The 72,089-nt window shown below is 40.8% G+C and overlaps 1 protein-coding gene across 1 annotated transcript; it reads right to left on the reverse strand.

Annotated features, from left to right (window-relative positions):
• Window positions 1–36,799: 36,799 nt before the first annotated feature.
• Window positions 36,800–47,919, reverse strand: faxdc2 (fatty acid hydroxylase domain containing 2). Its single transcript, XM_052099364.1, has 8 exons — window positions 47,823–47,919; window positions 46,645–46,742; window positions 45,812–45,915; window positions 45,193–45,314; window positions 40,823–41,028; window positions 40,259–40,364; window positions 39,993–40,159; window positions 36,800–37,399 (listed from the first exon to the last, which is right to left on the reverse strand). Exons 1-8 carry the CDS (start codon window positions 47,829–47,831, stop codon window positions 37,243–37,245), a joined length of 969 nt encoding a protein of 322 aa, XP_051955324.1. The 5' UTR covers window positions 47,832–47,919; the 3' UTR covers window positions 36,800–37,242.
• Window positions 47,920–72,089: the final 24,170 nt, after the last annotated feature.

The raw sequence follows: 72,089 nt of genomic DNA on the forward strand, positions 1-72,089 counted from the left end.
CTTTTAAACAATAGTGTAGGTCTAAAATTGAGTAAAGTCTTTATGTAAAGAAAATGTATACTCCGATTACTTCTTTTAACTTAAAACTTGATTTTGATCAAGTCTCCTCACATTCATTCTCTTTCTGTCACATTCCTCATTGATAGGCCCAGGGGATGGGTCTTTTGTCTCCTCAGGTGTGAATTACAATCAATATTCATGATAGTTCACACCTCCTCGTATATGACCTTTCTAACACTAAAAGTGTCTTACAAAATGAAGCAGAGACGGGCTGAGGGTAGGTCTGACATCTTAGGGATGGTTGGCCGTGCTCTCCAACGTTGGCACTCTGGACATTTATGTTGGTAATAATAATAATAATAATATTATTATAATAACAGTGCAGCATTTCTGCAAACACTCGCTCAGCTCCTAAATGATGCAATAGTGGTGAATCATCAGCCGTGTGACAGGATGAGAAGCATCCAAGACAATGGGGTGTACAGTAGATTCTTCAATGTCCTCCGCTCTCCTTAGTCGACCTCCAACTCCGATTAAATCACTGGATTAATCGATTTCAGGGGCTAAATTAAGAAGTTGACTTCTTGAAGACACCGATTTCCCATCTACTAAGCGTTGGTAGTCATCGGTAAAGGACTCCTGCTGAGCCCGCTTAAGTATAAGGATCTCTGCCTTGTGATAATCATCCACGTTAGGATAGTAACTAGAGGTAGGGTATACTTGGATTTCTTGAGCAGTTGCATTAAGGAGTTCCTGCCAGGTATGGTAATTCCAAACATCAGGGTTGCTGGATTGAGAGGACACTATGGAGGCTCCGCAGAAGGTAGACTTCCGTAATTCTGGATCTTGAAGTAGGAAGGTAGGTCCATGAGACCATCTGTTCTGTTGGTGAGGGCATTCAAAATCTTACTTCTAGTGAGGTCATCAGTGGGATTATTCGCTGAAACACATAGCGCCAGGAACATTTCTCTGTTATCTCCTGGATTTTGGCTACTCTGTTTCCCACAAAGCCCAAGTAACTTTAAAGTAACTTTACTTTAAGTGCAGGGACTGTATGACTTGCCTGGGCAGGCCTAGACCTAAGTTGAGGGTAATATGCTGGGATCTGGGCCTGTGAAGTTCTCAGATATGAGGGCCGCTCAGCTGGAGATAATAACTCTTGGAGCTCTTCAGGTGTTGGAGGCGGTGGCAGCCTGCTTGGGTTCTGAGAGTAATATTGAGAATGATGTTATTCAAGTGAAGATTTAGCTTGAGAGTCTCTCAGACTCCTTGATACCTCATGGTATGTATCAGTACCAGGGTTTGATAACTTTAGAGCCTCTATACCCTTCCTAAGGTCTGCCACAGGTTCAGGCCAAGGTGGAGGTTCAGGAAACTCTTTATCATCAGTGATATAGCTGGCTCATACTGGTCGATGTGACAGGGAGAACTGTAATGGCTTTTAACGGTATCCAGGTCTGTTCGAAGGTCTGTTCGAAGTGCTTGGGCAACATTAACTAGTTCTTTGAACTCTGTACGTACTTCTTCCAACTCCAGCATTTCAACACGGAAGGATTCCTGCGACTGAAGCAGATTGGCATTCTCTCTACGGATGGCTTGGAGATTATTAGGGTGCTCAGGTGCAGGATAACTATTCCACTGGGCTGAGGAGAATGATTGAGGTAGTTGTTTGCTGGACTCTGTATAGCTGAAGCTTGGTAATGCTACACATGAGTCTGTGTGATGAGCTGCATCGCCATGGAGATTGTAAGTATAGATCCATAATGACTGGAGAGGTGTCACATGGCTGGGTGTCTCCTAGGGAGGTAATATAACATTTCCAGTCACAGGTCTGCCCCCGACATGCTGCACTTCATAATCCTGGAGTCGAACTGGTGGTCGTATTTGGCGCTTAGGTCTGGTTGCTCCCCTATTCTCTTCATCTAACTCCATGATGGCAGGAATGAATACTGTATCCGGCTCGAAGGACCAATTTGTTGGAGAGGCTACTGGACTATTAGGTTCTGACTCTATTTCTATTAGCAGTAAACACCCCTGTGTGTCGGTCAGGACACGAATAATGAGGAGACGTGAGCTTCCTTTCCAAAGTGTATTAAAATCACAGAAGATTCACAGATTGAATGATAATACTTAATTCCCTTTTACTTGTATAACTCTAGTATAAATGTATTAAAGTATTATTCATACAGGGAAGACCAGTAGAAGTTTGTCAAAATCATTCTGAATGTTTAATTGAATACTTGATAATGTTTTTTTTAATGTATTTTTTTAAAGCTGTTAAAAAGCAACATTTTCTTAATTTGTATTTTTGTTTGTTCTATGGTGTTTTTGTCTATTTATTTATTTTCTTTTGTTATTTTATTACTGACTGTTTTCTGTTCTTAAATAATAAATAAGTATTTATAAGTAATTATTGTTAGGCTATTATTTGTTGTGGTATTGAAGCTGGTATCAAAAATCATCACATTTCACTAAAGACTACTGAAATTTCGGTATTTTGATAAATGTATATATTTTGTATGGTATATATTGCTGCAATAACATGATGGAAAAGTAGATCAAATTTCTTAGAAGTGTGAGCACCCCTGCTGTAAATGATGGTGATGGAGGGTTTCCTTTATTTGACTACCATACGTACATGTAACATCGCCAGAGCATGTAACATCTACCCAGAGCAGTTTACATTTCTGTCCCAGATAATCTAGTTGATTTCATTGGTATAATACTATTAGGTTGGCCATGTCGTAATTTTTTGAAAACATACAACAGAAACTCTGACATGTTTTGAAACCAATACAGGTCCTTTTTTCTCTGGACAAGTAAAAAGTGGATGACCAATATACTTGTCCGAAAGGACAAGAACATGGCAGTGCTTAATGTTGAGCCCTGGTGTAGAGAATGCCATAAACTGGTTGCATCAAATGGAGGAAGTACTTCAGATCTCTTCCACCATTTACATCAGAGCCATTAACAGCAGTACGAAGAGTGTTAAACTTTGTGCTGGTGTCCCACCCGAAAATTGTTCTGCCCCAAAACAAAGCACGATGTAAGCTTCATTTACCATATCACATGTGGCTCACATCTCACATTTGACTTACAACTGAACATTTAGCTCACTTTGAAGAAAATATCAAGATATATATCGTGCATCGCCATTCAACCTAAAAAATACAGAGATATGAATTTTGGTCCAAAGCCCCCATCCTATTACAATCTAAGTACTATAAGCAGTTGGAGCCAACAATTTTAATTTTCAACAAACATATAATATTTTTTCTGCCATAAATTATACAAGATAATTCAAACAATTACTAGTGCTCTTTTAGCCAGATTGATCTAGTCAAATAGCCAATGTGCATTTTTTAATGCCACGATCTGCGTTGAAAGAGAGCTCTGGTTGTGAATCACAGATCAAGGTGTGGGTGGGCTCAAAATACTCAGAAGAGTCCACTGAATAGGGGAGACACACATTTTGATAGCATAACAATTCATTAGTATCAATATTTTTTGATTAGTATCAAAAATTTTGGATTACATAACAAAAATAGAGGATCTGTCTGTTCGATTTTTTGGCTAAAATGGTTAAGACCATTTTCATCAGTAGACCCTCACATTATGCTCATTTGAGATGTCTAATGCCTCGCCTTGAAAGTAGAAGAGAGCAGGTTGATGCAGGAGATCACTGGGATTGAGATTAGCTACTTTGGAAGCTAAGAATGTTTGTATTTGTTTTACGATAAACCTTTGGAAATAAAAGAAAATATGTTATGTCCTTAACCTATTATTATTTATTAAGTAAAATGAGTATATCCATAAATGTAGATGGTCAAAGAAGATACCATATTTTGGAAATTTTCGTTTGAGCTCTATCAATATCTTTGTAACGAAGCACTGGTGCTGACAATGATGAAGACGTTGACATAGTGAGAACCCAAGTGCAGTTTTATTTTTCAAACGTGGAATACCAAAAAACCCTGACCACAAGCGTGGAACATGAGGCTTGGCTTGGTTTGGCTAACAAACAAGGTTACATTAACAATGTTTTACAAGCGACAATGGCAAACATGAGGGCTTAAATACACAGACATTGGGTAAAACAATAACAAGAAAACCAATAAAAAGACAGAACTATAAACAAGATTACAAGACTAATAACCTTAAACCAATGACAAACTATAACTGATAAGACAATAAACCAATGAAAGCAAGACACATGAACATGGAGGCAAACATGAAATCACATGACAAGGGAACCACATGACATGAAACAGGAACTAGAATTTCAAAATAAAAGACATGAAAACCAACATGAACAAAAACACATCTAGACATGACAATCTTGATACGTTGGAGGGTGTAAGGTACACCAAGGCAACAAAGACTGGACGGCTGTAGAGCCTTGAACTTTTACCCATATTAGACACCCCTGCATCTACGGCTCTTGAATATTCTAATACACCTTTGTACATAGTTATTTATGTGTTTTTGCTTGTTCTTTGCTTTTTTCTTTTGTTCCCTTTACTTCTGTTAAGTGAACTGTTATAATAAAGCATTAAAGAAAGAGAGTGCAGCCTGGTTCAGTCAGGGGAATAAATGAAATAAGAGCTGTGTAGTCAGACAGTTCTTGCTTCTCATAGTGGAGTAGCCACTATGAGATCAAAGGCAGATATTGTGTGATTCACGTTCAAGTGCTTTGTTGTTAATAAAGTGGATGCAATTGAAATTCTGTTGCTTTTAAATTAAAATAAGTATGATGCACAAAACACTCAATGTATCTGTTATTTAATTTCCCCATAAGGAAATAAAAAAAATTCCATATATTTTAGTTGAATAAAGACACATGTTTTAGATATTTCAAAAATATGATACCAATCACATATCCCATACAGAAAATACACTGTCTATGAATGTTGGGAATATTCACATATAATTTATACACATAAAATATTTTAAAAGAGAACAAAACATCAAGGCTGTTTAAGCCAATGAACATTAAGAAATGTCGTCAGTAAGTAATTTCCCATCATGCTTGCAGTACGTACAGCTAAGAAAAAGCAACTGCACCACCTGCCTGCTATAACTATGGCCGCCTCGCTCTCGTGGGAGTATTTTTGATATACGTGGTAATGATATCACAGCGAGTGTAGTATATTTTTATCAAGTTAATTATACATTAATCACGTGTAATCAATGTAAACATTGTTGATTTGTACCACAGTTATGTCTGACGGGCAAACATGCAGTTTACTGTGTGTGTGTGTAAAGGCCTGTGGACGTGATGGAATGTGTGCTCAACATATGTGTGACTATTTGAAGGTATGTGCAGGAACAGGAATAGCCTCATATATGTGCTCTCATGACTGCTGAGAAAATATATGGTGAGGCAGGTGTTTCCTGTTCACTTCTTAAAATGGTCAGACCAGAGTCAAAGAAGAGGATGATAGATAATGCATGTTTAAAAAAGTATAAGCCCCACCTTGTTTGAGGAGAAGTATTTAAGTGATCCAAACCCAGAGATGCATTAGTTGTTGTTGTGGTTTTACTGCAGGCAACTCGGCTTTATTGTGTGATAATAAAGTCTATTCTTCTGAAATCAAAACCCCAAAGATGTTGAGTGATATTTCACAAAATTGGCAGAAACTTCTACAAATGGCGCCCGAACAGGGACAGAAGAGAGCAGAGGAGTGATTGCTTCGCTGGCTGGCTGGGAAAGCAACACAAACAGGTGGCCGCCATTAAAAGGTAAGCAACTTTCGCTTATATAAAAGTTTGTGTTGCTTGCCAGTTTGCCTTTGGTTGTAAGAACGCTCAAAAAGCTCTTCTAAACCAATAAAGGAAAATAAGAATAAATAAAGGGTTTTGATTCCAGAAGAAATAATTGCATTCAATGATCTGTTTTTATTTGCTGTTAAGGGTCTAGATGAAATAGCAGTAAATAAAGGCAGATAAAGTTTAAGAAGTAATATTATATATTATAAGATATATATTGAATAGTAATAGGAAGACTGCATAGGCAATTTTGCGAATACCACTCTTTGGAATAGTAATAAGAGGACTGAATAGGCAATTTTGCGAATACCGCTCTTTGGAATAGTAATAAGAGGACTGCATAGGCAATTTTGCGAATACCACTCTTTGGAATAGTAATAAGAGGACTGAATAGGCAATTTTGCGAATACCGCTCTTTGGAATAGTAATAAGAGGACTGAATAGGCAATTTTGCGAATACCGCTCTTTGGAATATTAATAAGAGGACTGACTAGGTAATTTTGTGAATACCGCTCTTTGGAATAGCAATAAGAGGACTGAATAAGCAATTTTGCGAATACCGCTCATTGGAATAGTAATAAGAGGACTGAATAGGCAATAAAAGATTTAAAAAAAATAAATAAAAATATATCCTGCAGGTTACTTAGGATAGGAATAATAATAATTGCAAAACTGTATTGTATTTCTTAAGAGCTCTGTGTTTATGAAGGCCTTGTGTTTGTAATAAGTGTGACATTTCTGTGGTTGTGAGAGTATCTGTGGTTGAAAGAGTGTGAAGAGTGAGTGTGTATGAAAATGTAAGGTATGTATATGCAATATACAGCAGAGAAAATATATTTGGGCTATTTTCAGCCTTCCATCAAAATATGGAGGCAGAAGAGAGCTGATAATTACAGGCAGAGAAGGCACCTAATAAATATTCTGGTTGTAAAGTGGAGATATATATATATATATATATATATATATATATATATATATATATATATATAGAAAGATACATGTAATAGAGTATAAACTAACAATAAGAAAAAGAATAAAAACAGTGAGATAACATAGAAGTAAAACAAAATTAGGAAAAAAAAATAAATCAAAAAAGTTAACTCACAACTGGCTGGAAAACATTTAGTCTTGGCTGTTCTTAGTCTAGCAGCTGTTGATTGGAATGTGCTAGAGCATAACTCCTAAACTAGACTGTAGCATAGAAATGTATTTGACTTCATACAGAGAATCTATGCATTCAAGAGATATTGTAGGGTGTGTGACCAAGGTAGAAAGACTCAGCCTTTGCTGCGTGAACAGAAAGTTAACTCTCAGCTTGTGAGTTTTTTTAGACTTGCAGCTGACTGTAAAAATATGCCAGACCTCTGAACTAGTCAGTCACAGAAGAGAAGTGAACTTCATACAGAGAATTTGTGCATTCAAAAGATATATCTGTGCTTAAAGTTTAACATTTAAAGCACAGGGAGAAGTAACAATGAAATATTAGAAATAAAAATTAAACAACTTTAAAGTAATTAAAATCAGTTTGAAAAATCAACAATAGCTAGGAGAAAAATTAAATAATACATAATAAGAATAAGAATTAAAGATTGAGTCCAGTATATTGTTTAAAACAAAGGTCAACTAAGTAATTGGAATTTAAACAAAGGTTGTAGTTAAGATAAGTGTTGTTATATTACATAAGGTAAAACGTATCGGTTACCTAACGTAACCTCGGTTCTCTCTAGATGAGGGAACGAGTATTGCGTAAGCTAGCTTACGCTACGGGAAAGATTCATCTTTTCTGAGATATTGAAGCCAAAAAATTATCCTTAATTTTTGTATCCATTGTCAACGCAGTGCGGCAGCTGCAGACCTTGAGCGAGCTAGCTAGCGAGCTCATAGGTTGCTCTGCGGCAACTGCTGCAGCCTATAGACGAGCTTGGGCGAACTCGCATCCAATGAGAGGCGTCCGCGCGCTCACTGCATCAAAGCCCGCCAAAATGGGCGTGACTAGAGTGCATATAAGCGTAGTTCGTAGGCTGGAACCCTGGTTTTCATTGACTGAAGCGAAAAGTCGCTCGTGGCGCGAGCACGGCCGGCTACGCAATACTCGTTCCCTCATCTAGAGAGAACCGAGGTTACGTTAGGTAACCGATACGTTCTCTTACGAGAGGTTCTCTCGTATTGCGTAAGCTAGCTTACGCTACGGGAACCCATTGTCAACGCCGTGCGCGCCAAGCATCCACTGTATGAGCCCCAGGGAATTAAGGGGGACCCGGGGAGCCCTTATGAGTGGGGAAATAATATTTGGCCGGCAAGAATGCGGGTCATTGATTGTGTAATACATAAGCACATAGTAGGACGGGAACGACAGAGCGGCGGTGCCGGTCTGTGTGGAATGTGTCCCATCAGTGCAGCTCACCAGGGGAGCTGTAGCGTATTAAACCGCTAGTAGTTTTGCCTGCAGAGCGGGCACTTCCATATTGTAAAATCTGACAAAGGTGGAGGGGGAAGTCCATCCCGCTGCCACACATATGTCGTGAATGGAAATTCCGCTGGACCATGCCCACGAGGATGCCATGCCTCTAGTGGAGTGAGCCCTAATGCCCAACGGGCATGGCAGGTCTTTTGACGCGCATGCAGCAGCAATAGCGTCCACTATCCATCTAGATAGTGTCTGTTTCGAGGCGGCGAGACCTTTGGTGCGCCCTCCGAACGAAACGAAAAGCTGCTCGGAGCGTCTGAAAGCAGCGGAGCGCGCAGTATACAATCTCAGTGCTCTGACCGGGCAAAGGAGATTGGCGTCGCGTTCGCTATCCGGTGCTGGCAGCGCCGATAGGGAAATGACCTGTGCTCTGAAAGGAGTACCGATCACCTTGGGAACATAGCCGTGTCTAGGCTTTAAAATGACCTTGGAGTCACTTGGTCCAAACTCAAGACACGCAGCGCTGACAGACAGCGCGTGAAGGTCTCCCACACGTTTGACTGATGACAGGGCAGTCAGAAAAACGGTTTTGAGTGAAAGGTATTTCAAATCCACAGATTGAAGTGGTTCGAAAGGGGGGGCTTTCATAGTTTCGAGAACTATAGAAAGATCCCAGATAGGAACCGATGGGGGGCGCGGGGGTTCATCCTTCTAGCTCCCCTGAGGAAGCGGATGACCAGCTCGTTTTTACCCCATGACTGGCCGTGCAGGGGTTCAGCGAACGCCGCAACGGCCGCCACATACACTTTGAGCGTGGATGGGGATCTGCCCTTATCCAGCAGCTCTTGTAGAAATACGAGCAGCGACGACACCCCACATGTCCGTGGGTCCAGGTCTCTGTCGGTGCACCATTTTGAGAACACAGACCATTTTGACGCATAGAGTCTTCTCGTGGAAGGGGCTCTAGCGTGTATGATGGTGTTTATTACTCCTTCTGGCAGAGCGACGGGTAGTCGTTGATCACCCACGCATGCAGCGCCCAGCGCTCTGGGTGGGGATGCCAGATTGTGCCGCGAGCTTGAGAGAGGAGATCTGCTCTCACTGGGATGGGCCACGGCGCTGTCAGTGACAGCTGCGTAAGCTCCGGGAACCATGTCTGATTCTCCCAACGCGGGGCTATGAGGAGCACCGAGTGACGCGTTTCCCTGATCCTCTGCATTACCTGTGGCAATAGCGAGACGGGAGGGAAGGCGTAAAGCGGGCGTCTGGGCCAGTCCTGGGCCAGCGCGTCCTCGCTTTTCGAGAAAAATATTGGGCAGTGAGAGTTCTCTTTGGACGCAAAGAGGTCTATCTCTGCTCTGCCGAATAGGTGCCATAACGTCTGGACTGTTTGAGCGTGCAGGGACCATTCCCCTGGGGGAATATTGTCTCTGGACAGTCTGTCCGGGCCGTCGTTCAGGTGGCCTGGCACGTGCGTCGCCCTCAGCGAGCGCAGGTGGCACTGGGACCAACTCAGTATGCGTTTTGTCAGATGGAAGAGGTTCCTGGATCTGACACCGCCCTGACAGTTTAGGTAGGATACCACAGATCTGTTGTCCGAACGGACCAGGACGTGGTGACCCTGAATGACCGGGAGAAAGCGCACGAGCGCGTACTCGACCGCTATCATTTCCAGACAATTTATGTGAAGGAGCTTTTCCTGAACTGACCATAGGCCGAAAACCGGAGAGCCCTCGCAGACCGCGCCCCAACCCGTGTTGGACGCGTCTGTCGAGATGACTTTTCGGCGAGATACAGCTCCCATTGTCACTCCCCGCTGATACCATTCGGCCACTGTCCAGGGCTGCAGAGCTGATATGCAGGTCTGAGTCACATTGATGGGCTGGCGGCCTGTGGCCCAAGCCAATGCTGAAGCGGGCGCATGTGCAGTAAACCCAGCTGAAGTACTGCTGCGGCTGAGGCCATGTAACCTAGCACTCTCTGGAATTTCTTCAGAGGCGTGAGGCTGTTCATCTGAAAAGATGCGGCTAACGCGCTGTGTAGATAAGCGAGCCGTCATTGCCACGGAGTCTAGTTCTATTCCCAGGAAGGAAATGGTCTGACTGGGCTGTAGTGAGTTCTTGGTCCAATTGACTGCAAGACCCAAACTGTTCAGATGGCTGAGGAGAACTGCTCTGTGAGACAGAAGCTCCATATGTGACTGAGCCATAATCAGCCAGTCGTCCAAATAGTTCAGAATTCGCAAACCCTGACTCCGCAGGGGTGCGAGCGCCGCATCCATGCACTTCGTGAAAGTACGGGGTGCTAAGGACAGGCCGAACGGAAGGACGGTGTATTGATAAACCTGGCCGTCGAAGGTGAATCTCAAGAATGGCCTGTGACGGGGATTTATCTGAATCTGAAAGTATGCATCTTTCAGATCGAGAGAAATAAACCAGTCCCCCTGGCGCACATGCGCGAGGAGTTTCCTGATTGTAAGCATTTTGAACGGTCTTTTTGCAAGCACCTTGTTCAAAACCCTGAGATCTAATATGGGTCTGAGGCCGCCGTCTTTCTTGGGAACAAGAAAATAACGGCTGTAAAGCCCCGACTCGCTCAGAGAGGGTGGCACTTTTCTATGGCCCTTTTGCACAGAAGGCTTGCTATTTCTGAACGAAGCATGCACGCTGCTTCCGTGTTCACAGTGGTTTTGAGCCGCGCTCTGAAGCGAGGGGGGCGGCGATCGAACTGTAGCAAATAGCCCTGTTGTATTGTGCTTAACACCCACTTGGATATCCCTGGAATAGCTTCCCACGCTTTGAAGCGTAACGCTAGAGGGTGAATGGCCAATTCGCTCTGATTGCCGCACACAGAGCGCTGAACAAAATGTGTGAGCGCGTTTAGTGTGTTCATGCATGATTGCTCGCGGACAGCATGAACAGGCTGTTTTGTGAGTGACTTCCGATTGGAATGAATGGGGAAAGAGTCACATCTGTTACGTGATGCGCAAGCATAGTCATGGGCACGGGACTTACACACAGAGGAATGGTTGCTGGCCGTGTAACAGAGCGGGCAGAGAATGGGCGCGCGCACGCATTTGTGGGCGCATTTATTGACTCTAGCGCTCGAGCGGTTCAGTAACCGCTTTATGTGAGCGTGCTCTGGTGGGGACACGAGACATGCAGTGCTTGTGTGCAGAAGTGAACACTGGATTGTGGGCACATTTTCTACACATAGGGCTGGTCGTGTGACAGAGCGGGCAGAGAATGGGCGCGCGCACGCATTTGTGGGCGCCTTCATTGACTCTGACGCTCGAGCGGTTCGTAACCGCTTTATGAGAGCGTGCTCTGATAGGGGCACGGGATGTGTTATGCTTGTGTGTAGGGGCGAACACTGGGTTGTGGGCACTTTTTCTACACATAAGACATGTTTGCTCTTTACAAGATTTATTTGGGTTGCCGTGAAAACGGCGTTTGAGTGCAGGCAAGCGGGCAGTGTCACCGGCATGTTGGCTACTAAATTCACCACTGTAGTAGCCTGAGAGAAGGGGACTGACAGGGGGTAAAGCTTTGACAGTGGTCCGGCCGCGGCGGGACTGAGCCGTCGTTTGTTCAACACAGTTAGGAAGACTTCGGCTGCTCGGGTTTCAGCGTTACCTTAGATCGAGGCCCGCGGGGGGGCGGCGGTCTGCGGCGGCTGTCTGAGCGCGATCGAGGGCGGCCGCCCTGTCGACGCTGAGAAGTCTGAGATTGTTGAACTGGGCGCTGTGAAGAGGCTCGTGCAGGAGGCTGATCACGTGAGCGGCCTGCAGAGGAGCTAGCGCGACGCGGCAGGAAGAGGTTCATGGCTTGGGTGGCTTTCTGGACTTCTGAGAAGCGGTCAACAATGCCACTCACCGCGGAGCCGAAGAGACCGGTTGGAGAGAGCGGTGCGTTGAGGGACGTGGAGCGCTCTGCTTCTCCCATGTCGGCTAGTGTTAGCCATAAGTGTCTCTCGGTCACAGTCAGCGAGGCCATGCACTTCCCTAGAGCTTGGGCTGCAGCTTTGGTAGCACGAAGGGCGAGGTCTGTCGCGCTTCGTAGATCAGTAACAGCCTCTGGGTGCCTGCCTTTCTCATCCCACTCCCGAAGAAGGTCTGCTTGTAGGATCTGTAAAACGGCCATTGAGTGCAGAGCAGATGCGGCTTGGCCGGCGGCGGAATAGGCGCGGCCAACATAGGCGGAAGTCGCTCTGCAGGCCTTAGACGGGAGCACAGGCTTGGAACGCCATCTCGCGGAGGGCGGACAAAGGTGTGCTGCTACCGAGTCCTCGACCGGGGGGATGGAGGAGTAGCCTCTCTCAGTGGCGCCGTCCACCGACGCGAGAGAGGTGGAGACGTGTGAACGGGTCCTGGCTGAAAAAGGAGCGTTCCACGACTTTGCAAGCTCCGTATGTAATTCCGGCAGGAAGGGAGCGGCCCGGGCCGCGGGTGTAGAGCGGCGATGGCTTTTAAGAAAGCAGCCGTCGAGTCTGTTGGGTGCCTGCTCAGGGGGCGGTGACCACTCGAGCCCGAGGCGGTCGACGGCCTGTGTGAGGAGGCGTGTTAACTCCCCTTCGACTCCGGTGCGGGTCCTGCTGGATTCCTGGGCTGAGGAGGAGGCTTGGGAGCCTGTCCACTCCTCGCTGTCCGAAGCCATGATGGAACAGCGGCCCTTATCCTCCGCTTCGTCATCCGAGATGGCAGCAGTGCGGCCGCTCGGCGGCAACTGCGCGTCCCGGGGGGGCGGGGAGGGTGAAAGCGATGCTCGAGGGAGAGGCTCCGGCGAGGCAGTCGCTTCAACCACAGTTTCCGGCAGCCTTTGTGAGCGGCGCTTCTTCCTGCGCGGCTGAGGGTAAGGCGGCGCGGCGGTTTCTGCTTTGACCGCTTCGAGTCGAGCCCGCAGGGTCGACATCGGTAGCTCCTCGCAGAAATCGCATCCGCCCTCAGTGAGGGCGAGCTCTGCGTGCCCCAGTCCCAGGCAGAGAGCGCAGATGATGTGGCGGTCTCCTGTGCTGAGAAGGGCGCGACATGAGGCGCAAGTGGAGCGAGGCATCTTGAAAAAGACGCTCGTACTCTTTTGTGAATAGTTCGTGAGAACTAGCTTGCTGAATAAAAGGATACGTCGTCGGATGGCGTAGCTCGCAGGATGGCTGAAGGTGGCTGAGACGGCCGGCTTCTTCTAGCGCTGTCCACGCTTGCTAGATGCCCCTCAAACGGCGACGCGGCTTCCAGGTCAGCGATGCGGAGAGCTTCGCTGAAGAGATGAAAATCAGGGTTCCAGCCTACGAACTACGCTTATATGCACTCTAGTCACGCCCATTTTGGCGGGCTTTGATGCAGTGAGCGCGCGGACGCCTCTCATTGGATGCGAGTTCGCCCAAGCTCGTCTATAGGCTGCAGCAGTTGCCGCAGAGCAACCTATGAGCTCGCTAGCTAGCTCGCTCAAGGTCTGCAGCTGCCGCACTGCGTTGACAACGGATACAAAAATTAAGGATAATTTTTTGGCTTCAATATCTCAGAAAAGATGAATCTTTCCCGTAGCGTAAGCTAGCTTACGCAATACGAGAGAACCTCTCGTAAGAGAACTCCAGTGTAAATACTAAAATCTAGAAGACCACTGTGTAAAATCTCAAAGAAATGAGAAAGCAAAATAAATAAATAAATAAATAATAAAGTGACTTGAATGAACTTTGAGTATTAAAAAGTAAAGGTGAAAGAAATTGGAAAAATTGTTTAAAAATATTGCTGTTGAAGATTAGTGTAGAAGGAAATACATTTAAAAAATAAGAGATTCATTTATTCTCTAAATGTATTGATTTATCTAAATTAATGCTGCTAAAATATTTTTTCATTTTTTTATGCCAAGTAAAAATGAAGAACCAGTGAAGAAATAAAAACTAAGCTCTAGATGAAGACTGATCCTAAAAAGTAAATTGACAAACCTATAGGAAATGTATTCATGTATGGGGTATAATGATTCATATATTAGAAGAAGATAAGGAAATTTATTTAGAAAAACATTTAGATTAAAAGGTTAAAAATAAATAAATAAAAAGATAAGCGTAAAAACTAAAAACAGGAATAGTAAAAAGAATAAAGTAAGAGCTATATCCAGGAATTTTTAAATTCACTGAGAAATATGAGGCAGGCCAGAAAAACTGAGGGATGCAGAGGAGGGTAAAATGACAGGGTCCTTTTTAAAAATACCTCCCTATGTGACCCCAAAGGTCAGCTCCCAAAGGTCAGAGAAGTTTTTTGTTGGGTTTGTTCTGTGACCAGTCATGCCAGATAAAATTAAAATAAGTCACAATATGTGGTATATTTGATTGAAAAAATATTGATAATGCTAAGGAAAAAATGGTAATTGGTACTAGGTGAAAACCCATAGAAAAACATTAAGATTAAATTGATTATCATAAATAATTTGATGTTCATGTGTCTATTCTGTGTGTCAGTAATGCTAACTATGTTTTACTCTTTCTGTTGTCAGCATTGTGTAAGTCATTTCAATAACTCATTCTGGAACCAGTCTCTCACCATTGCAGATTGCTGGGCCAGTTGATTTATTGAAGAAGCTTATATTGCAGAAGAAAGTCCGGAGGAAAGAAAAAGACTGAGAAATACAGTATGTGGGCTGTTATATGATTGGCCCTCCTAATATCATGAATGCTGGTAATCATTACTGAATTGACATTTCAATTGTGGATTCAAATTTCTCTGGATACGTTGATTTCAGTCATATATGACTAATTGGATGTTTGATTCTCCAACTGCCATCCATGGGTGCAATATCCATGTCTAAATTGTTCTGAGGGTCTAAATTTAAATCCAGCATCTAACCGCTAATTTGTTGATGTGAAGGTTAAATATTAAAACTTAATGGCAAAGAGTTACATATTGGATTGTTTACTCCCCTAAATTTTCCAAAGACTACCCTCACTTTAAAGAAAAGGATTAATGAGTACTACAAGGAGTTAATTATGTGTCTATTGCTAGTATGCTATTTCTATTTTGAGTTAAATCCATGAAAATAAAATTTTAGAGGTATACAGTTTATGCATAGTGACTGCTATTTAACTGAATCATTTATCATGAAATGCTGATAAGTATAAGAGGATAATAACTGAAAAATCATATTATTAAATGATGATAACATTTGGATATAAAAAATTAGACTTGTAAGAAATTCAAAGGATTTAATGTATTTTACTGATCAATTATTGCAAAACACAAGACATTTGTCGGAACTTCCATTGTACCACTTTACTATTTTATTTTGTTTAAAATCTTTCATTTCTTTTTTGTTGATTTAAAAAGGTGATTTATGTTGGTTTATTTGACATAATGAAAGTTCCTTCTCCTGAGAAAGAGTAAGAAAAGGGAGAAAGTAATCATAAAAAAGTTTATTGATATAAAAACAAAAACGTACATTTCACAATGGTCTGAATACAAATGTGCATTATTTTAATGGGGGGTGAGAGAAGTAGAAATTCTAGAAGTTTTCTTGAAGATGGTTTAAAATGGGAAAAGTTGAAAGCAGATAATATAATAAAATATATTTGATTTTATTATTTCATTAAATTACATTTATCACTATTCTCACTTTTGTAGAATTACATAAATGTGTTATTGTAATAAAAAAAAAGGAATAACTGTAACAACAGTGTGAAGGAGTGGAATCTCTCTCTCCAAATTCTTTCCCTCTCGCTCTCAGTTTAAGTTTTTGAAGTGGGCTAAAACCATATCTCTAAATTGTTTTCTTTTCTTTTGAATTTATTTTATTTTATAAGAAAAATATTGTGATTTGACAATAATGTTATATACAGTAATATGAAGGAAATGTTCAAACAGCTTTCCTCATCATTATTAAAGATTTTTTTATTTTCAGAGGGCAATTTGAAGTGAAGTGTTCATACTAAAGATAAGATATTTGGTTGAATGTACATCTGGAAGAATAACTGTAGGTTCTAAAATGACCTAGAAATTATTAAATTAAAGTAATGATTTAAATTAAGCATCTTAGAAGCTTGACAGAGGTGACCCTGTATTTTGATTTGTTCTGATGGTTAGTCTTCACCAAGAGACAATGTCTTTTGTGACATTTGCTAAATGAGAATACATAACAACTTGAACGGAAATTAGTGAACTGTAGTTGAGTTCAATTGTAACATTTTACTTTTAATTTGGACAATTTCATTAGCTTGTTGAACTTTGAATAAAGCTTTGTGAATTTAACCATGTTTTGGACTGTCTCAATGTTTGAGCAGTTGTAGATGGTTCCATTGGCTGTGACGGTTCTCAGGTGATGCTTCCTGAAACAAGGGAAATATCTGTTTGCTGATACCAGATTATTAAAGATTGGATAATAAGACTGAGCGGTACTGAGACCAGAGACAAAAGATGATGACCCAATGATGGGTAAAATTCTCCAGTGGCAAGAGGTAACCCAATGACGGGTAAAGACTCTCCAATTGCAAAATGAGAGCTGCCTAAGACAGGGTTCCACCGCCTTGGAAACATGCCCAAGAAGAGTGAACTGGGTTTAAGGAAGTGGATGGATGCTTTTAGGAAAGAAGCATCAAAAGGGAGGTCTAGAAGAAACCTGCCAGAAGGTGTGAGTTCCACTCAACCCGACAGTGTCTTAATAACCGCTTTATTAAAATATTTTATCACAGCGATGAATAACAAGCGTTCTATCACTGTGTTATCAGGGGATCACACCCTGTGTAGAAGATCAATTATAGATTGATTTTGGAGGTAAAGCTTTGAGAACCGTTGCATACAAAGAAGTGCCTAAATTATTAAAGAAGTATTAAGCAAACCTGGGACTGTTTGCATGATGAAGTATTAAGATTGAAAAATTATTTTTGTTTATGCTTTTATGGAACTCATGTGCATTTCAAGGGAAAAAAGAAAACATGGTGGTGACTAAAAATTAACATGGCCTGGCTTGTTTATAGCAATTTAAATAGATTGCTTAAAGAAATAGGGTGCACAATTAGCTAAAATTAATATAATATTTGGAATAACAGCATTGTGGAAGGAATAAGATTCTGTTGTGTGTTATCATTTGTACAATCATTATTTATTCAAGCAACAGTGAAACAGATGACATTGATCAATGTGAATGGCCCAATGCAATGGCAACTACCCTGAATGGACAGAAAGACCAAATTGGGAGGAAATTGATTCCTTCAATGAATACAGAAGAAGATATGAAGAACCATGCCCTGGGTGTAAGTGCTGGCTAACCTCTCCCCAAAGGGTGACCCTCTACGATGCGCAAAGTATCTGGGTTGAAGACATCTACACTACAAGCGAGAACTCTTAAAATTAGGATGAATATTTTGTTGATACACTCTACATAACTATGACAACCAAAAACAAGGCTGAACCAGGATCACGCACATGCTTAAATATGTTAATTTGTGACTAAAAAGTCACAGTGGATGGATATGTAGTATATTTTTATCAAGTTAAGTACATTAATCAGGTGTAATCAATGTAAACATTGTTGATTTGTACCACAGTTATGTCTGACGGGCAAACATGCAGTTTACTGTGTGTGTGTAAAGGCCTGTGGACATGATGGAATGTGTGCTCAACATATGTGTGACTATTTGAAGGTATGTGCAGGAACAGGAATAGCCTCATATATGTGCTCTAATGACTGCTGAGAAAATATATGGTGAGGCAGGTGTTTCCTGTTCACTTCTTAAAATGGTCAGACCAGAGTCAAAGAAGAGGATGATAGATAATGCATGTTTAAAAAAGTATAAGCCCCACCTTGTTTGAGGAGAAGTATTTAAGTGAACCAAAGCCAGAGATGCATTAGTTGTTGTTGTGGTTTTACTGCAGGCAACTCGGCTTTATTGTGTGATAATAAAGTCTATTCTTCTGAAATCAAAACCTCAAAGATGTTGAGTGATATTTCACAAAATTGGCAGAAACTACTACACGAGTCAGATAGATTTTTAACCGCCATGCACCTGACCGTGATCACCGGTGATCGGTTATGCGCAGAACTTGCTCATCTCAAACGAGCCTAATGAAATGCATGCTGTTTTTTCAATCATTGGATCAGATCATAAGCAGAGAACATGAAACTTAAGTCATGTCGCTCTCATGTCGCATGTTTTAAAAATACACTCTTTTAACATTGTAAAATATGTTTTCACTGAAATGTTCTAATTGCAAACTAGACTGCAGAAGATGAAAGTTGAGTTATTAAGCATTTGATACCAAGTTTGTGAACATTGATGAAGTTTGTGATATAAAACAAAGCATTTGTTTTATAGCCACACTCAAATGGCCCACCTGTTGACCAGTGACAGTTAACAGGTTAAAAAAATGGTGTGTAAGAGTGTTTTCACACTTGAGTCCTCTTTAAAAGAACCAAACTCAGACCCTCAAACTCAAGCTGTGTAGCACGTCCCTTTTGAGCTACCATCATCAAACTTTGTACACATATAGATCTCATAAAGCCAGACAAATTTCACGCTAACGGTCATAAGATCCACCTAACAGGAAGTTGGCCATTTTGGATTGTTTGAAAAATGCATGCTCTGGAATTTGAAATAATCCTCCTAGGGATTTCATGTTCATGTCACCAAACTTGCTATATAATGTTCTCATCAAGCTGGACAACTTTCAAAATTACAGTCATTAGCTCCACCCAACAGGAAGTCAGACATTTTGGATTGAATGTGCATTTTTTTTAAATTGCAGGTCCTGAACTGTTGAATACTCATAGGGGATTCATGTGACTGTCACCAAATTTAGGCAACCTTATGCCAAGTAATTGAAGATGCTAAATTGCGAACAGATTTTTTATATATCAAATGGTGTTGCCATGGCGAGGCAATAAAGTCATGGAAAAAGTGGGAAACAGGAAGTGTCCTATATTTTCTGTGTGCATTATGTGTCCCTTTTTTTTGTCAGTGCTGCCAGATATTTATGAAAACATTTTAAAAAAAATCAATAAAAATCAGTCATTCTTCGTTTTGAAGGCCCTCGTTATCGGATTATTCAAAAATATTTAATTAATACACCAGCCCTATGAGCACAAACTGGAGGTGTACTTGCGTGTATTTGGTATGTCCAGGTGTTCTTTACGTCAAAAGTTCTTGCTTGAAAGTTCGTTCCGTCAATGTGGTGACTTGTGTATGGTCGAAGTTTATTATCTGGTGTGAATGATGTTAGCTGTGAAGCGAGGCCTTCTCACTCCTTCTCGGGACATCGAGTCCTGAGTTCCCTTGGATCTCACATGGGAGGAAGAGTGCTCAGAGAGCAACTGAAGAGCAAGATGAAGAGGGTCCAGCAAGAGTCAAGAGGGAAGCCAAGAGAGCCAAGCCAAGAGGGAAGTCAAAAAGGCATGTTCTTCTGGTTTGTAACTATTTGAACTGAAATTGCCCACACCCCCTAAGGGTGTCCTGCGCCAATCAGAAGCGACTTTTCAGAGTCACATAGTCGACTGGGCTGTCCTTGTCGATAGCTGATTTGACTTACAAATCTCACGCTCAAAAATAGTCCATACTTAATCATGAACTCTCATATCTCGAGAACGGTACACGATACATGAATTTCATTGTCATCAGATTTTTCTTTGTACGCAAACAAATGTTTGCATATGAAACATGATATGTTTCTGATGCAAAATCTGATGGGCTTTTGGAAGCCTTACAAAGGAAAGTCTGGTTTAACTCTGTGTGGAAGTTCAGAAGTTCACCCTGAGGGGCCGATTTACGATGGTGAAGAATTTCAGGATTGGAAAGGTTGGCTTTTCTTAGATTCAAATCATGTCACTGCAATTCTTCTGCATATATAATCCAACAAAGCCTATTTCAAAATGGATTAAATTAATAATTTTTCTCAAAATTCTACAAACATCAAACATATTAAAAATAAAACATCACATGTACATAAGTATTCACAGCCTTTGCCATGACACTCAAAATTGAGCTCAGGTGCATCCTGTTTCCACTAATCATCCTTGAGATGTTTCTACAACTTGATTGGAGTCAACCTGTGGTAAATTCAGTTGATTGGACATTATTTGGAAAGGCTATATAAGGTCCCACAGTTAACAGTGCATGTCAGAGCACAAACCAAGCCATGAAGTCCAAGGAATTGTCTGTACACCTCCGAGACAGGATTGTGTCGAGGCACAGGTCTAAGGAAGGGTACAGAAAAATGTCTGCAGCATTGAAGGTCCCAATGAGCACAGTGGCCTCCATCATACGTAAATGGAAGAAGTTTGGAACCACCAGGACTCTTCCTAGAGCTGGCCGCCCGGCCAAACTGAGTGATCTGGGGAGAAGGGCCTTAGTCAGGGAGATGACCAAGAACCCGATGGTCACTCTGACAGAGCTCCAGCATTTCTCTGTGGAGAGAGGAGAACCTTCCAGAAGAACAACCATCTCTACAGCACTCCACCAATCAGGCTTGTATGGTCAAGTGGCCAGACGGAAGCCACTACTCAGGAAAAGGCACATGACAGCCTGCCTGGAGTTTGCCAAAAGGCACCTGAAGGACTCTCAGACCATGAGAAACAAAACTCTGGTCTGATGAAACAAATATTGAACTCTGGCCTGAATGGCAAGCATCATGTTTGGAGGAAACCATGCACCGCTCATCACCTGGCCAATACCATCCCTACAGTGAAGCATGGTGGTGGCAGCATCATGCTGTGGGGATGTTTTTCAGTGGCAGGAAATGGGAGACTAGTCAGGATCGAGGGAAAGATGAAAGCAGCAATTTAAAGAGACGTCCTTGATGAAAACCTGCTCCAGAGCACTCTGGACCTCAGACCTCAGCGAAGGTTCATCTTCCAACAGGATAACGACCCTAAGCACACAGCCAAGATAACAAAGGAGTGGCTATGGGACAACTGTGAATGTCCTTGAGTGGCCCAGCCAGAGCCCAGAATGGAACCCGATTGAACATCTCTGGAGAGATCTGAAAATGGCTGTGCACTGATGCTCCCCATCCAACCTGATGGAGCTTGAGAGGTCCTGCAAAGAAGAATGGGAGTAACTGCCCTCACAAACTGTAATTGGTGCCAAAGGTGCTTCAACAAATTATTGAGCAAAGGCTGTGAGTGTCATGATTCCCTTGTTGTCTGCCTTGTGTTTCACCAGTTTTTGTCTAAAACTACACTTCCCACAATTCCCGGCCCTAATCACGGCCAGCCCTGTGTCATTGTTCTCACCTGATTGTCGTTTGTTATCATCATGTCTCCTGTGTATTTAAACCCTGCTGTTTCTCCACTCCTTGTCGATCGTTGAATGTTTCTCATGTGTTTAATGTTTCGCTGTTTGGATGTTTTTGATGTTCCTATGTTACATCCTGCCGTGTTTTCCCAGTTCTGTGTTCCTCCGATGTGTTCGTGTTTTAGTTTCAGTTTTCCCCCCGTGGATGTTTCTTTTGTTCCTGCTTGTTTGTTTTCACTTTGATTAAAAATGAAGAACCCGCACTTAGATCCCACTCCTTGTCTGCCCTCGTCTGCATTCATAACAGTGAGTACATGTGATTTTAAATGTTTTTATTTTTAATAAATTTGGAAAGATTTCAAACAAACTACTATCACGTTGTCATTATGGGGTATTGTTTGTAGAATTTTTAGGAAAATAATTAATTTAATCAATTTTGGAATAAGGCTGTCAGATAACAAAATGTGGAAAAAGTAAAGCACTGTGAATACTTTCCGGATGCACTGTATTGCATATGCATTGTTTAATAACGCTAATGACAGGGGGCCTGGGTAGCCCAGCAAGTAAAGACGCTGACTACCACAACTGGAGCCGCAAGTTCAAATCCAGTGAGTGCTGAGTAACTTCAGTCAGGCTTCCTAAGCAACCAATTGGCCCAGTTGCTAGGGTGGGTAGAGTCACGTTGGGTTACCCTCCTTGTGTTCGCTACGACGTGATTCTTGCTCCCGGTGGGGCGTTTGGTGAGTTGTGTTTGGACGCCGTGGAGAATAGCGTGAGCCTCCACACGCGCTTGGTCTCTGCGGCAACATGCTCAACAAGCCACGTGATAAGAATCACCCTCCACCACCCGGATTGAGTCACTACGCCACCACAAGGATTTAGAGCGCATTGGGAATTGGGCATGCCAAATTGGAGAGAAAAGGAGAGAAATTAAAAAAAATTAAAGTAAATAAATTATTTTTATAAAATAACACTTATGACATGAATGTGGCTATGGTGGGTCACAGTCATAAGGCCTCCAGCTGGCAACATTAGATGTTCAAGGGTATTCCAAAACTTGCCATAATTACACATTTATTTGATTTGCCACACACTTCACAGTTGTTAACCATTATGTCTGAGCAGAAAGTTAGACATGGCGTCTCACTTGTTTACTCGACCAAATGCATGTGTCCATCATTATAGCCACCGGGTGGAAATAGACCCATAGTGCTTGGGCCCGACATCGCTGCTTGCAGCTATTTTTATATCTTATTTTTTTGTCAAGTATTTTTTCTTTTATGTCACTGATCAAACACATGTTTTAGTTACCTGACAAAACATTGTGTTACTGAGAAAAAGTTATCAAGGAATTCCTTCATAATTTTGGATGAATCTGTTCAATATGTTTAGAGGTAGTTACGTATGTTTAGGTGCATTACCTTGCTTTTCCCATTTTCGTACAGAATGCGCATTTGGTGTCTTTCCCATAACTCAATACATGGGTCAACAACTTTAGAATACTGGACCTGAAAATAATGTCAAATATTGATTATATATATTAACGAATCTGGCATTTATGGCAATTAAAAAAATAATTCACCTCCAGTTTTCACAACAGTCAGACAGAAGATCTAGAGGTGTTGACCGCTTCTTGTCACTTGTCTCACACATGTATTAAATGAGGCAGCCGTTTAGTTTTTCAAGTTTCACTAGCTAAATCTTTTTCATTTATAACATGGTTTGTTCTAATACTTGATTCTGATTGGATGGAAGGCATGCAGTTCAAACCTTTTAATGCAAAGTTAGTTACAGTCAATTATAACAGAGATTATTTAGCAAAGATGGGCCACTTCTATTAAAATGAATGGGAGAAATTGGAATGCTCAGCCATGGAGCGCTGAGTGCCCAACGGATGTAGAAAAGAAGTCCCGCCTAACCGTTAAAAGAGCCAATCATCTTTTAGATACAGACATCACCTGTTAATCAACTCTAGAATGCACATGCGCATTAGCTATACAAGTCGGAAAAATTTCATTATTTAGCGTAATATGAGGTATAGAAGCATAATGTGAGGTGAAGAAATAGCCTCCTGAGAACGTTCCAAAAATGGCTGACTTGCTAGAAAGACATTTTTTTTTTTTTTTTATCACTGTTCAATATTAACAAAGTCTTTCTAGCAATCAAGTCACTTTCTAGTCAGTCCACTGTCAGCCATCTTTGGAATGCTCTCGGGAAGCTATTTCCAGTCATGCCAGTACAGATTTGATCTTTGAATGGAGAAAACCAAAATCTAAAAAATGGGAGTCAAGATTACGATCAAAGAGCATATTTCAAATCAGCAATAAAATCGGAAAATTCTGGTATCATAAATTGTGATTCTTAACCTCATGCTTTTATGGCTTGTATAGCTTGTATAGCCAGAGCGCATGCTTTTTGAGAGCTCAGAGCTCTTGTTTGAGCGTTCCAATTGCTCACATTTATTTTAATAGAAGTGGCCCAGCTCTGCGATATATTCTCTGATATTAATGTGTTGTATGTAACCATAGCAACATTAAATTACAGAGCCAGCAGCAATTGAAAACATTAACCACTTTCATCAGCATAGCAAATATAATGGCATTTATCTTGTTTTGCATAAAGGGTGAGAGATTGAAATCAGGACCTATATTAAATGCGTATTTCGCTGTCTGGCAAAGTGCTGCAAGATGATTTTAATGTTAATGTGTTGTGTATATTATGTTGCTGTGCTGAATTGCCGCTTCTAGAGCCTGCTACCTGAGGCCCCCCGTGCTCACACATGCGCTGTTTGTTTGCAGTGAAGCACTACTGTGCAAGGCCAAATTGCGATTTCATTAATTCAGTCAATCGTGAAGCCTTGATGGATACCATACCGATGTCTCAGAGGTCAAAATCTGCAGGTTCCAGAGTGTTTTGAATGGTTTTCCCCCACAGTAAGTGCTACTTTTACTGTCACTTTTTGTAAAGTCGATTTGTTAACATTAATGTGAAAATGACAATGAACAAAAATCAAATAATATATGTTCCCTGGAGTGCCAACCTTCTGAATATCTACATTCTGTGGATATTGTTATTTTTGAATTTAAATTAACAGTTTTGACCAAGTGTGTGGTCATACTACTTTTTCTCTGCGTCTGATTTAGAAAAGGCGGAGCTGCAGATCTAAAACGGCCCTTTATTCTTCCAGTTCCAAAATGTATATACAGCATCTCTCAAAAGTGAGTACACCCCTCAAATTTGGACATTTTCACTTAGGGGTGTACTCACTTTTGTTGCCAGCGGTTTAGACATTAATGGCTGTGCGTTGAGTTATTTTGAGGGGACAGAAAATGTACACTGTTATTCAAGCTGTACACTCACTACTTTACATTGTAAGTGTCATTTCTTCAGTGTTGTCACATGAAACGATATAATCAAATATTTTCAAAAATGTGAGGGGTGTACTCACTTTTGTGAGATACTGTATATATGCAGGATAATCCATGGCTAGGAATGCCTCAAACCATTTTAAATGCACTTCGCCTCCACATCGTGCATTTAAAATCATTTGACACACACCTATCAGGGATTATCCCCAAAATTACTTAAAATTATTAAAATAAAATCTTAAATCCAGATCTTTTGTGACCTTGTTAACCTCACAGCAGGTGGAATATGGAGCGAGGACCTTCAAAATGAAGAATGACTGATTTTGATTGATTTTATTAAATGTTTTCATAAATATCTAACAGCACTGACAAAAAAAGGGACACCACTTAGACAGGGGTGCAAATACCCCCTCAGATATTGGAGCCAAGAGGGTTTTAAATTGATTATTTGAACTTCCAAAAAACTATTTTTACCTTTGATAATTAAATTGAATTATTATTGCATGTAACAAAGAATGTGTATGTGGCAGAAATGTTTATTCACATTCTAAATGTATTTCTTTGTCAGTCCATTTGAGTCACCTCTAAAGGCTATGTCCCATGGCTGCCTTGATAGCACTCACAGGGAAGGTCCAGCACATATGGGAAAGCATGTTAAGCTAATTAATTAAATCAAATTATGTGCAGTTAACCTTTTTGTGTCTGTCTCATTGGAACAGTCAATCGTTTTTGTTTTTTCATAGTCTAATATAGATTATGTCAGTTTAAAATTTTTATTAGTCGCTGTTCATTTCCTTTGGTGTTGAAGTGTCTTTGACTGGTTATGCAGTGTAACACTCTCTTTTCTTCATGTTTAAAGAAAGCCGCAGTTCCTCTCCTTTCCAGTCATTATAAAAACTGTAATTTTTTAAGTAATGAAAGGCAGTTTTGCATGGTTCATCTGTAGCAGCATATTTTGTATCCATTGAGAAAGGCGGCTGGGGGCTGAATGGATCGAGATGACCACAGTATGACCACAGTGTTCTCTGTCTAGGGGAAAACTTTAATGTGTCCAACAGTGATGGCAATTGCGATAACTGGCATGATGAAGAGACAGTATTCCATGTTTCTGAAGACAAAAAACAAACAGATATGGTTTGCTTGGTGACATTTCCACAGTATTCGTCCAATCACTGTTATTATAAACGGTGGAGCGACTCTCTGTCTATGGGTTCTTCTCTTTTATAAAAACTATACATCCTCGTTCCCCTTCCTCCCATAATTTCTTCGTTAATTTTCTGTGAATTATCAAGAATAATTGTATTATTTACTGTGAGCATTTTTGGCCTGAACCTTAAAAATAAATCTCTCTGCAGATTATAAAAAGATGGAATTTAAAACACATTTCATTTCAATGTGGTGAGGCCTATGTTTAAAATTCAATGCCCTGTTCAGTTCTTTATTTTAAATGCATCGACAGATTATTTATTTATAGCCTACATATAAGACATTCATTTATTATCGTAGTATTATGAAACGCTGTGTCAGAGTATTGTGTATGTCACTTTAAAAAGGAAGCCTTATATGGATAAAGGAAGTAGAGAAAAAAGGTGACCTCGAGGTGCGAAGTACTGGTATACTTGGAGCTCTGTTATCTGTGAATGTTTCATTAATAAACTAAGTAAATAGTCATCGTCAGCCTCCTTCCTTGACATGGTGTCAAAAGTGGTGCGGTAAAGAGTGAACTACATGCCTGAAAATGCCACTGTTCAAGCCGCCAGACAACTTTACATTCGACAGGCCGGGAGAATGGCCTTCGTGGCAACAGCGTTTTGTGAGATACAGAACGGCTGCGAAGCTCACAGAAGAGGACGGGACCGTCCAAGTGAGTACATTAATTTACGCAATGGGAAATGAGGCGGAAAATATCTACAAATCATTTGTCTTCAATGAAAAAGAGAAAGAAGATGATTTCGAGACAGTGTTGAGAAAATATGATGACTACTTTGTACCACAGACCAATGTTATTCACGAGAGGGCGCAGTTTCACCAGCGAACTCAAAGATCAGGGGAAAAATCTGAGACATTTATTCGTGCACTGTACGAGTTGTCTGAAAACTGTGACTTTGGTGCTAACAGAAACGAGAACATCAGAGATAGACTAGTTGTAGGAATTAGAGACAAGGACCTGTCAAAAAGATTACAACTAATTAAAGACCTCACACTGGATGTTGCAGTACAAATGGTAAGACAAGCAGAGGAAGTTACTCACCAGGTCAGCCAGCAGGGGGATCCAACGTGCAGCATGCAGGAGATCAGACGACCCAAACAGCGTACTGGTTACAGGTCGGAGCACAGCAGAGAAAGCCAACCGGGAAAAACAAGGAATGGTGAGGATAAATGTAGCCGATGCGGGAAAACAAAACCTAAAGACAGAGAGAAATGCCCAGCTTTTGGAGCAGAATGCAGTTGATGTCACAAGAGAGGCCACTGGGAACGCATGTTCAAAAACAAATTAGTCCATGAAGTCATGAGGGAAGAGAGAGAATCTGACTCATTTTACCTTGGATCGGTACAGCAGCCTGGGAAAGACAGCACAGAGACATGGACTGTTAATGCATTGATTGGAAGAACACCCGTGATATTTAAAATAGACACGGGGGCGGATGTGACAATAATAAGTGAACAGACATTCCAGAGCTTACAAAAGAAACATAAACAGTGCAAAGCAAATGTCAGACTGAACAGTCCGGGAGGCCAGCTGAAATGCGTGGGTCAATTCAGAAGTAACATAAAGCATAAAGCGAAACAGTACGAACTGACCATATATGTCGTAAAGGGCCCAACAGTGAATAATCTTCTCAGTGGGAGAGCAGATAAAGAAATGGGCTTGGTTAAATGAATAGAAGAGGTCGACTCTAACAAGGGGGACCACGGAAGGTTAAACACGGAACCAGTTAAGATTCTACTCAGAGAAGGAGCAGAACCGTATGCTGTTAATACTGCCCGTAGAGTACCACTGCCGCTGCTTCAGAAAGTGAAAGAAGAATTAGGAAGGATGGAGGCAAGTGGCGTGATAGAGAGGGTTACTCAACCGACAGACTGGTGCGCACCTATGGTGCCCGTCATTAAACCTAACGGACAGGTGCGATTATGTGTTGATTTGAAAAGACTGAATGAAAACATAACAAGAGAACAATTCATGCTACCGACAACAGATGAAATCCTCGCAAAACTCGTAGGAGCCAAAGTGTTTACATCGCTAGATGCTACAAGTGGGTTTTGGCAGATACCGCTGTATCCGGACAGCAGCAGGTTAACAACATTCATCACACCATTTGCCAGGTATTGTTTTAAGAGAATTCCTTTTGGCATTAGCATTGCACCTGAGATTTTTCAGAGGAAAATGCAAGAGCTGTTGTGTGGTCTGGAAGGAGTCCAAGTGTATATGGATGACGTCATCGTGTATGGAGCGTCGATGCAAGAACAAGACACACGGTTGAAGAAGGTAATGGAAAAAATGGAACTCGCTGGTCTGAGATTAAATAAAGATAAATGCAAGATCAGGAAAAGTGAGCTGTAATTCCTGGGTCACGTCGTCAATGAGAACGGAGTCCGAGCGGACCCCGAGAAAGTCAGAGCTATTGCTGAACTCAAAGCTCCAAATAACGTACAGGAATTAAAGAGAGTTCTGGGTATGATTAACTATATGGGGAAATATATTCCCCATCTCGCGACACTGGGAGGCCCATTATACAAACTCCTACGAACTGAAACTGCATGGACTTGGGATTCGGCACAGGACCGAGCTTTCCGAAAACTGAAGGAGGCGCTTATGACATCGCCAGTTTTGTCATTTTACGATGCTGAGAGGTCCACAACTGTATCTGCGGATGCAAGCAGTTATGGCATGGGAGGAGTGCTACTACAACAACACGGAGACAGTTGGAAGCCTGTCGCATACTGCTCGCGTACCCTTACTAGTGCAGAACGTCATTATGCGCAGATAGAGAAAGAGTGCCTTGCTGGAGTCTGGGTGTGTGAACGCTTCAGTAAATGTCTGAGTGGAATGGGGCAGTTTAAACTCGTTACAAACCACAAGCCGCTGGTACCTTTGATAAATTGTAAAGATCTGGACAATGTACCAATCAGATGCCAGAGACTTTTTCTCAGATTGATGAGATTCAATGTGACAGTTGAGTATGCACAAGGTAAAACACTTGTGGTAGCAGACACATTATCACGGAGTCCACAAAGCAGCACTATGGACAGCGACACAGAAGTGGATGTCAGCTGTTATGTTAATGCAATCGTGGAAAGCCTGCCTGCGTCAAAAGGGAGAATAAGTGCGATTTGTGATGCAACGCAACAAGATGGGAAACTGCAGAGAGTGAAGCACTTGATTAGAGTCGGATGGCCTGAACATATTCACAAAGTACATCCATCAGTGAGAGACTTTCATGCATTCAGAAGCGAATTGTCTGAGACGGATGGCTTGCTTACAAGAGGTAACCGTATCATTGTACCTGAGTCTCTTCGAGGAGAAATTATTGAAAGAATTCATGGACACATGGGGTTGACAAATGTAGGGAAAGAGCACAGACATCTGTATGGTGGCCAGGACTATTTTCTCAGTTAAAACAGAAAATTTAAAAGTGCACTTTCTTTACTGAAAACAAAAGAACACAGAGAAAAGAACCTCTGAATCCAACTCCGTTACCAGAAAGACCATGGCAGCGCTTGGGGGTAGACTTGTGTGAGTACAAAGGGAAACACTATGTCGTACTCTCAGACTACTATTCTAGATTCTTAGAAATCTTACACTTATCAAGCACCACAGTGGAACAAGTCGTAATTAAACTCAAAGCTGCATTTGCAAGATTCGGAATCCTAGAAGTTGTCGTGTTGGACAACGGACCACAATTTGCATGTGAAACATTCCGGTCATTTAGCTATGAGTATGATTTCGAGCATGTGACTTCAAGTCCACATCATCCATCGAGTAATGGTCATGCGGAACGTGCAGTCCAGTCAGCAAAAGCTATCCTACAGCAAAAGGATCCGGTAATCAAGTCAAGTGGTTTTTATTGTCGTTTCAACCATATACAGTTAGTACAGTACACAGCAAAACGAGACAACGTTCCTCCAGGACCATGGTGCTACATAAAAACAACAAAGGACCAACATAGGACCACATGAGACTACACAACGAAATAAAATACCTATATAAACTACCTATATATACCTATATAAAGTGCACGTGCAAACATGTGCAAAAAGTACAGGACAGTACAACAAATTACTGACAATGAACAGGACAATAGACAGTGCAGCGCCGACCAGTACTCAGTAGTGCAAAAAGATGACAGTTTCTAAAAATGTAAACATAACATACTATGAGATAATGTTCTATGCACATAGCAGTTATTGAGGTAGCAGACAGTTATAAAGTGACAGTAATTAAAGTGCAACTCAGGACACGTGTGTGTCAAACCAGTCTCTGAGTATTGAGGAGTCTGATGGCTTGGGGGAAGAAGCTGTTACACAGTCTGGCCGTGAGGGCCCGAATGCTTCGGTACCTCTTGCCAGACGGGAGGAGGGTACAGATTTGTGTGAGGGGTGTGTGGGGTCGTCCACAATGCTGGTTGCTTTGCGGATACAGTGTTTTTTGTAAATGTCTTTGATGGAGGGAAGAGAGACCCCAATGATCTTCTCAGCTGTCCTCACTATCCTCTGCAGGGCTTTGCGGTCCGAAACGGTGCAAGTCCCAAACCAGGCAGTGATGCAGCTGCTCAGGATGCTCTCAATAGTCCCTCTATAGAATGTAGTGAGGATGGGGGTTGGGAGATGTGCTTTCCTCAGCCTTCGAAGAAAGTAGAGACGCTGCTGGGCTTTCTTGGTGATAGAGCTGGTGTTGAGGGACCAGGTGAGGTTCTCCGCCAAGTGAACACCAAGGAATTTGGTGCTTCTGACGATCTCCACAGAGGAGCCGTCGATGTTCAGCGGAGTGTGTTCACCTTGTGCTCTCCTAAAGTCAACAACCATCTCTTTTGTTTTGTCGACATTCAGGGACAGGTTGTTGGCTCTACACCAGTTCGTCAGCCGCTGCACCTCCTCTCTGTATGCTGACTCATTGTTCTTGCTGATGAGACCCACCACGGTCGTGCCATCGGCGAACTTGATGATGTGATTCGAGCTGTGCATTGCTGCACAGTCGTGAGTCAGCAGAGTGAACAGCAGTGGACTGAGCACACAGCCCTGGGGGGCTCCAGTGCTCAGTGTGGTGGTGGTGGAGATGCTGTTCCCGATCCGGACTGACTGAGGTCTCCCAGTCAGGAAGTCCAGGATCCAGTTGCAGAGGGAGGTGTCCAGGCCCAGCAGGTTCAGCTTTCCAATCAGGTGCTGGGGAATGATTGTGTTGAATGCTGAGCTGAAATCTATGAACAGCATTCGAACGTATGAGTCCTTATTGTCTAGGTGGGTGAGGGCCAGATGGAGGGTTGTGGTGATGGCATCGTCCGCTGAACGGTTTGAACGATACGCAAACTGCAGTGGGTCTAGTGAGGGGGCAGCTGGGTCTTAATCTGCCTCATGACGAGCCTCTCGAAGCACTTCATGATGATGGGTGTAAGTGCGACGGGACGGTAGTCGCTGAGGCAGGACACTGAAGACTTCTTTGGCATGGGGATGATGGTGGTGGCCTTGAAGCACATTGGAACGACGGCGCTGCTCAGAGAGATGTTGAAGATGTCGGTAAGAACATCTGCTAGCTGGTCTGCACATCCTCTGAGCACTCTGCCAGGAATGTTGTCTGGTCCAGCAGCCTTCCGTGGGTTGACTCTACGTAGAGTTTTCCTCACATCTGCCGTGGTAAGACAGAGCACCTGGTCGCTGGGAGGAGGGGTTGACTTCCTCGCCATCACGTCGTTCTGCACTTCAAACCGAGCGTAGAAGTCGTTCAGCGCATCTGGAAGGGAGGCATCTTTGTCACAGGCAACTGATGTTGTCCTGTAGTTGGTGATGGCCTGGATGCCCTGCCACATGCGCGCGTGTCACCGCTGTCCTGGAAGTGACTGTGGATTCTCTGGGCGTAGCGCGCTTTGCCTCTCTGATTGCCCGTGACAGTTTGGCCCTAGCTGTTCTTAGGGCTGCCTTATCGCCTGCTCTGAATGCGGAGTCTCGGGACCTCAGCAGCGTGCGCACCTCCGCAGTCATCCACGGCTTCTGGTTGGAGCGTGTGGTGATGGTCTTGGAGAAAGTGACATCATCAATGCACTTGCTGATGTAGCTGGTCACTGATGCTGTGTATTCCTCCAAGTTGGTAGAATCGACATATGTTGCAGCCTCCCTGAACATGTGCCAGTCAGTACACTCAAAACAGTCCTGAAGAGCAGAGATGGCTCCTGCTGGCCAGGTATTCACCTGCTTCTGAAGCGGTTTTGTGCGTCTGACGAGTGGTCTGTATGCTGGAATTAACATAACAGAGATGTGGTCTGAGTAGCCGAGGTGGGGGCGGGGCTCCGCCCGGTACGCGCCTGGGATGTTTGTGTAAACAAGATCAAGTGCGTTCGCCCCTCTCGTTGCAAAGTCCACATACTGATGGAATTTAGGGAGCACTGTCTTGAGATTTGCATGGTTGAAATCTCCGGCGACAATAAACAGTCCGTCGGGGTGAGCGTTCTGCAGTTCAGCTCATAGCCCCATACAGTTCACAGAGCACTTCCTTAGCGTTAGCGCTGGGGAATGTAAACTCGGTTATGCAAACAGTGGTGAATTCCCGTGGTAGATAAAAAGGTCTGCATCTAACAGTCACAAGCTCCAACAGCGATGAACAGTAACTAGAGACTAGCATAGAGTTCTTTCACCATTCCGTGTTGATGTAAACACACAAGCCACCACCGCGAGTCTTACCGCAGAGAGCTGTATTTCTGTCTGTTTTTAGCCTAGCATGGACCCCCGCCCTCTTTCCGTGCTTCCGCTTTCTCGCACACCGCTTATGACGTCCTCTCCCCCGGCCACCGGCATCAGGCGACGCCGAGGGCTGGAGGCCTGGTCTCCGCAGCAAGCCGAGTACGCGTAGCGCCTCCTGCAGGTCATCATGCAGCTTGGTTTTTGCATGAGTCTTATATTTCAGTAGTGTCTGGCGATGGTAGACACGAACATCGGTTGCTCCGATGTCCGTGTTGCAAAAGTCGGGCTTTTTTAACAAAAATAGCACCATTGTGGATCCGGAGTGGCCGCTGCGTGCTACCGCGCCGCCATCTTGGATCAAAAGCGTTGCTGAGCTACCGAACAACACCAAATGCTTCAACGGGAGTGAGCCCGGCTGAACTTTTGATGGGACGGAGACTTAGGAACACGATACCAACACTTGACAGCAACCTCGTTCCAAAGTGGCCGGATCAGAGACTGATACGGAGACGAGATAATGCTGCTAAGCAACAACATGCATTCTATTTTAATAGACGGCATGGAGTGAGAAACTTGCCTTCGCTAAAGCCAGGAGATCCAGTCCTTGTCAAGTTGGATGGGGAGAAACAGTGGAAGACTCCAGCGACGGTCATGGGACAAAGTTCAACGAAGCGCTCTTACATGATCAGTAGCCCAGAAGGGGGAGTGAAAAGGCGTAATCGGTGTCACTTACAGCTTCAACGTTCTTCAGAGTGCAGTGATGATGCTGGAATAACAGAGCACTCAGAAACATGCGAGGAAGAGACTGTTAGAACAAATGACTCATTGCTCACACAGACTAATGAAGGATGGAAAGTCACAAGGTCAGGTAGAGTGAGTAAACCAGTTCAGAAACTGAATTTGTAATACTGTAGAATAGAATAAGAATTGAAGTTACTAAAATGTTCTAATGTCAATGTTAGTGGTTGAAGTTCAGTAAAGAAAAGTAAATGTTAATAAAGGTGAGAAGCACTTATACTGTGTTGTGTAAGTCAGGTATACAGATAAATTCTTCAATTTAAGGAATAAGTCAGTGTTTAAGAGAACATAAGTTGAATACTTAAAACATAACATTGTGTCAATAGATGTAGAGGTAATATACTATGTTTATAGTAATTTAGGATACCAGTTCTTCTGTTTACGAAAGGAAAGTTCTTCAAAGGGGGAGATGTCAGAGTATTGTGTATGTCACTTTAAAAAGGAAGCCTTATATGGATAAAGGAATTAGAGAAAAAAGGTGACCTGGAGGTGAGAAGGACTGGTATACTTGGAGCTCTGTTATCTGTGAATGTTTCATTAATAAACTCAAGTAAATAGTCATCGTCAGCCTCCTTCCTTGACACGCTGACGTTCAACCTGGAATTTAGACTCGTAGACTATCATCTAAAAGTGAGTTAGTATCATCCACTTTTAGATGATACTAACTCACTTTTAGATGATAGTCTACGAGTCTAAATTACAGGTTGAACGTCAGCGTGTCAAGGATTAGGCTAACAGTTAGGCTAACTTTTGTAAATTAATGTTTGGTTTGATTGTTCTAAAGTTGATATATTTTATGTGTCATATTATTTCTATATTTAGATATTTTTTAATGTAGGTTTAAATATTCTTGTGGCAGGGCGGAGGGCGGGGCCGCGTCGTGATCCTACGCACCCGGTCCCATATTAGGCTAATCAAGCCTCCGAGGTATAAAGGTTGACTGCAGGGGGTCCTGCGGGAGAGAGAGATCGTTAGCGGACATGTCCGGCGTGTGTGTGTGTGTGAGCGTGTATTTATCACTTTGTGGGGACCAAATGTCCCCATAAGGATAGTAAAACCCGAAATTTTTGACCTTGTGGGGACATTTTGTCGGTCCCCATGAGGAAAACAGCTTATAAATCATTCTAAATTATGTTTTTTGAAAATTTAAAAATGCAGAATGTTTTCTGTGAGGGTTAGGTTTAGGGGTAGGGTTAGGTTTAGGGGATAGAATATAAAGTTTGTACAGTATAAAAACCATTATATCTATGGAAAGTCCCCATAAAACATGGAAACACAACATGTGTGTATGTTCTTTTAAGTTTCTCATTAAAACATTATTTATATTGAAAAGCCGGTTCTCGCCTCCTCCTTTCCATTGACCAGTTACAATTCTGTTGTTGTAATTCAAGGGCATACTTAAGACTTTTGCCCTTGGAATTAATTTATGAAATATAGGCTAAAGTTGCGTCTCATTAAATAGCATTACATCATGCCTTTGTAAATGGACTATTACACCATTATTTTTTAGTGTTATTAAGTGCTCTCTTATTTCTTGTTTTGTACTTAATACACTGAACACATATATCACAATGTTTTTATGAGCAGCTATGCTTAATGTTACTACCCACATGCTCTTTAAGGTATTCTAGGTGTTTTATTTGTTCTATGGCTTTTACTTCGTTTATATTCAAAACAAAAAGAGGCATTGATAAAGCATGCATCTAAGGGTGAAAAACACCAATATGCCAAACAAACACCACAACAATATTTTACTATCTGACTTTTCCACTTGGATTTTGACGACTTTGACAGTTTTGTTCAAACAAAGGTTATAGTTATTAAGATTATTTATTTTTGAACGTCTGTTATCCTCTTGAAGGGCTGTCACTACTTGTCTAAGAAACGCATCTGATTGGTGTCTCATGGAAATTACTCCAACCTAATTATACAGAGCTTCGACCACACTCTCACAGCAAAATCATCAGGATTGCGATTATGAATTTCTTTTCTTGAAAACGCCTTTATTTCATTTTTATAAAATAGAATGTAATGGTAATAGATACATGTTAAAAATAACTAATATTACTTTAGAGTAATTTTAAGTGTCAACCAAGCCCCCCAGCCATGACACCTATTTCAAATCTACTGAGTTTGCATGGATGATTTAAAGAGAAATACAAGACACAAAATACAAACCATTTAATTTGGTTAATTTTCTTCTAGTATGTTCATTTAGTTAGTTTTATTATATGTAACTTACACTGAACATGGAAAACTAAATTTACTGTAATCACCTTATCAGTGGAAGGCTACATGTTCACCTTTAGAGGTACACTCTATATTGAGCTGAGACACATTTTGAACTGCCTCTTAAGTCGTTTATGGAAAATATGTGCACAAAAGTACTTGCAAGGGCACAAGAAAGCGATGTAAAACTGCCTGAAGATGTAAAAACGCAATTAAATGCAATTGATTAAAACAGGTATTTTATACCGTTTCCTGTGATTTATAATGCTTGTTGCAGCAATACTTTGCATAAATGCCCGTGGTGGGTTGGGTTTAGCTGACCCTGGTGCCCCCTCAATAAAATTTGGTGAATGACCCTGCACTTAGTTATATTTAAAAAATCTTCCTTCTGTCATTACATAGAAGTAATATTTCTTTACAATATCATTTTTTTTTATTAGATTAATATGTTTTAATGTATTTGAAGTATTGAGTTTGAGGACAGGTGGTTTTAGGAGCAATGATAAAGTAGCATCAGCATTTTTAATAAAACTAAGATAAAATCAAATGAAAAGAAATATGTTAACATTCTAGTGATCACCTCTAATTAATTTCAAAGTTTAAATATTGCAATTTTAAAAACTAATGGCAGGTAATGTTATGTTGTGACACATTTTGACCCATGTCTCAAAAATCAGTGACATATCGATATCCAGATGATCAGACCCAAATTTGGTGAACATACAGGCTGAATATTTTGAGGATTCATGCGCCAGTCATTGAGACGAGTGGGAATTCAAACCCACTCAAACCCACTGGGAATTCAGTTTGTGTTGATCTCGACTTAACTTGAAAATAAAAAGTTGTTTCTAGACCATTGAGTTTTCTGAAGATGAACCAGACTGTTGGCGGCACTAGAGGGTTTGAGAGAGGTAGTCCAGAGAACAGAAATGGGAAGTGTCTCACCTCTAATAATGCAACTGATGTGGTTGACTGCCTTCATTACAATGTTTCAGTGTTGTTTGTAAATGATTAATATTCTTTATTAAATTTTGTTTGAACTGTGTCTTTCTTCACACTCTTGTGATGCTAAACTCTTCATCATGTGATTGTTGTTATTACACTGTGAGCATCAGAATTATCTCTCCCGTACCTATATCAGATCATCCAGAGATCCAGCAGAAGTATTTAGAAAGATTATACATTTCCAATAATCATTACTAGATTTTAATTAAAATGGTATCATCTATCATCACACATATTAGCAATAAAAAAAATCATTATTATCAACTTTATAATAAAGTTCAAACTTTATTACTCTCTACCATTCTGATACAACATGAGAGTGCTGACACATCAGAATATCAGCAGTAAAATGACAGCAGGTCACCGGAGGGCATCAAACAGAGTTTGAACTCTGCACTCACAAGATGACAATGCAGAATGAGCACGAATGCTCTGGACAAAGTTAAGAGAGATAAATCTGTTCTGTCCTGACAGACATTAAAAGGTTTTCCACACTGATGATTTGTGAATGGAGAAACACTAGTACACACATATAAAGGTTACTGTTATGTGGATTGTGTTATGCAGTTAATCAGATTTCTTGGTGTCATCAGGAATGCTTTCACTGAGCGGAGTGAGACTCAGCAGTACAGTGTGTCGCTCGTATGCCTTTGAATGACGAAACTTGTTGTCTGTCCCATGAAGTCTGTCGAGCACCCCCAATACGCCATAACACTGGTTGAACCTGCAGGTAAAGGGATGAGAAACTGACATTACATCCCAGTGCACTTATTGTGGTAATGCTTCATCAGAATCAATAACAATGTTCTGAGTTTTACTCCTGATGGTGTGAAGGACAGAAATGGCACTCTCTAGGAAAATGGCAAAATACGGCTCAAATCAATATAAAGATGTGCTAACCTTCAGAAAATGTTTTTGTGCACTTCAGAGTCAAATTAAATATTATTTGAGCTGGTTTATTTTCAAGTTATTTATATTATATTTCTATATTTATATATTTTTGCAACCCTATTTTCACATTTCTGTCATTAAAATTCAGGAACATGTCTATATGACATACGTCATGACCGAAAGAACTAGGTCGCGAGTACAAGCGTCTGAAATGGGCTTCCTCAGAAGGGTGGCGGGCTTCTCCCTTAGAGATAGGGTGAGGAGCTCAGTCATCCGTGAGGAGCTCGGAGTAGAGCTACTGCTCCTTTGTGTCGAAAGGAGTCAGTTGAGGTGGTTTGGGCATCTGGTAAGGATGCCCCCTGGCCGCCTCCCTAGGGAGGTGTTTCAGGCACGTCCAGCTGGGAGGAGGCCTCGGGGAAGACCCAGGATAAGGTGGAGAGATTACATCTCCACACTGGCCTGGGAATGCCTCGGGGTCCCCCAGTCAGAGCTGGTTAATGTGGCTCGGGATAGGAAAGTTTGGGGCCCCCTGCTGGAGCAGCTGCCCCCGCGACCCGACTTTGGATAAGTGGTTGAAGATGGATGGATGGATGTCTACATACAGTTGAAAACTTTTTGTGTCTTTATTCCATTCTAAATGGGCTGTCAATTTAACACGTTCATTTAGTGCAATTAATTATAAAAACAAATATGATCTGTTATATTTTTATAATTAATTAATTGCAATTAATCATGCCACTTGATTCGTACATAAATTCCATAATGGAAGTTTGTATTGTCTACCATCATATCAATTAACTCTTCGCTAAGGTACATTAAATATCTTGTGTTTATACTTTTGAAAAAGTTAGTATTTTAATGTAAAAAAATTGGCTCCATTGACTCCCATTGTAAATGCCTCACTGTAACAGATTTTTGCTTCTTTATTTTAAAGAAAAGGAGGGACGAGAAATTTTTTTTTTTATGTGGTAATCAACATAATGTTACAAATGCTGTCGATTGAGTTTAACCTGTTTGGAACATGGAACATTCCTTCAAATTGTTAATTTAATTCTTTTTTATTCATTTCCACAGAACTGAATTAAATATATCTATTAATTTGTTCACGTGATTGGTGTGTTTGTTTAAAAAAATATAAAAAGTTCTTTCTTTTTTGTAGTTCTGAAGTAGTTATACTTTTTTCTGATAAATAACAGTTGATAGTTTAGCATTTTTATGCTTTTAAATAAATAAGCTTGTTTCTTGTTTTTGTAAAATGTTAAGCTTGCATAGTTATTGATGTTGGGTTTGTTTGGATAGGTGTACTTGAAAATCTGCTCAGGGCCCCCAAAATGCTTTAAAGGAAACATCTGAGACAAAGTTGATACTTTAACAAAGCATAAACCACAGGTCTGTTAAATGCTTGATTCATTATTTATCCATAATTCAATGGTCCATCGTCAATTATTCCTTACATTACAGAGAACTGCATGAAGGCCCATGAGCTATGAAAGAGCAACCTCTGATAAAACAGTTCCTCTGGGATTATCTAATGGATCTAATAGTTCTCTCTCTGGAGAACATGGGATTTGTGCCTGTATTGCTTTAAAAGTATTTGTACTGAATAGACCTTTTTCATACTCCAGGTTTTGGAATGTGGAAGTAAACGTTTGCAGGGTAAACTTTGACAGTGGTGAATGGGAGATCACAGCAAATATTATTTTAACTTACCCATTTGCTCTAAGAGCAAAAGAAAAAATCCACTTTTACGTTTGAATGATTTTCCAGATGAGGAAAAAATTGAGAGCGGTGGACTAAGACAGATGGGAGAAGATGCCAAATTTACTGTCACTCTCTCAGCAGCTGCAATAGAAATCCCCTCACAGCTGTGGCAATTGATTTTTTTAAACTAATTCCAGGGTAATATAAGACAAAGCATAATGTAATTAACTTATACTCAATATTTAAAAAAATTATCATATTGCTAGATTTACGCTGTTTAATAAGGCGGAAACATGTCAACACAAACTGAAAAAGGTCTATTGGTGGAAAGTGACAGATGTAGCACAGTTTAAGAACATGTTGTTTGGCTGCTGTCTCATTAGAGTAAAGGTTACCGCATGAGTTGAAAGTAGAACAGGGTTTAAAGGCTCATTGGATGTTACATGTCAACACGGGAGTCATATCTGGTTAGACATAAACCACTTCTTACACTTTGTCCAGACAAAACACGATAGAGCTACACACAATAATGCCAATCAGAGGTATTGTCCAAACCAGTGTTCAGTGTTGACAGACATGTGATTGGAATCTTATCGCATTTCATCTGGGCAGGACACATGGTTCAGTTACAGAACACATTCTAAGTACTGATAAGATGCTAACACATTTTTTTATTTATTTATTTACATTTGACATGAATTACATCCTCTCATTTGTGGACGTACTTGAGGTGGTGGAAATCATGGAACTCGGGCGAGGGCAGCAGAGGCAGGTGATAACCGCAGTGTGAGATGGTTGTGACCAGTAGAGCGATGGTGAACCACAGGCTAGTCGTGGCCAGATGTGACCCAAGCAGAACTGGACCAATCAGAGCTGGCAGCATGTTGGACAACTACAAGACAGGAAATGAAAATAAAGATTTGAGGACATTTCAATAACGATTCTGTGCCCAAAGGGATTGTGGATGAAGTGTCAGTTATAGTAATCTTACCACATGCTCCACCGGGTGTGCGTACAGAGACACAACTCCAATAGGAGCAGTCCACTCGTGATGGATCTTGTGGATTTTCTTGTACAGTGATGGATGATGAACAAGCCTAAACAGAGCAAATTTTAAGCACTCAAATGAAAGTACTAACCGCTGTGACCAGATCATTGAGTCAGCGAGATGAACTCAAGGACCAGATCAACCGATTCATTGATCTTTCATCTTCTTCATCTGCTGATGAAAATCATAAGACTAATCATTAATAAAAATAATATCCCACCTCTCCTCAACAAGCTGCATGATTTGTTGTGCCTAGGGTTGGGAAATGGTTAATCTTTTTAAAAAAATGTGGTTCCCTCAATGGTTCTTCAATATGCATTTTTCACAGATGTGATTAGACAGTGTGATAAGACCATTAAGAACTGCTAAGAGGAATCAGAATAGGAACCAGAATCATAAAAAAACACCAAGTCCTTATGATTCTCATCCCTAAAGCACCGTTAATTAATTAATAGTTGACCAGGAACTTTCTAGCGTTAACATATGTGTGCGCTGTGAGCATGTGACCTGTGTGTGTAGTAGAAGAGTATCTCCTCCATCAGCCCACAGAAGGCTAGTTCCAGCAGAACCCAGTGGAAGGTGGGCAGCTCCGGAGTGCACGGCTCTCCACGCCACTTCATCACCATGTAGGTGAGACCAACCAGAGGACCTGAGAGAAACACCTGGTTAAACATCACTGTCTTCACCGCATGATGCAGACGTGCCGGATCCACCTATCGAGAAACATATATAGTACCCAAATTTATTAGTGAAGAAAATTTCTGTATTTTTTGTGCAAAACTTGCCACCATCAAAAGCCGTCTGTCACGTCTCTGCAAACTGAGCCCCCTTTATCAAGGGACTAAATGTTGAAAAGAGGTTTTCTTTTATTTGGTCATGTCTAATAAGGACAAATCAGACAAACAAAAGGCTCCATGTGAGCCAGGGGACTCACATGTGTTCACAGCTGTTAGATCACAGGGTGTAAGCTCTCCCTGTGGTGGTCACGAGGTGTATGGAAAGGTTAATTGTCAATTTTAAACTTCCGCATACCACATATCCTAGATCGACTCTAGTTTGATAACCATCCAGATCATTCTGAGTATGATGCCATATCTCTGGCACTCCACACTGCCTGAGAACATCTAGATGGTTGGTCAACTTGTGTGAGGATGCCCTTTATTGACTACTGTTCTACCGTCAATACAATCATCAACTCAAACATTACTGAACAAAACAGCATTTGTTTTGTTTTTGAAAGCATGTCCACAACATAAGATGCTGGTGTTCCAACAGGGCTTTTTGACTTGGTTAACCAGCATTACCACAAAAAAACATACAGGTTACTGTCTACGTGGTAGTTTCACGTTTCACGTGGTAGTTTCACTCAAACATAAACAAACATGGTGCATGGTGTGTGTTTGTATACAGCTTTCTTGTTTTTCTCTCCCCTTTTTCTCCCCAATTTGGAATGCCCAATCCCCAATGCACTCTAGGTCCTTGTGGTGGTGTAGTGCCATCAACACACAACTCCCAACGAGAGCGAACCACATTGTAGCGACCACAAGTAGGTTACCCCATGTGACTCTCTCCTCCCTAGCAACCGGGCCAATTTGGTTGCTTAGGAGACCTGGCTGGAGTCACTCAGCACGCCCTGGATTCCAACAAGCAAACTCCTGGGGTGGTGGTCAGCATCTTTACTCGCTTATCGTTATTACATTGCTCAACAAAATCTACGCTAAAGATGACATTATATATTGGATGAACTATGGCTTTACTTGCTAAGTTCTGTAAACTGTACATTGGTAACATTGGTGCAGCAGATGGTTGTATTTGGATTTTTGCCATCGCATATAATATTATTGTCTGAGAATCCCACCGTTTTACTAAACAGATCCAAAATGAGTGAGTAGCTGGTCAATAATCCCATTAGAGGACAACAAAATGCACAAAATAAGATGACAACATTGTAAGAAAAGCTAACAAAGTTGGCAAATATAACAACTTACTGATATCAGCTTCAGAGGACACCGGCGATTCACTGTTTAGCATGAGCATTACTGGCTGAATTCAATGTCACGGTTTGTTAGCAGGCTGGTCGGTGTCCGAGTCCAAACATCATTGCTCTGTCCACTGTCGCTATTGGTTATGTCATTCTATGGTACCTGTGCCACCTTAAATGTTTTTCAATTTGTTTATGACTTGGTCAGTTGTCCGACTGAAGGTGGCTTGCATCATTTCGTGCTGTATCTTCATTCTCAAAGAGTATTTTTTCCTTTGCGATCTCTCTATTTTATCTTGGATCTTCGTAAATACCATATTGCAAGTAGAGCACTCGTTTAATCGTGTTACCTGAACACTTTTGATGTCTGATATTTTTGTGGATTTTTTATTGTTGTTATAGAGCGCGGAAGTACTGCAGACGGTAGCTACTGTAGTTGTTGTTTGGGAAAAATTTACTATGGTGACGAAACATTATCCCGTCCTCCGTCCCCTGACGTAATTGGTTCCTGCATAAAGACCAGCAAGCTTTCGGGGCTGGTGCGGACCCTTTTCACACATTCCATCTCCATTTAGCTCTTTTTGAGCTGCCCGAGACAGCGTGCCCACATACAGCGTTCCACTTCTCTATTCCTCTACAGATAGCTCTTCTTTCCTCTGATTGTGACAGAAACAAAATCTCACCACCCTGATTTAAGGTTCTCCCACCTCCACAATCCCCCAGGCCCCAGCTATGCCTCTCTTCAATGCACACCTCCAATTTGCACCTTACAGTAACATTGTATACGTTTGTTTATGCATTCACGTTAAAAAGTTTGTAAACTCTAAAGGCTTATCTGTATTTCTGCATTATACCTACATACACCGATCAGCCACAACATTAAAACCACCTGCCCAACATTGTGTAGGTCCCCCTCGTGCTGTCAAAACAGCACCAATCTGGAACTCAGAATAGCATTCTGGAAGATATTCTTCTCACCACAACTGTACAGAGTGGTTGTCTGAATTACCGTAGACTTTGTTAATTCGAACCAGCCTGGCCATTCTCTGTTTACCTCTCTAATCAACAAGGCATTTCCATCTGCAGAACTGCCGCTCACTGGATGTTTTCTGTTTTTGGTACCATTCAAAATAAATTCTAGAGACTGCTGTGCATGAAAATCCCAGAAGATCAGCTGTTACAGAAATACTCAAACCAGCTCATCTGGCACCAACAATCGTGCCACGGTCCAAATAATTGAGATCACCTTTTTTCCCCATTCTGATAGTTGATGTGAACATTAACTGAAGCTTCTGGCCCGTATCGGCATGATTTTATGCACTGCACTGCTGCCACACGATTGGCTGATTAGATAATTGCATTGATGATGCTTGGTGCCAGACGGGCTGGTTTGAGTATTTCTGTAACTGCTGATCTCAAAAAACAGTGAGGGGCAGTTCTGCGGATGGAAATATCTTGTTGATGAGAGAGGTCAACAGAGAATGGCCAGACTGGTTGGAACTGACAAAGTCTACGGTAACTCAGATAACCGCTCTGTACAATTGTGGTGAAAAGTATATCATCTCAGAATGCTATTCTGAGATGCAGGTTAGCGTTGTTTTGGCAGCACAAGGGGACCTATTATTATTAGCTGGCTTTAATGTTGTGGCTGATAGGTGTATACCTACATTAGATGACCCATTGGCGTGGAATGCTTTGAAGGGGGTGAATTCTCCCCCCAAACATGTTTCTGTCCTTCTTTATATACTTTAAATATAAGGCTTGACACCACATGACCCAAAACTATTTATCATACCCTGAAGAAAAACATCTGGTGGACATGTTTAAACTTGTTTAAAAGATTTAAAGATTTATTTGACGAGAAACCTGTAATATAAAAGCTAACCTCTGTACCAGCGCACCTCAAAGTATATCTGTCAACAGTGAACTTTGACCTCTTTATCGTACAAGAAATATTATTCAACAACATTTGCTGAGTGTCTCTTTACTAAAGAAGCCTGATATTCTAATACACACTATAATATAAAAACGTGTTCATGAACTTTAACCTAAGATTGTGTACACTGGTTAATCTAAACCGACAGCAGTGAGTGCTTAAATTCTATCAGCAAATGTTATCAGTGTTATCAGTAATACCAACAGTTAAAGCCCATTATTTTCATGAAGGGAATAGTTCACAGCAAAATAAAAATTCTCTCATCATTTACTCACCCAAATGTCACATCAAACCCACCAGACTTTCTTTCTTCTGCAACACACAAAAGGAAATAATTTCATGAATGTCCCCAGTTGGCTGAATTCAATTCAATAGCAATGAATCAAATTCAGCCAATGTTATCTCTTCTGTTGTGCAGAATAAGGAAATTCAGGTTTGAAATGTCATGAGGGAGATTCAATTATGACAGATTTGTAATTTTTGGGGGAACTATCCCTTTAAGTGGTTGTGACCAGACTCTGTGTTTATCCCCGTGTGCTAGAATGAATCTGTCACATTTGAGCGTTCTTCACATTATGTCTTGCGGTAGAATGGAAAGCTTTCAAATTATGATTTTCTCTGTCCAGTTGACTGTTATACGTTTTTGTTACGATTCTGACTCGCAGTCTCTGTAGTTTTTAATTATGCTACTACAGAATCTCACAATTTCTTTAAAGAAAAATGGCAGATATAAATGTTTTGCAGTGTCACACTTCATTCCAGTCCAAATAAGAATAATATTCATGTAATTTTTACCACATTAGGAGCACATTTTAAAACTTTAAAACTGCACTGTTCATTAAAATCTCCAAATCATTCATATGGGATGTTCTGTAAAGCTGTCTGAGCGTGCAAGCGTAACCGAGTGAAAGGTCAGTGCAGTTTTAAACAGGCCGTACTGATTAAGAGGAAGGCTGTTACCGGGCTGTTTTTGTCCATCTGGATCCTGTATTGTGTAATGAAGCTGGGTTTTCCTGTTGAGTCCACCACCATCAGAAGGACATTCAACAACCAGAAAGAGAGTGTTGGTACCAGCATGGTCCCTGTTAAACCAAAGATTGATGATATTCCAATTAAGTGCAATTCATCACTTCTTGAGAAAACTCGATAATTCAAAGATATAGAAGTCAATATATTTTCAGCTCAATGAACATTAAGCCTTTCACTGGCATACAGTCCACAGCAATCCATTCTGCAATCGAGTTTGTCAATCTACAGTAGACTTTGGGGGCCATTCACGCAAATCACATTACATCACTCAGTCTGCTATTTATTTAGATGCTACATCAAGCTTGAATTGCACTGATAGATGGGAAATTCCTTCTAACTGAATTTACATAGGTGTAAATGGGCATGATTTTTAATTTGCATTCATTCTGCATTTGTAGAGTTCCGGTTCCAGTTCCAGTCTAAGGCTAACATATCAGAAAACATTCACAATGAATGTCTGTAGATGTTGATTGTGTTGCGTAACTGTCAGATGCCAGCTGTGGTTTTTATGATCAGTGTCTACCAGCGAATGTCACATGAAGGTGCTTACCGATAAAAAATAAGGCAGGCTCATTTCCACTGAAGATCACTTGAAGCTTCATCCACTGTGTCTGCCAAAAATCACCAGATGCTCCCCAAAACCTCTGCAGATGCCTACACAAACACACAGCACCATTCATGGCCAGTATATTTTACAGCCAAAGCATTCGTTCAGTCATTCTGACCCACTGCAGATGTACGATATAGTAAAGGGATAGTTACAGTAGTTCACTCAAAAAAATAAATAATTCTGTCATCATTTACTCGCCCTCATGTCGTTTTTTCAAACCTGTATGACTTCAGTGGAACACAAAATAATTTATTTATAGCAGAATTTTCATGCTGCTCTTTTACATACAGTGAAAGTGAATGTGACCTGGACTGTCAAACAAGATTTGAAGTTCAGTTTGTGTTCCTCACAGAGAACTTGGAGTTGTATGATCTAATTTTATAATGCTTTTTGTCATTTTTGGATCGTCCCAGCCCCAGCTCGGGCATACTGTTAAACGTCTATCTACTTTTGTGTTGCACGGAAGAAAGAAAGTTATACAGGTTTAAAAAAAACTGAGGGTGAGTTTTCATTTTTGGGTAAATTATTCCTTTGAATATACAAATCCAATACAAAGAACACACTGTAATTATGATTGTCAAATAGAAATTCCAGAGGATTCACATGACATTGAGAAATGGCTATTTGTGTTTTTATCCTTGATATGAAATTCAGATCAACAAGTGCTGATTCAAGTAAACAGAACATTAAACTTAGAAATAGAAGGCAAAATGCCAACATGAAAGTTGTTGACAGTCTATTTTGCATTTAAATTTAATACATGGTTTGCTCACCATGTTACTGAGTTCCTAAACGCGACCAGGAAGAAAAGTCCCGATCCGATGACAAAAGTTGCTTTCTTCACCGAGTCCAAAAGTCCTCCAGTATTTTCCTTTAAGAGATGAATTCAGAAACAAATGTCAGTCGCTCAGCTGCCTGGACTTGTGAATTCGGATTCAAAAATGTTGTTATTTCTCATATTTGTATATTTGTGAACATATGATTATTTCTTGCTGTTTTAATAAAAGTACATTCATGAGCTTTTGTCCAATACTGTTAAAGAGACTGGTTCTAAAGTCACCGGTGCTTTAATATCAAAAATGTTTCTGGTGCGATATACCAATTTGTAAATGTCTTTACAGATGTTACACTATAAAACCTAATTGTAATGGTCCAGTTCTTCAGCACCTACAAGTGTTTCTGAAGGCCATTAGAAGGCCAGGGACAGACACAGAACCAAATTACTGTTCACCCATTTCAATTCACTGATTTACATTATTAACTCCATTTGCAGTAGAAATTTTCATTATTTTGAGTTACTGGTAACACTTTACCATTAATGCATTAGGTATCATAAACTTACAATCAACAATATATTTGTACAGCATTTATTGATCTTGTTTATAGTTCTACTTTTTTTATAAATACTTTTAATTTGTTTTAAACGTAATAGTAGTACATGTAGAAATTAACATTAATCAAAAGTATTGTTAATAGTTACTTCATGTATTAATGTCATTAACATATGAAAACCTATTGTAAACAAGTCTTACCGGTTACTGTTACATTTAAAATGCAGTATTGATGTTTGCCCATTGCGTTTTCATCACATAAACATTTTAAATGGCGCTATTCATTATAATTTACATTTTAATGACATTTAAACTGGTCTGTTCCGCTGCGTTTCAGTAAAAGTCGAGTTTGAAAAGTTATTTCGCAAACACAAGTTAGAAAAATAAAGCAAACCGCTATCTGCTGTAACACATCGTGTAGCACTATGCGTTTATAAACGTTTATATAAGTGAACTCAATTTCAGTGGAAGAGCAGTTACAGTCACAAATCTACAGCGGACAATAACAATGTTGTTACACAAGCATTACAGCGAGATATTCTGTAGAAACACTACATTCTGATGAGTGACACGGAGGAAAACATCGTAATAAAGTGTGAGAACAAAGTGACGTGACTCACCCGGGCCATGCCGTTCGTCTGCAGTGATGTTGTGCAGTTTGCAGCTGCATTGATGTGTACACAGTGTTAGCTGCGCCATGAAATCGTAACTGATTGGCTGACTGATGACCAGCTGACAAGATCTGTGCAAAACGACACACGATTTTCTTTTTTATTTTCTTTTTTTTCCAGTTGAATCGCCTGGATATGTTGTTGTTGTTGTGTTTGGGAGTTAACCGAGGGGTTTTTTAAGTTGTCAACTTAAAATCAGATGCGGTTCTATATTATTAAATTATCCACTTTCAAAACAGAATTAGCAAAAATAGATTTTGACTCAAACACTGAAAAAAAAAAAGTATCGCTATTTAACTCTTTGTTTCGTGCGTCATCTATCCCTGTATAGTTTTACCATTGCGACGTAAAATGCGATTTTTCTATTTTATTATTAAGTATGAAGATATTATTGGAGCAAATCAAATGAGCACCTGTGACAGTGTTATTTGTAGTTGTAGAGATTAGCTACACATGTGTATCAGTAAATTTGAAGTCACAGAGAAATGTATTTTAAGAGTTACAAACTTGTAGATTTCTTTTCTCTCCCACAAACACAACACAACAATTACACCTTCTCAAATTCTTCATTGCAGGCTCACAAATCCTTTTCTATGAATCACAAATTAAGAAACTCATACGCTCACATTTTTGATACAGTTGCTGCAGTGAATATGTGCAAAACACCTTCACACACACGCATCATAAAATGTGAAGTCACGGACAAATTTTGCTCATCCGCAAATCAGTATGTGAATGCATCCAACGAGAGTTGCACACTTTTACAATATTTTCTGACAAATATTTTTTTTTCTTTGATATTTTTCCCGCACAAACACAAGTAGGCCTACATAACTACAACTGCTTGAATCTGCTGCTACGAGTCTCAAACACTGTTTTTTCACGCGTTCTCCCTTCTGCACCACATGTCTGTGTAAAATATGGAGCAAAAGTGATAAGCAAAACGTCTCGATCTCCCTCCGGTGGCTGGTCCTAGTATAGGTCATAAACCCCGCCTCCCCATGTTATTCAACGGGACGTGAGACCAACTAAACAATTAAATTACACTTCACATATCTTTTTTCCAAAGATAGTTTCTATAATTTACTGTAGTTTCTATCAGGTTGATGTAATTTCAAGTGTTTGTTTTCCAAATAAGTTTGTTTGTAGTTAGTTATTTGATGCTATAAAAACGGTCCTGTGACATCATGATTGACAGCTGTGATTGACAGGTTCTCTGAGTGAAGTAGTCGCTGAAGCACCAACGGACTTTTTTTCGGGATCTTTGGAGGACTGAGGAGATTGGAGCTTTAAATGTAATATCTACATTTCTATAATTAATTATTTCACACCGTCATAAATCAAAAGTCAAAAGTGCAGGGGCGTGTGCTTGTGATTGATTCAGCGAGAGTGAGGGCGGGGACTTGATTTCGCGGCTTTACTTCCTGCTCACTACTGCGCAGGTCTGGTCCCGAAATCGCAACTGCGCAGACTGAAGTCCCAAGATGTCAGCGCCAGTTCTCACCAATGGAAAAGAGCTCTCCAAAGACTCAATTGAACACGAAAATATGAATCTGTGGAAAATTGTTGAGACGTGCCAATCTAAACTTAATTTGTGGTTATTAAGAGATATTAGTCTATTGGGAAGAATATTTTTAACTAAAATGGATAGTTTATCTAGGTGCATTTATCCTGCATACTCATTGGCAATTCCAAACAAAGTGATTAAAAAAATTTATCAGATTAATTTTGATTATATCTGGAGAAAGAAAGTCCATTACATTAAAAGAGCAAAGTTGACTAAAGATTTCAAGGAGGGAGGTCTACAAGCTATTGACTTCTATTCCATAAATGGTACTCTGAAAATTAACTGGTTAAAATCTTTTCTAAATAACAACAACCTTTTGTTTTAAAAAAAAAAATAAAAATTGGGAGGGATAGAATTTTTACTTAGATGTGATTTCACTCCCCTGTCAAACTATCCCAGTTTCACCAGCAAGTCTTGTTGTACTGGAAACTTTTATACAATCATAATTTTACGCCACATAAGACCCCAATATGGAATAATAGATATATCACAATAAGAAATAAATCACTATATAATAAGGACTGGATGGAGAAAGGTATCTGGTCGGTGCTTCATTTAGTCAATAGCAGAGGATGTTTTATTTCATATGAGGACTTTAGTCTTAAATATGATATTATCTGTAATCGGAACACATTTAATTCTATAATCAAAGCTATCCCCAACTCTATTATATGTTTAATCAAAGGATTCCTTTCAACCTCTAATTCCACCACCCTGTGTCTCCCATCACTTTTAATTGGAGGTTACGATTTCAAAGAAACTACATTCTCAAACAAATCTATCATACATTTATTTGATAACATTTTATTCCCTTTTGTAGGTTATAGAAACTTGATATCCCAGTTCTTCTCAAAAGAAACAATTTACAGGTTACGAACTAATTATTTAAAATTCCAATTAACCCCCAAAGCCAAGGAAATCCATTTAAAAAAATGTAAATGATGTTTATCCTTCCAGTGAATTAGTACGACAAAGATTTGGAATTGAAACTAGAAATTGTGTATTTTGTGATGAAGTAGAAACCACTGATCATTAATTTTTTCAATGTATGTATGTAGAGGCTTTATGGCTTGACATTCATGAGTGGCTTTTCCCAAAGGATCCTCTTCTTTCAGATTTCTCTCATAAGGAGATTGTCATTGGACTTGTTATGAACAGATACAAAGATGTTTTTCTGGTTAATGACATTCTCATTTTTTGAAAATTTTATATACACAAATCTAAATTTTTTGAAAGTTAAACCCAGGTTTTCTGCATTTCACAATGCGTTTCTTTCTTACACAAAGGCCCTGCAAATGATGAAAAGTAAATATGCACAAAAACTTTTTGAAATAATTGAAGAATATGATTTAAAAAAACAAACCCTAGCCTTTTTTTTTTTCTGTAATGCAATTTTGCACCTGATTTCATTGTTATATTGCAATGATATATGATTGTTGCCATGCTGTTTGTATATGCTATAGTTCAATAAAAAAATAAAATAAATAAAAAAAAACAATGGAAAAAGCAAAGGTGCGTCGTCCATCTTTTTTTTACAATCTATGATCTGTAGAGGCAGAAGGCGGGCACTGTTCAGAGATCAGATAATTTTGGCCAATCAGAAGAGCTAGTTTGGGCACCTCTCCATTGGCAGAACATGACGCCCGAACAGGAAAAAAAAAAAAGTTCCATGAGCATCTTCCTGAGCTGGCAGTGGCAAATACCAATAAAGGTATGTTTTTTCTTTCTTTTTCTGAAATCACTCATCTTTATACATTTGTTTATAGTTTAAATATGCACGCTGGAAAATGTAAATCTATATAACAGAAAGACGTGCTTTCTGACTCCTGTTGAGTGCAGAAGATAGCCAGTCTAACTATATTGACGAAAAAGCATTTAAATATTTTATAACCAAAGTTTACTGAATTAAATGACATTACATTTACATATTAGATATAATAAATGGTACTTTACTGCCAAGGATATCTCATTGTCATTCATATGTACCTTGTAATAAACTTTGAATTGTAAATCCTGTAGGTCAATTAAAAGTGCAGTGTTTGAGAAAATTAAAGGCAACATCACCCCAAAACTCAAAGTGCATCCTAGCACTTGGATAATTTCCTCATATTCAAACACTCTTAAAAAGCTTTCCTTTATAGGTTTGCTCACATTATTAAAGGAGTATAGGTTAGAGTGACCCTGACTGTTACTGTATCCATTTTCAAGTAATTTAACTGTACTGTTTTTGAAAAGATTAAAGGCAAAATCAACTCAAAAATTCATCCTAGCACTTGCATCACTTCCTCATGTTCAAACACATCATAAAAAGCTTTCCTTTATAGGTTTGTTATTAATATAATTAGCGTTTTCATGTTTGAAGGGTTTCATTTTCAAACATACCATGCTTATTAACATATGAAATTTAAACTCATTTAATGTAGTATTGGACAAAATTACAGGGAAATACTCTCTTGACATCATACACAGAATGTCTTCTTACATTTTATGTTTTATATGGCATTGAGATTAACTTAAACTTTAAAATGATCTATCTAAATGAAAACCCAGATACAAGTGGCAGATCAGAGAGATAAGGAAAGAGATTTGGTAACACAAAGAAATATCAAAATATGTCATGTCCTTGTTTTGAAATGATCACACTTTTATACATTCTTTTCTTTTCTTATTTTAGATAACAGCTATGCGCATCTTAAAGTACAACCGCACTTTCGGCATGTTGTTGTACTCTTGCACAATCCATCAGAATGCACAACAGTGTCTACTTCAGCACCTGCTGCACACTGATACACACACCTAATAAAGCTTTTTGTCTTATTAGTTAAAAATTACATATTTGCATTTGTATCTACTGTGACATGTCATAACACAGGTTACATAACACTTATCTCACCATCTTTCTGTAATTGACTGTTTATAAAACTCTTGTTTAAATTGCATTAGGTTGTATTGCAGTATTCTCATTATCAATCAATAGTGTGCTTAAGGTGTTCTTGAGTGTCTTGAGAGGCATCTATAAATAAAATGCATTATTATTACTAATAATAATAATTATAAATTATTATAGGAGTAAGCTGGAGCAGAGGCTGCGGCAGAATGACACCTGGGAGTTCTGCAGAAGCATGGGGACCATCACTGGTTACAAGCTTTCTGGACAATAAAAAACTAAAATAAAAACAAGGAAAGGAAAACTTTTCAACTATTCATACTGAAATAATCACAAAAAAAAAAAAACTTCAAAGTAACTGCAACTTTGGCACCCCTCGCTTTAGCACAGTGTAATATAGTAAAACACTCAACAGGAGTCAGAAAGCACGTCTTTCTGTTATATGGATTTTAATCATGGCTGGCTTGACCGCAGTGACCAGCGTGCATATATAAACTATAAACAAATGTATAAAGATGAGGGATTTCAGAAAAAGAAAGAAAAAACATACCTTTATTGGTATTTGCCACTACCAGCTTAGGAAGATGCTCATGGAAGTTTTTTTTATAATTTTTATAAAATTTTATAGGATTTGTGCACCTGCAATGAAGAATTTGAGAAGGTGTAATTGTTGTGTTGTGTTTGTTTGAGAGAGAAAAAAATCTACAAGCTTGCAACTCTTAAAATACATTTCTCTGTGACTTCAAATTTACTGATACACATGTGTAGCTAATCTCTACAACTACAAATAACACTGTCACAGGTGCTCATTTGATTTGCTCCAATAATATCTTCATAATTAAGTGGCATTGTAGTATATTTTTATCAAGTTAATCAGGAACAATCAATGAAAACATTGTTGATTTATACCACAGTTATGTCTGAGGGGCAAACATGCAGTTTACTGTATGTAAAGGCCTGTGACGTGATGAATATGTGCTCACATATGTTTGACTATTTGACTGTGTGTGCAGAAACATAAATAGCATTACTTAGGGGGGAGAATTGATCTCTTCCAAAGGACATTCTGTTACTTCTCAGAGTCAATGAAGAGCATGATAGATAATGCATGTAAGCCCCACCTTGTTTGAGGAGATGTATTTAAGTAAAACCAAACCAGAGATGCTTCAGTTGTTGTTGGTACTGTGGTTTCACCGTAGGCAACTCGGCTTTATTGTGTGATAATAAAGTCTATTCTTCTGAAATCAAAACCCCAAAGATGCTGAGTGATTTTTCACAAAATTGGCATGAGAAACCACTACAATTGGCGCCCGAACAGGGACAGAAGAGAGCAGAGTCTTTACATCGTGGGCTGGCTGGGAAAGCGAACACAAACACGGTGGCCACCATTAAGAGGTAAGCATATATTGCTTATAAACATTTGTGTTACTTGCCAGTTTGCCTGTGGTGGTAAGAACGCTCAGAAAGCTCTTCTAAACCAAAAAGGATAAAAAGAATAAAGGGTTTTGATTCCAGAAGAAATAATTGCATGCAATGATCTGTATTTATTTACTGGTAAGGGTGTAGGTGCAATAGCAGTAAATAATGGCGGATAAAGTTTAAGAATTAATAATAGTATAATTAAGGATAAGCTACAGGATAATAATTAGAGGACTGCATAAGCAAAGAAATATTTATTTATTTACTTTGCGGATAAAGCTCTGTAGGAAATTTATAGTAGCCTACGAAGCTACAGGATAATAATTAGAGGACTGCATAGGCAAAGAAATATTTATTTATTTACTTTGCGGATACCGCTCTGTAGGACATTTATAGTAGCCTACGAAGCTACAGGATAATAATTAGAGGACTGCATAGGCAAAGAAATATTTATTTATTTACTTTGCGGATACTGCTCTGTAGGAATTAATTAATAAATATAAATAAGTAAAGAAAATAGGACTAATAATTGCGCAATTTTTGATTTTTTTTTTGAAAGCTCAATGTTTATAAAGGCCTTGTGTTTGTAACAAGTGTAGCATTTATGTGCGTGTACGAATAATTGTGGTTCAAATAGTGTTCAGAGTGAATGTGTATGAGAAAGTATGACTGAATAAAAATATAAGTCCGGTACAGGAATTGGAATGTGTGATAGTCGTTGACCATAAAAGGAACACTGTGTGGATGTAATATGAGCCCAATAAATAAATAAGAGACAAAGCGAATGGAGTAAAGTTGTTCAATAATGAAAGTGTGTCATTTATATGTTGAATGAATGTTGGAAATGAAAGCTGTCTCATAAAACTGTGGAAGGAAATTTCCGTTGATAACATAAAGAAAACTAAAAATGTTCCAAAATATCAGCCTGTGCTGCATAACTGGTGAGGTGTATATATGCAATTTACAGCAGAGAAAATATATTTGGGCTATTTTCAACCTTCCATCAATATATGGAGGCAGAAGAGAGCTGATAATTACAGGCAGAGAAGGCACCTAATAAATATTCTAAATATTGCAAAGTGGAGATAAAACCAATGATAAAGATATATAGATAGAAAGATACATTTAATAGAGTATAAACAAACAACAAGAAAATGAATAAAAACAGTGAAATAATATAGATGTAAACGAAATTAGGAAAAAAGAAATCAAAAAGTTAACTCACAACTGGCTGGAAAACATTTAGTCTTGGCTGTTCTTAGCCTAGCAGCTGTTGATTGGAATGGGCTAGAGCATAACTCCTAAACTGTAGCATAGAAATGTATTTGACTTCATACAAAGAATCTATACATTCAAGAGATATTGTTGGGTGTGTGAACAAGATAGAGAGACTTAGCTTTGCTGCGTAGACAGAAAGTTAACTCTTAGCTTCTGAGGTTTTTTTTAGACTAGCAGCTGAAAAATATGCCAGACCTCTGAACTAGTCAGTCAAAAGAGATATCTGTGCTTAAAGTTTAACCTTTAAAGCACAGGGACAAGTAACAATAAAAAAATTGAAATTGAAATAAAAAATTAAACAACTGTAAAGTAATTAAAATCAGTTTGAAAAATCAAAAATAGCTAAGAGAAAAATAAAATAATAAGTAATAAGAATAAGAATTAAAGCTTTGGGTCCAGTGTATTGCATTAAACTTAAGTCAACTAAGAAATTGGAATTTAAACAAAGGTTGTATATAAGATAAGTGTTGTTATATTACATAAGGTAAAACTCCAGTGGAAAGAGTAAAATCTAGAAGTCCACTGTGTAAAATCTCAAAGAAATGAGAAAGCTAAATAAATAAATAAATAATAAAGTGATGTGAATGAACTTTGTGTATTAAAGCGTAAAGGTGAAAAAAATTAGGAAAATTGTTTCAAAATATTGCTGTTGAAGATTAGTGTAGAAGGAAATACATAAAAAAATAAGAGGTTCATTTATTCTCTAAATGTATTGATTTATCTAAATTAATGCTGCTAAAATAAGTTTTCATTTTTATATGCTAAGTAAAAATGAAGAAAGAGCCAGTGAAAAAATAAAAAACTAAGGACTAGATGAAGACTGATCCTAAAGGTAAATTGACAAACATATAGGAAATGTATTCATGTATGGAGTATACTAATTCATATATTAGAAGAAGATAAGGAAAAATATTTAGAAAGACATTTAGATTAAACGGTTAAAAAATAAATAAATAAAAAGATAAGAGTAAAAACTAAGAACAGGAAAAATAAAAAGAATAAAGTAAGAAATATGTCCAGAAAGTTTAAAATTCACTGAGAAATATGAGGCAGGCCAGAAAAGCTGAGGCATGCAGAGGAGGGTAAAATGACAGGTTCCTTTTTAAAAATACCTCCCTATGTGACCCCAAAGGTCAGCTCCCAAAGGTCAGCTCCAAATACTTTAGATAGAATGTGGATGGTACTTCTCGTAGTGAGACCAGTAGTTATCAAAGCCACAGAAAATGGGAAAGGGAAATTAAAAAGAAAGATTTTGAAATTGGAATATGACAAGTAAATCTTAAATGTGAAAATGTCACATTCATGTGTCTGTTTTATGTTCTGTCTAGTCCAATATGAGAGAATAACATTTTTAACAATATTAAATTACACTATAATGTCTTGATATATACATTTACCCAGGATTATATGTTTTATTTTTGATGTGTTTAAATATGTCTGGAGAACAATGTATATGTTTGTGCAACTTTATTGGTGTAAACTTGATCAACCAACAAAAATAAGACAGATAGTGTATATTATTTTTGCTAGAAAATGTCTGACTGGGGTGATTAATGAGACCTGATAATGAACAGAGAGGTTAAACACGGTGTCTCTCATAATGTCTCTAGTCAAACACAGGGGGCCCCCGAATTTAGAAAAAAGAGATAGCAGATTCTTTTAAGATTAGACATTTTTCTTTTCTTTTATTTTTTATATATTCAGTGTAGGCATTGGTTGATCATGGGTACACTGAAAGTTGTCACTGAGACTAGAATTAAAGAAAATACATTTAAGAATGATTTAAATCATTGCATGTTCTCTACGTTTCAAATTTACTCAGACAAGTTTTTTCTTGGGTTTGTTCTGTGACCAGTCATGCCAGATAAAATTGAAATAAGTCCCAATATGTGGTGTATTTGATAGAAAAAATATTGATAATGCTAAGGAAAAACTGGAGATTGGTATTAGGTGAAACCCATAGAGAAACATTAGGATTAAATTGTATATCATAAATAATTTGATGTTCATAAGTCTATTCTGTGTGAAATTGATGCTAACTATGTTTTACTCTTTCTGTTGTCAGCATTGTATAAGTCATTTCAATAACTCATTCTGGAACCAGTCTCTCAACATTGCAGATTGCTGAGCCAGATGATTTATTGAAGCAGCTTATGTTACAGGAGACAGTCCGGAGAAAAGAAAAAAGACTGAGAAATACCGTATGTGGGCGGTTATATGATTGGCCCTCCTACTATCATGAATGCTGGTAATCATTACTGAATTGACATTTCAATTGTGGATTCAAATTTCTCTTGATAAATTGATTTCAGTCATATATGACTAATTGGATGTTTGATTCTCCAACTGCCATCCATGGGTTCAATATCCATGTCTAAATTGTTCTGAGGGTCTAAATTTAAATCCAGCATCTAATTGCGAATTTGTTGTTGTGAAGGTTAAATATTAAAACTTAATGGTAAAGTAAGAGTAACATATTGGATTGTTTACTCCCCTAAATTTTCCAAAGACTACCCTCACTTTAAAGAAAAAGATTAATCAGTACTGCAAGGGGTTAATTAAGTGTCTATCTCTAGTAAGCTATTTTTTATTTTGAGGTAAATCCATGAAAAAACTGTTTTAAAGGTATACAGTTTATGCACAGTGACATCTGTCTCTGCTATTTAACTGAATAATTGATCATAAAATGTATAAAAGTATAAAATGTAATAACAGGAAAAATAATATTATTAAATGATGATAACATTAGGATATAAAAATGAGACTTGTAAGAAATTCAAAAGGACATAATGTATTTTACTGATCAATTATTGCAAAACACAAGATATATGTCTGAACTTCCATTGTGCCACTTTACTATTTTATTTTGTTTAAAATCTTTAACTTATTTTCTGTTAATTTAAATAGTTAATTTATGTTGGTTTATTTGACATAATGAAAGTTCCTACTCATGAGAAAACGTAAGAAAAGGGAGAAAGTAATCATAAGAAAGTTTATTGATTTAAAACGAAAACTTAAATTTCTCAATGGTCTGAATACAAATGCGCATTAATTTTATTGCGCGAGGAGGGAAGGGATAAGAGAAGTAGAAATTCTAGAAGTTTTCTTGAAGATGGTTTACAATGGCAAAGGTTGAAAGCAGATAATATAATAAAGTATATTTGATTATATCATTTTATTAAATTACATTTATCACTATTCTCACTGTTGTAGAATTACAAATGTGTTATTTTGATTTTCTAAGGGAAAAAAAAGGAATAACTGTAACAACAGTGTGAAGGAGTGCAATCTCTCCCTCAAATTCTTTCCCTCTCGCTCTCAGTTTAAGTTTTTAAGTGGGCTAAAACCATATCACTAAATTGTTTAATTTTCTTTTGATTTTATTTTCTTTTATATGGAAAATGATGTGTTAGATACAGTAATATGAAGGAAAGGTTCAAACAGCTTTCCTCATCATGATTAAAGATTTGTTATTTTCAGAGGGCAATTTGAAGTGAAGTGTTCATACTAAAGATAAGAGACTTGGTTGAATGTACTTCTGGTAAAATAAATGTAGGTTCTAAAACTACTTAGAAATTATTAAATTAAAGTGATGATTTACATTAAGCATCTTAGAAGCTTGACAGAGGCAACCCTGTATTTTGATTTGTTCTGATGGTTAGTCTTCACCAAGAGACATAGTCATTTATGACCTTTGCTAAAGGAAAAAACATAACAACTTGAATGGAAGTTAGTGAACTGTAAATGAGTTTAATTGTTGCATTTTACTTTTCATTTGGACAATGTCAATAGATTGTTGAACTTTGAATAATGCTTTGTGAATTTAACCATGTTTTGGACTGTCTCAATGTTTGAGCAGTTGTAGATGGCTCCATTGGCTGTGATGGTTCTCAGGTGATGCTCCCTGAAGCAAGGGAAAATAGCTGTTTGCTGATACCAGATTATTAAAGATTGGATAATAGGACTAAGCGGTACCGAGACCAGAGACAAGAGATGATAACCCAATGATGGGTAAAACTCTGCAGTGGCAAGAGGTGACGACTCAATGATGGGTAAAGACTCTCCATTTGCAAAATGAGAGCTGCCTAAGACAGGGTGCCACTGCCCTGGAAACATACCCAAGACGGGTGAACTGGGTATAAGGAAGTGGGTGGATGCTTTTAGGAAAGAAGTATCAAAAGGGAGGTCTAGAAGAAACCTGCTAGAAGCTGTGAGTTCCACTCAACCCGACTGTGTCTTAATAACCGCTTTATTAAAATATTTTATCACAGCAATGAATAACAAGCATTCTATCACTGTGTTATCAGGGGATCACACCCCGTGTAGACCAATTATAGATTGATTTTGGAGGTAAAGCTTTGAGAACCATTACATACAAAGAAGTGCCTAAATTATTAAAGAAGTATTAAGCAAACCTGGGACTGTTTGCATGATGAAGAATTACGATTGGAAAATTATTTTTGTTTATGCTTTTATTGAACTCACGTACATTTTAATAATAATGAAGAATGGAAAAGAATATATGGTGGTGACTAAAAATTAACATGACCTGATTGCCAAAAGAAATGGGGTGAACAATTAACTAAAATTAATATAATGTCTGGATAATAACATTGTGGAACGAATAAGATTCTGTTGTATGTGATCATTGGTAAAATAATTTTGGATTCAAGCAACAGTAAAGCAGATGACTTTGATTAATGTGAATGGCCCAAGGCAATGGCAACTCCCTGAATGGACAGAAAGACCAACTTGGGAGGAAATTGATTCCTTCAATGAATATATAAGAAGATATGAAGAACCATGCCCTGGGTGTAAGTGCTGGTTAACCTCTCCCCAAAGGGTGATCCTCTACGATGCGCAAAGCATCTGGGTTGAAGACATCTACACTACAAGCAAGAACTCTTAAAATTAGGATGAATATTTTGTTTAATGCAATCTACAAACTGTGACAACCAAAAACAAGACCAAACCAGGAGCACGTACATGCTTAAATATGTTAATTTGTGACTATAGAAAGTCACAGAGGAGGGAATATGTAGTATATTTTTATCAAGTTAATCAGGAATAATCAATGAAAACATTGTTGATTTACACCACAGTTATGTCTGAGGGGCAAACATGCAGTTTACTGTATGTAAAGGCCTGTGACGTGATGAATATGTGCTCACATATGTTTGACTATTTGACTTTGTGTGCAGAAACATAAATAGCATTACTTAGGGGGGAGAATTGATCTCTTCCAAAGGACATTCTGTTACTTCTTAATATGGTCAAGACCAGAGTCAATGAAGAGCATGATAGATAATGCATGTAAGCCCCACCTTGTTTGAGGAGATGTATTTAAGTAAAACCAAACCAGAGATGCTTCAGTTGTTGTTGGTACTGTGGTTTCACCGTAGGCAACTCGGCTTTATTGTGTGATAATAAAGTCTATTCTTCTGAAATCAAAACCCCAAAGATGCTGAGTGATTTTTCACAAAATTGGCATGAGAAACCACTACAGCATCAGCATCTTTTTAGATTCCTCTGGTAGGAGGAAATCTATTGTTACTGACTGTTTATGGGACATTCTACCAGAAACGTACAATTCCACTTCTAAAAATCCTAGGGAAAAAAGATTGAATTCTTGAAATCTGAACATTGAGTCATATGGAAGTCATTGTTTTTTACACAATTTTTATTTTCTTATTGATCACATGTCCCTGGTTGTATCTAACATGGTATTGTAATATCTATTAGAAATATAAGCAACTTTTTGGTCAAATGTAGTTGATGGAAAGCACAGAATAACCGCAATGCACTCATATAGTTGTAAAAAATCTAACTTTATATAGGAGATTTTACAAACACGTAATGGTGGATACATACCCCCACCTTCATCTACACAGTTTTTGAGATTTATTCATCAATATTTCCTCAAATACACATTTTTATATCATAATATTTTGTGTGACAGGACTGACTTGCAGGAAAAGATATGTTCCCCTTCTGTCGCTCTCTCCATGTTGTGTCGGAGAAGCGACACTAGGGGTCTCTCTTGAGCACCGAATATACCTCTGATCTATGTAAAAAGGCCAATGAGAAGTTGGCAGATAGTATTTGCATACCCCACCCCCGGACATACGGGTATAAAGGCGAGGCAAATACTAGAGTTCATTCAGAGATTGATGGCGCAATACAGCAGCGATTTCTCTTTCTTGCACGGCAGTGCAATTGCCCCTGGGCGCTTCGACAGTGCAGAAACCCAAACTCTAAGAGAGTTGTTTAAAAGAGTGATTTCCTCTAAAAGAGCAATACACAGCGGCGTTGAACGTGCTTTTCAGGACGCGTCTTTTTAAAGACGTGTTTCCGCCTCTGTGTAGTTTCTGGATGCGGTTGATTTCTCCCCACCTCCAACGGTCATAAAAGCTGCCTGGCGTACCTGGGCTGTGATTACACGCAGGCAGCGTTTTTATGAATGGTCTATGTTTTCAGGGCGAGAACATAGCCATGACAGCATTGCGGTCGTAGGCTTGCTTTTGTCATGAGAGAAAGCCACTTCAGCCGCCCCCCCGCGCCTCGCCTCTTTCCCACGGGATTGAGGCAGGCGCCGCGGGCGATGGAGACGATTTGGGGACAATGACGGGCTGTGTTCGCCGGGTAAATCCCCGCGAACCACCCGCCTCCCCGGCAAGCTTTCTGGCTTCCGCCCGAGCTCGGGATGAGCGATTTCTCTCCAATGGGTTATGTTCTCAGTGCGAGAACATAGCTGAGGCAGCATTGCGGTCGTAGGCTTTCTTTTGTCATGAGAGAAAGCCACTTCAGCCGCCCCCCGCGCCTCGCCTCGGTGCCACCTTCGGGTCTGCATGCCCAGTCTGAGCCTGATGCACAGAGGTCCGATATGCTTCCCCGGGTACCGCGAGCACGAGGTTGGACTGGAAAATCCCGTCCCCCTCCCCCTCACGGCTATTTCATTGGTTCCACAGGCATGTGCGCCGCTCACAGCCACGCACCCCCTCCTGGTTCCTTTCTTCCCGGACGTGCATGACGAGCTGAGCAAGCCAAGCTTCCTCGCTTCCTTTCTCGGCATGGAGTTAGACTCAGTCTCAATGTCTGCACATCTCACCAACGAGCGTGCACAGTCGGTACTGAAATGCCTCGCAAAGTTCAAGCCAGGCACAACGGTCCCTCTAAAACTCTTCCAGAGGCTCCTGGGGCATATAGCATCCTCCGCCGCAGTCACGCCGCTGGGGTTGATGCATATGAGACCGCTTCAGCACTGGCTTCAGACTCGAGTCCCGAGACGAGCATGGTGCCACGGCACGCACCGTGTGATAATCACCCCTGCATGCCGCCAAACACTCAAACCCTGGACAGACCTCTGCTTTCTACGGGCAGGAGTGCCCCTGCAGCAGGTGTCCCGACGCGTCCTGGTCACTACCGACGCCTCCAAATCAGGTTGGGGCACCGTTTGCAATGGGCGCACAGCTGCGGGCCTTTGGAGAGGGGCCCCGCTACGCTGGCATATCAATTGCCTAGAGTTGTTGACTGTTTTCTTTGACCTGCGACAGTTCCTCCCGTTAATTCGAGACAAACATGTCCTAATCAGGTCAGACAGCACCACTGCGGTAGTGTACATATATCGCCAAGGTGGCGTACGCTCCCGCCACATGTCATGACTCACCCGTCGTCTCCTCCTTTGGAGCCAGCAGCGACTCAGGTCTGATTTGGGAATGATTCGGCAAGGCCCAGGTAGACCTGCTTGCCTCCTGAGAGACCTCCCACTGCCCGCTCTGGTATGGCCGAACAGAGGCTCCCCTCGGGGCAGACGTGCTGGCACACAGCTGGCCCACAGGGCTGCACAAGTACGCATTTCCCCCAGTGAGCCTTCTTGCACAGGTGCTGTGCAAGGTCAGGGAGGACGAGGAGCAAGTCACATTAGTGACTCCATACTGGCCCACCCGGGCCTGGTTCTCGGACCTCGTAGTCCGAGACCGTTTTTGTAGTCCGAGTAACCACCTCGAGTAATTTCTCAGCCGCTTTATTATTGGAGTGGAATGTTCAGAGGTTCAGCACCCCCCTTGTAAAACGAAGGGGCGTCGAGGCACGCTTCAGGCTTACAAGAAGGATCAGCTGGATCTGGGGAGAGATCGAGCGATAGGGACGTACCTGTCTCACGTTCCTCAGCCAAATATATGCGAGAGCCCCAAGATGAAAGAGTGGGTGCTGACTCTTGGAAGTAAGCGAGGCGAGCGCGAAGCATTTCGCCCGAAAGCAGATCGCAATGCTAGCACCCGCCCCGCTCCAACGCGAGAGCAGCATGCTCTTCACCCAAACAAACAAAGCAAAACTGATGCGTGTCCCTCTCGACAATAGAGCATAAAAACAAGGGAACACGCATCGTTTGCTCTGATTCTCAGTCATTCTCTCTCTATTTATATATATATTTATAGAAAGCAGAGAAAGGAGAAAAGGTTCACTGCGCACTGCCTAAATAAATTCCTAGCAGAGGAAAGAAAGTTTGTGACAGGCTTGTGAGACACACACACACAGAATGGGCTCTGAAAAAAATGGATCTGACGACACGCTGGTGACTCTATTTATAGCCTGGCCACAGGTGCATCCAATGATCTCACCAGCCGAGGCTATAATTCTGGTCAATGTTCATTGACGTGTTACACACATATTCACAGCTGGTCACAATGTAGGATTGTTCCCAAAGCTCTTTTCTCAGCGCAGCATCCTAGTGAATCTTTTTGTAAAGGGAACAACCGGATTCGATAACCAGAATTGGAATCGATAAAATTTAAAAAATACCCAACCCTAATTAGCAGAGGTTATAACTGCGCATGTACATTTGCCGCTTTATTTTCTTTCAAAGTGTATGATCCAGATGCGTTATTCAATTAGAGATGAACCACGCAGCAAATGCTTACCAAACCTTGGGTGGTGAACCATCCGAGAACAATTACACCCTTAGTAGACAGATTTATAGATTCACATTAATATTATGTATACATTTATTTTAACAAATAGCATCAAACATGTTTACATACATAAAAGCTTATCCTCTATAATACACTTCTGTTAAAAACAATTGGCATAATGTTAGTGGAAATTTCAGGTGAATAAAGCTGCTAAATCACAGATACAAAAATATAAACAGAATTTAAACTAGAAAATAATAATATTACTTAACCAATCTGATGTGGTTAATTATCATCAGTGGACCATCACAATAAAATTCATGCTGTTTTTTCTTAAGCAGAGAACATGAAACATAAGTACTGTCGCTAACATGTCGCATGTTTTAAAAATGCACTCATAACATTTTAAAATGTATTAACTGTAATGCTCTAATTACCAAATAGACTTCAGAAGATGAAAGTTGAGTTTTTAAGCTTTAATTTGATTCCAAGTTTGTGAACATTGATGGGGATTTTGATATAAAACTGTTATGTTCCCTGTTGTCTTTTGTTTTTGTACTGTCATCGTGAAGTTTAGTTTAATTCCTGTTTTGGTTTTGTAGTCTTTTTGTAGTTTCTTTTATTCTGTCATGTTCACTGTTGTCTTGTGTTCTATGTTTCTCTATTCACATTCTTGTCATGTTTCCTTGTCTGCTCCGTGTTTTCCTTTTCACCCGTCACCGTTCACGCTCCATGTCACGTTTTCTTTGTTGTCCGCCCCGTGTTTCACTGTCCTTGTCTAAAACTACATTTCCCACAATTCCCGACCTCCCTCACTGCCTGCACTCATCATTGTTTCCACCTGTGTCTCATTCTGTCTCCACTTTGTCTGTGTATTTAAACCCTGGTTCTTTGTTGAGTCTCTGTCGATTGTCGTTCGTTTCTTGTATGTTGCCAAGCCTGGTCCGTGTTCCCTACCCGAGTTCTTAGTTTTCTTTGTGTTTTGGTTCATCATGTTTAATCTGTTTCATTGTGTTTTAAGTTTCCAGTTTTCCCATCGTGGACTTTCCTTTGTGTTTACCTTTTATTTCTTATGTGTTAAAGTCAATAAAAACCGCGTTTGGATCCGCACCTCTTGTCCGTCTTGTCCTGCTTCCGCACCCCTCATAACAAAAACAAAGCATTTGTTTTATAGCCACATTGAAATGGCCCACCAGTTGGCCAGTGACAGTTAACTGGTTTAAAATGGGTGTGTAAGATGGCCTCTGTAGCACCCCTATTTTCACCTACAGTCACCAAAATTAGTACATATATAGTTCTCATCAAGGTGGACAACTTTCAGAATTATAATTATTAGCTCTGCCCAACAGGAAGTCATCCATTTTGGATTTTTTTAATATTGCATTCTCTGAACTTTTAAATACTCCTCCTAGTGGAATCATGAGACTGTCAGCACATTTAGAGAACATTATGCCAAGATATTGAAGATGCTAAATTAGGGCGTGGCAGAGTTACAGGTGGGGGGGGAGGGTGCAAAAGGGGCTCTTCGGCACCACCTAGAACATGGGCATGTTCGGGGGGCTTTCTAGCACATCCCTTTTGAGGTACAGTCACCAAACATTTTACACATATAGATCTCATCAACCCGGACAACTTCTGCGCTGATAGTCATAGGCTCTGCCCAAAAGGAAGTTGCCATTTTGAATTGTTTGAAAACAATTTCTGAGGAATTTGAAATACTCCTCCCAGGGATTAATGATACAGGTACTATGGTAGAATAATCATATTTTTGATATCATATATCGTTCCTTTATGGTAGAATAATCATATTTTTGATGTCATATATTTATGGTAGAATAATCATATTTTTGATGTCATATATCGTTCATTTATGAAATATATCTCTTGTATTCACTTTTGCTGACTGATAATGTATTAATGTTGCAGCACATGCTCAAACAAGGTCACCAGGTCACCTTAAGTGAAAAAGTACAGATGTATGTGATCTTTGTCTTGTGATCAAATTGACGTCATTACTAGGAGAATGATATATGTAAAAGAGTCTCTTATTGTGTGAAAAAGTCCCGTATACTAATGCATTTAAGTAGATATGTATGACGTGAATATGTATGTATGTATTTGCAGACATATGTATGTTATTGCAGACATATGCATAATGTATGTCTTTGTCTTTTTTTAAAATAGAGAGATGGGGAATTTTCCACCAATAATTACTTAAAGTGAGAATTAAAACATATTGGTGGCATGAGGGAGAGATTAGGGTAACTTCCTCATTGGACAGAGATAACAGATAGAAAGATAACAAAGGTATATAACTGAGACCTTAAGAGGATAGAGTCAGGACAGCTGACTGGACTCATGTTTGTTGATTCTCAATAAACTACAACTTTGGCATTTGGAACTCAAGACTCTGAGAGTTTTCTTCGACTTAGAGAAAATCATCGCGATATTCCACGACAGTACCAAATGAAGCCTGAATTGCTTAAAAAAAATACAGATTAATGTCAAGGTATTGCACATTTTAAAAACGGTTTCTTAATATCATAAATACTGTTGCAATAGCAATTCATTAAATGTCATCATCCTTTTTGTGCATATTCACATGTTTTGAGGGATTTGGCATAATTGAATTCTAAAGTTTAATGTTAATAAACATATTTAAAACATTTTACATAAATACAATATAGTAAAAATATCAACTGAAATGTAAAAATACAAGAAAACCCATGTCTAATCAACTGTCTGTTAATGATCTGACTGGCAATTACAAGAAATATCCAATAGAGGGCATCCAAGCTCCATTGTTGAATGATTACCAACAGTTCTGAGTCTGAGTACAGAATGGACGGAGTTCATGAGTTGGTTGAGGTCTTTTGCAGTAGAATCCCATAATAAAAATGCAAACTAGGTGTCCCCACTTTCAATATATACATCAACTGAGGTGCGGATACGATCTTTGTTAATTAAAACATATAGTTTAATATGGACGGATTAGAACCTTTAACCCTTTCAAGTCGGAGCGTTCAAATTTGAGAACAATTATTCCAATGGTTCCTGTCTCAGTGTCTTCGCCGTCCAATCACCGAGTTTATTTCTGAAAACTGCCAGATACTCATGACAATATAAACTAAAGTTCCCTCTCGAGAGGTCTCTCCTATTGCATAAGTAGCTTACGCTATGGGAAAACTCAGTTTCTCGAGAAATATTGAAGTCTTTATGTAAAACGCATTGCAGCTGCACAGCAGACAGCAATGAGCGAGGCAGCTCGGTCATTGGCTGTGCTGCTGCAACTTGCTCGAACCAATGACGGGGCGACTCTGAACGCGCGACCAATGAGCGCGCTTCACGCCCGCGTGCTCAGAGCCTGCCAAGATTGGCGTGGCTAAGGCTATATATTAGGCGCCCCGTCATGAGAGTTCTTTAGATTTAATCTCCTTCAGCAAAGACCTTCTCTTCGCTGGATCCTCTGGATTATTGGAGTGTTTTCGCCCGCCGTCGACAAGCCTACAGCAGGACTGCTACGAGGACGCCGGCGCCTTCAGCCGCCTTCAAAGCCTTCTGCTACGCCATCCGGCGCGCATCACCTTATATCCTTTACTAAGCAATAACTTTTCAAGTGTTCGCCTCTGCGACGCTTTTTTTTTTTGTCCTTAGTAAAGAGCAAATTCGAGGCGTTGTTTAAAATGCCTTCGACCTGTGCCTCGTGCAGAGGCCCTCTTCCTGACAGGGACCGTCACATTATCTGCGCTCGCTGCCTGGGACCTGACCACGCAGAAGCTGCTCTCACTCGAGGCGGATGCCCCGAATGTGACTCCCTGGGCCTCACTGAGCTGCGCGCTCGCTTTGCCGCCTTCGCCGCGAACGAGCCTGCTACCACCGTGCTGCCATCCCCTCTGTTCGAGCCGCCCAAGAAAAAGCGCCGCTCACGGAGGCCGCCAGAGCACGCGGACTTCAGTGACGTCACGTCACGCGTCACTTCCTGCCTAAGCGCTCCAGCTTGTCACAGAACCGCCAAAGACCGCCTCAGCTGCAGCAGCGAGCCAGGGCGGCGCCTCCCGTCTCCCAGCCCAGACCTGAAACGGACGCTCGACGCCGCTCGCATTCCGCTAACCGAAAGCAGCCGCCTGAGCGACGGGGACCTCAGCCCAAGATCGTGCTGAACCCGGAGCCTCGTAAGCCTTCCTAGCCATAGGAAGAAAGAGAGAGAGTGCGTGTCTCGCAGAAGCCGGACCACTGTCTCCAAAACGTGTAAAACATTACCCAGTCCCCTTACAAGCGGCTGGAAATGTCTGTACAGCAGTCAATGGGCCAGTCACAGAACTCGCTCACCTGCAATCAAACGCCGTTTTAACGGCAACACGCAGAAATCACAAAAAGAGTCATTTTCTGCCTGTGTCACTAAGGGGTCACGTGTCCACACTAAAGTGCGCATTCCCACATATCAATACTGTCCAAACAGTGCCGAATACTTCCCCAGCTCAAGCTGGACGCCCCATAAATGTAGATCGTGTGCCTATTGTCATGTATGCACCACTACACACAAGCACTGTTACCACAGTTATAAACACTTCCCCAGTAAAAGCGGGAAATACTATAAAGGTAGCGCGCGTGCCTGCTGTCATGCATGCACCCCTACACACAAACACTGTATGCATGGCCAGAAACCCCCCGCCCCGAGCGGGAGGCTTTATGAAAGTGGCACACGTGCCTACTACAGTATATGCACCCCCACCCATATGCGCTGCCCATACAGTTTCAAACAGTTCTCTGGCTCATGCCGCAAGCATCACAGATGTGACGCGCGAGCCAAGAAACTCCCCGCTAAGAGCGGGAAGCTTTATGAAAGTGGCGCGCGTGCCTATTACAATGTATGCACCCCCACCCGTAAACACTGTCGATACAGTTTCAAACATTTCTCCAGCTTATGCTGCGAGCATTATGGAGATAGCACGCGTGCCTGTAATCTCACACGCACCCCTGCACTCGGCACTCAACAAAGCTGCTCAGCGCGCGCCCGTGCTTCTGAAAGCTGTAAGCTCAGTGTTAGCACAAGGCGATTTGCCGGTGGGGCCCATACGTCACTGCGACACGCCCCCCAGCCAGCTTTCAGCCCATATCTGTGCGAGCAAAAGCCTGGGAAAAAATCCCCGACATACCGAAATGGGTTTTGAACATAATAAAACACGGTTACTCGCTTCAATTCGCTCGCAGACCACCCCGCTTTTCAGTGGTGGTCGAGACGAAAGTGAGGAAAGATGTTTCACATGTTCTGTGCACTGAGGTGCTCAAACTGGGCGCTATAGAAACTGTCCCTCCCTCTATGAGCGAGGCGGGTTTTTACAGCCGCTATTTTCTCGTCCCGAAAAAGGACGGTGGCCTCCGCCCCATCCTAGATCTCAGACATCTGAACAAAGCTTTAATGATTCGCTCGTTCAGAATGTTAATGACCAAACATATCCTCGCGCAAGTTCGCCCCGGGGATTGGTTCCTATCAGTGGATTTGAAAGACGCTTACTTTCACATCCCGATAGCGCCTCATCACAGGCCTTTTCTGAGATTCGCTTTCGAGGGACAGTCATACCAGTACACAGTACTACCATTCGGCCTATCATTGGCCCCCCCGTACATTCACGAAATGTATGGACGCAGCACTTTCCCCCCTGAGACAGCGGGGAGTGCGAATACTGAATTACCTCGACGATTGGCTAATCATAGCACAATCAGAGAGTCAGTTGACAACGCACAGATCTTGAATTATCAGCCATCTAGAATGCCTGGGTCTGAGAATCAATTTTGCAAAGAGCGTGCTATCCCCCAGCCAAAATATCTCTTTTCTGGGAATAGTGCTAGACTCAGTGCAGATGACGGCACGCCTCTCATCAGAGCGCGTGCTCGCTATTCGGCGCCTTGCAACATCATTCAGAGCGGGCGCGCACACCCCCGTCAAACGATTTCAAAGGATGCTCGGTCTCATGGCCTCGGCATCAGCTGTACTCCAGCTAGGATTGTTGCACATGCGTCCTCTCCAACGCTGGCTCAAGAGCCGTGTCCCCACTCACGCGTGGCGCTCGGGCCACTTTTTAATCAGAGCGAATCACGGCTGTATAGAAGTCCTGACGCCCCCTGGAAAGCTGTCGACTGGTATCAAACCGGCGTGAGTCTGGGCGTGAACACACGGAGAAAAATGATCACGACAGATGCCTCCAAAATAGGATGGGGGGCCCTTTACGAGGGCAGGCCTGTCTCCGGCTTTTGGTCAAACCCGGAAAAGTGCCTACATATAAACTGTCTGGAAATGAAAGCGGTCGCCTTGGCTCTCAGAGCCCTGCTTCCGTACCTGAAAAACGAAAACGTCCTGGTCCAAACAGACAACATGACGGTAGTATCGTATATAAATCGCCAGGGTGGACTCAGGTCGAGCTCCCTGCACTCTATGGCCAGGGAGCTCATCTTATGGTCACAGCACAACCTGTGCTCACTGAGAGCAGCGCATGTGCCAGGCGTCCTGAACCAGGGAGCGGACATGCTGTCCAGAGACAAAGTTCTCCCAGGGGAATGGTCTCTCCACCCCCTGACGGCTCAGTGGTTATGGCAAACCTTTGGCGAGGCAGAGGTCGACCTCTTCGCCTCCAGGGAAAATGCGCACTGCCCTCTTTTCTTCTCAAAAAGCACGGATGCGCTCACCCAAGTCTGGCCGAACCGCCCCTTGTATGCTTTTCTCCCGAATCGCGATGCTACCTCAGGTCATCAGTCGGATCAGGGAAGTGAAATGTGCAGTGCTCCTGGTAGCCCCACTCTGGAAGAACCAGATGTGGTTTCCAGAACTGATGCAGATGATGCAATCTGCCCCATGGCCGATTCCGTTGAGGCTGGACTTCCTCAGGCAGGCCAACAGGATGATTCTTCATCCCCGCCCCGATCTGTGGGCCCTTCATGCATGGCCCCTCAACGGGTTCCCGAGAACCTCCCCAGTGGAGTGTTGAGAACCATCACTGAGGCGCGAGCGCCCTCTATGAGGCGCTTATATGCCCAAAAGTGGAAAGTGTTCAGTGACTGGTGTGATACCAAGAGCTTGAACCCCAAATCGTGCGAGATACCAAGTGTACTCGCCTTCTTGCAAGAGCTGCTGGAGGCGGGCCGCACACCCTCCACGCTCAAAGTCTATGTGGCTGCCATAGCGGTGTCGCACAATCCTGACAAGGGACGCTCATTAGGGAAAAACGACCTAATCATTCGTTTCCTAAGAGGCGCTAGGAGGATGAACCCTCCTCGCCCCCCCTCGGTGCCGATCTGGGACCGGGCCACGGTCCTGGACGCACTCAAGAGTGCCCCGTTCGAACCTCTCCGAACCGTGCACCTTAAACAGCTCTCGCTCAAAACTGCGCTCTTGCTGGCGCTCGCCTCAGTCAAGAGAGTGGGCGACCTGCACGCGCTGTCATCAAGCGCTGCTTGCCTGGAATTTGGACCTAACGACTGCAGAATTGTCCTTAGGCCAAAGCACGGGTATATTCCTAAAGTGCTCTCCACACCCTTCAGAGTACAGGTTATATCTCTGGCAGCGCTATCGTCTCCAGCAGACGAAAGCGACGCTAATTTACTCTGCCCGGTCAGGGCGCTCAGAGTATATTTGGCCCCGTTCAGACAGACGGAACAATTATTCGTATGCTTTGGCGGCCGCACTAAAGGTCTCGCAGTTTCAAAGCAAAGAATATCGCACTGGATAGTGGATGCTATAGCGCTGGCTTATGAAGCCAAGGTCCTTCAATGCCCCTTAGGCGTCAGAGCTCACTCTACGAGGAGCATGGCCTCCTCGTGGGCGTGGTCGAGTGGGATACCCATTGAAGATATTTGTGCAGCGGCAGGCTGGGCCTCGCCTTCGACATTTATCAGGTTTTATAACCTACAGGTCCCCTCATTGCATTCCAACATTCTATCAGCCTGACTGTAGTATGGACTGGAGTACATATATGCTGAGCATTATCTCCTCCCTTATAAGGTCTGTCTCTGACTGACTTAGGGAGTTTTTTATGCATATCAGTAAAAAGAAAAATCAGTACATAAGATATGTGCGTGTGTTTTACAATGAGCGCCCACCATGGGCCACCTTGGGGCAAAGGCTCTGTATTATCCCATTATATAGCTCGCCGTTGACCGGC

The sequence above is a fragment of the Xyrauchen texanus genome, chromosome 31 (assembly GCF_025860055.1).
Source record: "Xyrauchen texanus isolate HMW12.3.18 chromosome 31, RBS_HiC_50CHRs, whole genome shotgun sequence".
Lineage (NCBI taxonomy): Eukaryota > Metazoa > Chordata > Actinopteri > Cypriniformes > Catostomidae > Xyrauchen > Xyrauchen texanus.

Bases quoted from the DNA above. Each gene is read 5' to 3' on its own strand.
- faxdc2 (XM_052099364.1), bottom strand. The intron at 45,315-45,811 runs GTAAGCACCTTC...TTGGTTTAACAG, and splicing joins GCCTGCCTTATTTTTTATCG to GGACCATGCTGGTACCAACA. The intron at 41,029-45,192 runs GTAACAGCCTTC...GTTTCTCGATAG, and splicing joins AGATGGACAAAAACAGCCCG to GTGGATCCGGCACGTCTGCA.